The following is a 72,089-nucleotide window of genomic DNA, read 5'->3' as shown; positions in this document are numbered from 1 at the left end:
ATGGGGTCTCAAAGCGTTGGACACGACTGAATGACTGAACTGAACTTCACAGGCTGTAGCAACAGGCCGTCTCAAGAAATGGGGTGAGGGCTGACCCTGCTCAGACATTCAGCAAGTGAGACAGTGAGTCCAGAATGTACCCCCTGTTTGTTTTCGTATAAAAATAATATTCAGGGCTTCCCTAGTGGCTTAGTGGTAAAGAATCCATCTTTTATTGTAGACATGGGTTTGATCCCTATTCTGGGAAGAGGCCACATGCTGAGGAGTTACTCAGCCTGTGAGCCATACCTTTTGAGTTTCTGCTCTAGAGCCTGGGAGCTGCAGCTGCTGAAGCTGTCATGCCCAGAGCCTCTGCTCTGCAACGAGAAAAGCCACAGCAATGAGAAGCCCATGCATTGCAACTAGGGAGTAGCCCCTGCTCTTTGCAATTAGAGAAAAGCCTGCCCTGCAATGGAGACCCAGCACAGCCAAGATAAATAAATAGATAAAGTAACATGTACATGGACACAACTGGAGGACACGCATTTATCCTGTGGCTTTCTACCCTCCTGGCACATTGAGGTCAAGAATGCCTCAGTCTAGGCGTTTAGTTTGCCTACCTTGCATCCATTTCAAACGTAGTTGTATTCAAACAAACACGGACACATTTCAGACCCACTGTCTCATCTGCCACATCTCTGGGCAGGGCCAGCCCTCCCTCACAAGGTGGCCGGAGGTACAGCCAGCGGGGGCTCGGGCTACTGGCCCTGATCTCATTTACATTTTCCCGTACTCCAACCCTGGGATCAGGCAGGTGAAGAGAACCCAGAGCTGGCCGCCCAGAAGTTCAGCAGGTGAGACGGTGCCCCTCTTGGACAACCCCGTTTCCCTCTTTCCTTTGCCTGGGGTTAGTTCCTGACCGTCTTGCCTCACAGTCTGGTACGAGGGGCTCTGGTACCTCATCTGCAGTGTTTAGCAACAGCACTTCCCTTTCTGCTCGGACACACTTGTGTCCTGAAGCGCCAGGGGCCGTGGAAGGGCTCTGTGGGTCTGGGTCTCCAGTTCTGCGATCAGCCAGCTGCAACGCCAAGCAGCTCCCCTCGCCTGTATGAGCGAACCATTCCTCAATTAAAAAGATGGGCTTGGAGCAGGTGAACTTGGAAAATGGGGCAAGCAAGACCCCTCCTCAGAATTCTTTAAGGACGCCCATCTCCATCAGGAGGAAGCCCAATCATCTCACTAGGGCTCACAGAGCCTTTTGTGTGGTCTGGCTTGTCTTTACTTGGAAGACTTCTTAGCCTCCTTCTCAGATTCCAGCTTCTGGTGATAATGAATGCCTTGCAGTTCCCAGAACATGCCATGGTCTCTCTTATTCTCAGAATTTGGAGTCTTAGCTGTGCATTTCCTATGCCCTTCCCTGCCTCTCTGCCCCTTTAATTCTTACATACTTTGGGGGGCTCAGCGAACATCTCACTTCCTGAAGTAGTCTTTCTGACCCCACCGACTCAGATCCTGTTAGGAGCTATTTTCCTGCAAGCCACGGACACTCTGCCTTTATCTCTATCTTGGCACAATTCTAATAGCCTGGTTACTTGTCTGAACCCTGTCCACTCCACCATTTCTGCAGGCTTCTCCAAGGCAAGATCTGTGACTCGTTCCTTGTGGAATCCCCAGGGCCTAGATATGTCCTGGCCAATAGGGTTAGCCACAGGCCACTTGTGGCTATCAAGTGCTTGAAATGTGGATATTCTGAATTGAGATGTGCTAGTAGTATAAGGCAGACACTGAGTTTTGAAGATTTTAGTACAAAAAATGAAAAATAATTTTTATAGTTTTCATAACTTTTTTTTAATGATTACTTGTTGGGAAAGATTGAAGGCAAATGGAGAAGGGGACCACAGAGGATGAGATGCTTCGATAGTGCCACCGACTCAGTGGAAGTGAATTTGAGCAAACTCCAGGAGACAGTGGAGGACAGAGGAACCTGGCGGGCTACAGTCCATGGGGTTGCAAAGAACCAGACACAACTTAGCAACTGAACAAGAACAAGAACAAGAACAACAACACTTGTTGGAATGATAAGACGTAGGATATACTGAGTTAAATAAAACATACTCCTAATATTAATTTCACTTGTATTTTTTTACTTCATTGGCTACTAAAAATTTTACAACCGCATATGAGGCTTTGCATCTGTGAGTTGCACATAAAATCATATGTGATTTTATCATATCTCCTTCAAACTGTACTGGCCTAGAGTTTATAGCCTGGCACATGGGCTGAGTGAATGGATTGGTGGATAGGTCTATGGGAAAGAGAAAGGGTGGGTGACTGTCTTCCAACCTCAGCCTTAGCTTATGTTCTGTAAGAGCTGACTTTGTTTCAGGTGTGACCCCATGGCCCTCTCATGCTGAATGCTCTGAGTTGGGCAGTCTTCCAATAGGCCTGGATCTCCAAGGAATGAGGAAAACTGGGGTGAAATATGTTGCCTAGAGTCTATGGGCTCAGTCCTACAGGCACATAGTACACCTTGCCCACATCTTCAGTCATAAAATATTCACTTGACATCCTCAAGTGGGAAAAGGACAGATGCTCATTTTGAAAAATCGCAGCGCCCTTCAATAACCATCAGGGGCATTTGCTCTCATTAGCAGTGGGTGAGGACACTTCTCTTACTGGAAACTTCTCATTTTATATTATCTTGATGTCGTAATTAAGATGTGTTGATTGATTTGGAAATTTTCCAAGGCTCTGTACCCTTGTAGGACAAAGACCTCTTTTCTTAAAGACTATCTGTAGCTTTCTTTTGTGTATAGAACTTTGATTTTTTTCCCTCACTCTGTACTTTGTGGGGGTGATTGCGATTGTAAAGCCAGCTTGGGAAGGGGAGTTGAGTAGACCATGCTTGTCACTGTGATGAGTCTTTGAACTCTGATTTTTTGGGGGAAGATTTAGTGATTGCTTGGAACAACTGTGAGTATAGTGAGAACACAGTCTTCTGAGGTGCTAAGGCCCTAACTGAGGACAGAAATGCTTGAGTCTGGCTGACATTCTGAAAGCCATATTCTTAGAGCACAGAAGATTCAGGTTCTTATAATCACAGCCAGCATTTACATAGTGCATTTATAATTTCAAAGCACTTTCCCATGTAGTATCTCATTTGGTCCTTACCTTTTACTGGTGCCTGTTATACAAATCTCTGATTGAATTGCCTGTACTTAGTGGCTTTGATTTCTTTCTTCTCGCTGCTAAATGTCCTCAATCATGGTTTCAAGGCTCACCATTCTGTTAAAACTGCTCTGTCAAGGGTCACCCTGACCCACACATTGCTAAGTCCAATCATCAATTCCGTTTCCTCATTTTACTTGACTCATTTAGATTGTTTGACACAGTTGGTTGCTTTCCCTCTTGAAATTCTTTCTTCATTTGGCTTCACGAATGTCACACTTGCCTGGCTTTCTTCTGACCTCAAAAGCAGTTGGTTCTCCATCTCTTTGGCTGTTACCTCCACATCTCCCTGACTTTTAATCTTAGAGTCTTCTAGGTCTTATATCTAAGACATTAAAAAAAATCTATAATCACTTATTTGGTGATTTCACCAAGTCCCATGGTTTTAAATGTCATCAATACACCAACAATTCTCTGAGCCTGGACCTCTGCTCTAAATTTCAGACTTATATATATCCCACTGCCTATACAACATGGCAACTCGCACGTCTAAAAAGCACCTCCAGCTTTACATTCCCAAGCTGGGCCCGCGAACTTCCCCTCTGGACAGGCTGCATCTGTGGTCTTTTTCCTTCCAGTTAATGCCGATGTCATCCTTCCATTGCGAAGACCAGAGACGTCAGGCCCCTCTCTTGGTTTGCCAGCACATAGAGGACATCTTCATCTCTAACATAAAGTTTCATCTAGAACTTGACCACTGCTCACCATCCCCGCTGCTGTCAGTAGGCTCTGTTCACCGCCGTCTCTTGGCCCGATTATCGCAGAAGTCTGACAACAGGCTCAGGGCAGTCTGATCTCCAAAGAGTCACCAGAGTGATTCTGCTCAAACAGAAACCAGCTTGCGTCATCCCTCTCCTCAAATGGTCCCCGTTTACCCGGAGACAAGGCAACGTCTCTGTAATGGTCTCAAAAGCTCAGTGCGATAGGGCACTTCCTGTGGCGCCGCTGGCAGACCCCTTCTGCCCCATTCCATGCCAGCCAGCCTGACCTCCGTGTTGTGTCACTCAATTTCAGGTGGCACGTGTGCCCTGTGGGGTTGCCTTTGCTTTTCCCAGGATTTCCTTCCCCTCAGGGAGCCGCATGTCTTCCCACCCCCTCCATCTCCTTTACACTTGACTCAAATGTCTTCCCACGCGCATGCTCAGTCACTTTATGTCCAACTCTGCGAGCCCATGCACTGCAGCCCGCCAGGCTCCTCTGTCCACGGGAGTCTCCAGGCAAGAGTACTGGACTGAGTTGCCATGCCCTCCTCCAGGGGATCTTCCCCACCCGGGAACTGAACCCACGTCCCCTGCCTTACATGCACATTCTTTACTGATGAGCCACCAGGGAAGCCCCTTCTTCCTGCCCGGAACCCCAAATCGCCCTGCTTCCTTTCCCTATTCTTTCTCCATGGCCTCAAAACCATCTAACACACTATATATTTTACTTATTTGTGTTTTTTATTGCCTGCCTTGTATTAAAATGTTAGACCCATGAAGGTAGGCATTTTAGTTACTGTAACACCTGGCATCTAGAACATTGCCTGACACATAGGACATACTCATGAAAGGTTTATAAACAAATGAATGATTTTATTAACTAAGTATTATTATTATTCTTTTCTCCCTTCTATGAATGAAAGAATTGGGAACTTAATAAGGAGCCAGAGACTTCCCTGGGGGTCAGTGGTTGAGACTCTGCACTCCCAATGCAGGGGGCCTGGGTTCGATCCCTGGTCAGGGAAGTCGGTCCCACACACTGCAACCAGGAGTGTGTGTGTGGCGACTGAAGGCGCTGGATGCAGCAACGAAGATCTTGAGTGTCGCGAAGACCCAGTGCACTAAGCCCCAGGGCAGGCAAATAAATTAAAAGAGAAGAAGTTCAAACAACGGACCCAAAGTGACACCAGACATGTATTCACACCTACAGATACCTACACATACCTACACATACAGAACAGAACAAAACATAATTTAACTGAACACAGGTGTGTCATAACCAATGTGTTTGACTAAAGGAAGGGGATCAGAAGGAACACACGTTCAAGATTATGTAGAGATTACTTATTTTTGCTAATGGTTGGTCAGGTCGCCAGAGGGCTGTAACTAAGCAAGAACTGAAAAAAATTCAGGTTAATGTTTTATACATGTTACTTATTTTTCAAATAATCTTGGAAGCTTTTCATTAAATATTAATTTTCATGACATCAAAGTCACCATCATTCTAACTCTAAGCTTCACATCCTGTAAGAAAAGTTGAAAGTGTAAAATGTCATTATACAGCAGCCAGAGTTGGAAGTTCTTAAAAGTGAGATTAAATCAGAGGAGGTTCAGAGTCCCTCTCATCACAGTGTTGCTGGCATCTTTAAGTCCTGCTTGCCGGTTGCCAATGGCAGTTTGATTAGGCCAGGGAGAGCTCACAGAGTACCTCTTCCAACCTGATGCTGCAAAGCCCATTTTTAGATGATACAGATTAGAAAATAAGGTTTCAAGTCTCATTTGGGGCTTTTACCTCCTGTAGGAAGACTTTCTCGGGGCTTCCCTGGTGGCACTCGTGGTAAAGAACCCACCTGCTAAAGCAGGAGGCATAAAAGACCCAGGCTCGATCCTGGCTTGGGAAGACCTCCTGGAGGAGGGCATGGCAGCCCACTCCAGTATTCTTGCCTGGAGAATCCCATGGACAGAGGAGCCTGGTGGGCTGCAGTCCATGGGGTCACAGGGTCAGACACGACTGAAGCGACTTAGCCTGCGTGGAGGAAGACTTTCTTCAGTTCCGTTCAGTCACTCAGTTGTGTCCGACTATTTGTGACCCCATGAACTGCAGCACGCCAGGCCTCCTTGTCCATCACCAACTCCCGGAGTTTACCCAAACTCATGTCCATTGAGTCGGTGATGCCATCCAACCATCTCATCCTCTGTCGTGCCCTTCTCCTCCTGCCTTCAATCTTTCCCAGCATCAGGGTCTTTTCCAATGAGTCAACTCTTCGCATCAGGTGGCCAAGGTATTGGAGTTTCAGCTTCAGCATCATTCCTTCCAGTGAACACCCAGGACTGATCTCCTTTAAGATGGACTGGTTGGATCTCCTTGTAGTCCAAGGGACTCTCGAGAGTCTTCTCCAACACCACAGTTCAAAAGCGTCAATTTTTCAGTACTCAGCTTTCTTTATAGTCCAACTGTCATGTCCATACATGATTACTGGCAAAACCATAGCCTTGACTAGATGGACCTTTGTTGGTAAAGTAATGTCTCTGCTTTCTTAAACCCCCAGAATTTGCTAGATGCCCCTTGCTGTAGTCAGGTTTGGCTTCAAGGGTATGCCACCTGTAAGGTCACACAGGGCTTCCTACTTACAAGGGCTTCACACTTAGTTTAACTCTTTGCTATCAAGGTCTTAAAATTCTTAATCATTTTTAAACAAGGAAGTCCACATTTTCATTTTGCACTAGGCCCACATGGGCCAAGCCTCATTTTTAAGTCATAGCTGAGCTGGGTAGGGAGTGTTAAGTGGGGCTCAGGACGGACAAGGCAAGAGCCAACTTCAATTATGTTTAAATGATCATAGATGAGGTTGGGTTATTTGATAGTTTTGTGATCATATTTGCATAAATTTCCTGCACATGTTTGGCTATGGCTTCATTTTATGATTCATTAAATTTTGTTCTGTTTAAATTGCAGTTTCAAAATTTGTTTCATTGTGTTCTGATAGTTTCCCAAAACTCATAAATCTAAGTTTAGTGATATGGCATGTAATCCTTGGTGATTCATTCTAACATGATGCTATTCTTCTGATGAAATAGGGGAAATGCAATATCCAAATTGCCACATTCTTTTTCTTTCTTTTTTTTTTTTTTGAGGAAATTTACTTTGCCTTTGAAAAGCTGGTTTACCAAATCTAAAAGCGTTAGCACAATAGCTGCATATCTAAAAGGACTATACAGGCTAGATAAGTCATGCACATAAAGGAAATAGACTGGGTGTGAATGATGGGAATGCGGCCAACTGGGCAACAGGCATGCGGTCTAAAGGGGCAGCTGCTTTGCCACTCCGGCTCACTGATGTGGGGAATGTATGTCTGCTGTTACCAGAACTTTCCTTTGCTCCCAAAGGAACTCCCAGCATAGGAATTAATGTGAAATCTCTTGGTTTTTAAAAAGGTGGGCTCAAATTAAATACCATGTGACCGTTCTTGCAGAGGCAGTTCTTTTTTTTTTATTTACCTGTCTTTATTTTTGGCAGTGCTTGGTCTGCATTGCCGCTAGGGCTTTTCTCTAGCTGTGGCGAGTAGGGGTTACGCTCTGGTTGCAGTGCGTGGACTCCTCATTGCGGTGGCTTTCTTGTTGCAGAGCACGGGTCCTAGGGCACTCAGGCTTCTGTAGTTGCAGCGTGTGAGTTCAGTAGTAGCAGCCCCTGGATTCCAGAGCACAGGCTCCGTATTTGCGGCCCCCGGGCTTACTTGCTCTGCCGCACGCGGGATCTTCCCCGACGAGGGATCAAACCCGTGCCCCCTGCGTTGGCAGGTGGATTCTTTACCACTGAGCCACGGGAAGCCCTTAGAGGTAATTCTTAACATGGTCCCCTCCCTTGGTCCTAAATGGTTCTGAAATAGTTTTCTTTTCTCTTATGTGATAAAACCTTTAAAGAAAAAGAAAAAAAAAAAAAACAACACACCACTGTAGTTTCCTTTTGAAGGTCTTTAGAGAGAATGTCTGTAACATTTAACACTTATGAAGAAACGTTAAATTTGAAATCTAATGACAGCAACTCACCTGCTTGGCTAACCTCCTGTCAGTGGGAAGGGGCAGCTTCGGATATTGGTACAGCTTCCAATGTTTCTGTAACCTCCAGAAGCTTCTCCATCATAACAATAGAAGTATAATGTAAACCCCATAAGGTGTCAGTATTTCCCCTAGGAGTTCCATTAAAAATTTTTTTAAAAGACAGGTAAAATGAATTATAATAACATGTTTTATTAAATTCAATAAATCTAAAATTATATAGCTATACAATGTAACTATTACAACTGGTGATCAGTATAAAATTACTAATGAGATGTTTTACATTCTTTTCTTTTATACTAAGTCTTTGAAATCCCATGTGTATTTTATACTTACAACACACTTAGGTATGTACCAGCCACATTTCAACTGCTCAGTGGACACACCTGGCTAGTAGCTACTGTATTGAAAGCTCAGGTGTGACATATCCTGCTGTGATTACATGTCCCAAGTCCCTCAGCTAGGAAATTGGGAGATCCTGTAGTTTTGCTCAGTATTTTAGACTCTTTGTCTTTTCACTACATGAACTTGTCTCTAAGAGCAGATTTCTGACACCTTGCTTGGGCTTGGCATTTATAGGGTTTGAGAAATTTCAAGCAGGGAGGTAATGGAAACAGAAAAATAAAAGATGGGATGAAATCTGAAAATGCTGCAGGAGTGGCAAGGGTCACAATTAGAATTTCCAAGTGACAACTTCTCGTATGTGTAGAAAGCATGCCTCTTTCTTTACCATGAGAGGTGTATGAGGCTGAACATGGGCAAGGAATGCTGGGGAAAATGGGATGGCTGGCATTATAACCTCTGGTTTGGGTGAGAGGCAGGCAGAGCTTCTGCAGTGGGGCAGATAAGCAAGAGGAGGAAGCTTCACCTCGGGTTGGAGAAACCAACTTAACCAGCCTTTAAAAGGATGACTGGGGTGATTTATAATATCTAACTGGTGTGGGAAATACAGTTGCTGCTGTGGGGTGAAGTGAAGGCAGAGGTTAGGAGACAGCAAGAGGAAGTTATGGGTCAGTCCTCGGTCCCAAGTCTCTGGACAGAGTCTCTCTGGAGGGGTCCAAAGATTCAGTTTGGGATCCTGTGCTTCCCATGTCCACTAGACTCTGATGGTGGTCTTTCCTGACTGTACCCAGACATCCCTAAGGGAAACAGTTTTGAATACACTTGTGGCTCATTACGGAGAAGGCAGTGGCACCCCACTCCAGTGCTCTTGCCTGGAAAATCCCATGGATGGAGAAGCCTGGTGGGCTCCTCCATGGAGTCCATGGGGTCACCAAGAGTTGGACACAACTGAGCAACTTCACTTTCACTTTTCACTTTCCTGCATTGGAGAAGGAAATGGAAACCCATTCCAGCGTTCTTGCCTGGAGAATCCCAGGGACAGAGGAGCCTCTTGGGCTACAGTCCACGGTCAAAAAGATTCAGACACAACTGAAGTGACTGAACAAATGGCTTATTAGTCCAAGCTCTATGTTTTGAGGGTGTAGAATTTCTCTTTTTCCTAAAAAATTAGCATATGTTAACTTTTAACACTTTTTTGATTATTGTTTTTTTTTGCGTTTGAGCATTTGCACAGAACTTTGCACTGGTTTCCATCAGTTGCTCTTTGGACTAGCTTGGTTCTGCATTGAGTCAACATTGATGATTTTGCTGCAGATGAAGAAAGTAAGCATTTGGTTGGGAAATCCTGTGTTTTGAAGGTGGATTTTCTAAACCATGATCAGATGGCCAAATCGGTGTAGTTCCTGATACAGGATATCCGTGGTGGTGGTGGTTTAGTTGCTTAGGGAATTAGAATGTTTGGGTTCGGCTGAAGAAAACTTTGGGCTTCCCAGGTGGTAAAGAATCTATCTGCCAATGCAGGAGACATAAGAGACGTGGGTTCAACTTCTGGGTTGGGAAGATTCCCTGGAGGAAGCCATGGCAACTCACTCCAGGATTCTTGCCTGGTGAATCCCATGAACAGAGGGGCCTGGCAGGCTATGGCCCATAGGGTGGCAGGGAGCTGGACACGACTGTAGAGTCTTAGTGTGCATGCATGCATGAGAAACAACCTTAGGAACTGACCCAAGTGTTAGGGTGGCTACATGAGATCACAGGGGCATGACCAGCACCATGACCTTGGAGAGAATTCAGGTTGCCTGAGTTCATATACTCTTGTAATTTCTCTCACTGGGAACTCATTCCCTTTTCTCCAATAAATTAAAAACATTCACAACTCTTGACAGTTCTTGAATCAACTCATTCATTCATTTGTTCACTCATGTATTTGTTAAATATGTCCCTTTTCAGTTGCAAATGTCTATTGGACACCAGGCACCATGCACCTGGCTAGGTGCTGGAGGTTCGAAACCAACAAGGTCTCTGTCCTTTGTCTCCATCCTTAAGAAGCTCATCACCTGGCTTATACTCCCACATCAACCCACTCAGACTGGGGCCCCATCATCCGTCCTGTCACTCCTCAGTATTCATGTAATTAGTTTTGGGTCCAATCTGTTGTTTTCCTTCCTAGGATATTCTCTGAAGTAAACTGCCTCCCCTTGAGTGATGAGACATTTTCATTATCGATAATTATGCTTTCTTCTTTCTTTTTAAATCTTCCAGGGTCTGACACTTTGTACAGAGTGGGGCCTGATACACATTGTCAATGAAGGCCCAATACCCATTGTTAACCTTCTTTTGAGGGTACCTGAATGATGTCAGTTGATTATTACATTTTACATATCATTTCTGAGTATGGCTAAGAGAGATTTGAGGATTGCTGGGGATGCGGTCAACAGATAAGGAAAGTGTCACCCCAACACAACCTCTGTGGTCAGTCTGTTGACTAAACATGGCCTCTATTGCCCTTTTATAGATCAGATACCCTAAGACACTGTCTTCTGAAAGTACCATGGTATGTTTGACATTGCTTTTTAATGATGGGGAATTGAATTAAATCTTTATCTAGATGGGAATTTTTCCTGTGTATTGCCATTTTTTCAAGTAGTACAGCTTTGGGAAGTTCCCCTAATGAAATGCACACACAGTAACTTTGCTTCAAGCTGTCAGTGAAGAATGCACTGTTACTCAAGTGAATTTCAGTGACCTCTTACTCTGGAGAGAGCCCAGGGTAGGAACAAATTTTTATAAATAATGCACTGTTTGCTTTGCAGTGCTGATAACCAAAAGGCTGGTTGTTTCTTATTTGCAGAGGAACTGATCAAACTCTTATTATTAATAATCTCATTGCTGAGTCACCACCAATGCTTTTGTGCCTTTGCTGCTGCCAAGAAGCACAGAATCTGCAAACTAGAGAGGCACACGGGAACACAGCAGCTTGTGAGTGCAGTGGCGGAGTGGGGGGCTGCCTTTCCTATCTAGGGCACACTTGGGTTTGAGAGAACTGCTGTCTCATTCCTGCAGGAATGCAACCCCTCTGGAAGGGGGTCTGCAAAAGGATTGGTCATAGAGGGCCCTGAAGGTAGTCATGACTACCAGCTACCATCGTTAATGAGATTTTCTTTTTTTTTTTTTTGACAAGGGCACTGACATGCTCCTTGAGAAAAGGAACAAGGAAAGCTCATTATTGCCACAGACAGAGGCTACTAGCAAATGAGAGGAGATTTTGCCCTTTGCTTTGGTGGGAAGCAGGAAGAAGAGGGAAACTGCGATGGGAGACGGAGAAAAGCTCTCCTCCCTGTCTCCATATGCATAGTGTTCATCCCAGGGTCATGGATTTGTTGCCTTCTGGGACCCGAGAGTGGGCTCGTGTCTAACGTTTGGAAAGGCATTGTCTAAGCAAGAGACTTTATTGGGAAAAGGTGCCCAGGTGGAGAGCTGCAGGGCGAGGGGATCCAGGAGAACCGCTCTTCTATGGGGCTGGCTGGCTCAGGTTTTATGGTGGTGGAATTAGTGTCTGGGTGGTCTCTGGCCAGTCATTCTGACTCAGGTCCTTGCTGGTGGTGTGTGCATCCCTCAGTGAAGATGGATTCCAGCCAGTTTGGAGGTTAGCAAGACATAGGGACTGATGTCACCTCTCTTCTTGCGACCTTTTCTGGGTTCTTCCGGTTGTGGTAACTTGTTAGTTCTGCGTTCCTTGCCAGGACCTCTGGTTTGAAGTCAACTCAAGCAAGTAGCTACTCTCTTGTCTGGCCAGGGTAGGCGGTTTCAGTCGGTGGTTCCCTTAACAGGCTCAGCACACCAGTTTCCACTCTGACACATGCCCTCTGCTTTTCTTGTTTGGGGTCAGACATCTCAGTGGCTGGAACACTGAGGCCAAGGCTGAACTGCTTCCTATGGAGAACAGTGAACTTTGAGTCTCACACCCTTGCCCAGGAGACCCTGCCCAGGTGCAGCCAGCAGCCTTCAGGTTCTCAGACAAAGCACAGGACAGCCAATTTAAGTCAAATGTTGAATAAGCAATCTATAATCACTCTAGCATATGTTTATCCCAAATCTATGACATGGAACAGACTTATCCTAAAAAATGATTTGTTATTTGTCTGAAATTTTGGACTAGGTGTCGTGTATTTTTGTTTGCTACATCTGACAACCCATCCTCGGGCAGAATATGAGAGGTAAGGGCTTCAAAACACTCTTCCTAATTTTATAAATCAGGAGTTTGGATTAACATATACACACTACTATATAGAAAATATGTAAACAATAAGGACTTACTGTATTCAGCGCGGGGACTTTATAACATCTTGCAAAAACCTATAGTGGAAAAGAATATACATATACATACACACACACAGACGTGTACACACAAATATATAAAAATTTGAACCACTCTGCTGGACACCTCAGACTAATACATTATAAATCAACTATACTTCAATAAAGAAAGAAAAAACAAAAAGTCCACCTCCTATCCCTTAACAGCTGGCCGTGGATGTGTCTCAGTAGTTCAGTCATGTCCAACTCTTTGTGACCCCATGGATTATAGCTATCCAGACTCTGCTGCCCAGGGGTTCTCCAGGCAGGAACACTGGAGTGGGTAGCCATTTCCTTCTCCAGGGCATCTTCCTGACCCAGGCCATGGATCCCCTGTTCCTGACCTCAGTCTTCTTTGCAGACTGCCTTGGAGCAGATCATGTAGACAGACCCTGTTGCTCCCAGAAAGCTTCTGGGAAAATGCTTGTGATCTTCCTGGGTCTGCTCTAACTGCCTCTGATCTCTGTGTCCACCCGAATGTGGGTATTAGGTTGGCTGCCGAGGCGTCTGTGTGGCTGGACAGGTGTGTTTCAGTGGGGGAGGCAGTGATGATAGGCTGGATGGTGAGAGTGGGCTGGGCCCTAAAGCCTGGGGGGCTGCTGTGGGTTAGTGTCTAGTTAACACTTTGGGTCGGGGGTTGCGTGGGGCGTGCAAGCAGGGGTGCGTGCGGGGGACTGCCCGTGAAGGGTTAAGTCTTGGGAGCTGCTCGGCAGGTATGCAGAGCCTTAGGCATGTTCCTAAGCTCCCTGTCCCGCCACCCTCAAGAATTTTTATAGCCCTTAAGGCCCCAAGATGTCTTGTTTCTGCAACATGTAAGATAGATAATCTTATAGTGCTCTGTACACAATGGTAAGGGTCTGGTGATTGTATCCTGAGGTTAAAAAATAATCCTGTGCATGTCTTAAGTCACGTATTTTAGCCTATAAATATTGTAGCCTAATAAAGAAAGGCATCAGCCATTTGTGGTCTGATCCTCTCAACCCCATCTTTTGTCTCTATCTCTTATTTTTCTTAGCGGGGACACTCCGTTCTCTCCCTGTGCAGGTGCAACTCTTGCTTGTGCTGGCCGCGGCAGGTGCGGTACCTCAGGGTGCCTTGAGTGTACCCTTTCCCTCTGTCTCTTTTCCTTCCCTCACTCTCTATTCATTTGTTCATTCTTATTTTTCCTGGTCATCTCCTCCCCCGTATCTGAATAATATGCTGAGAGTTTAAGATCCTGTTTCTCACAAGAGCACGGTAAGCTGTTGATTCTGAGTTTGTGCAGCCCCTGAGGTCAAAGCACCCTTCATATCTGGTCTTCCAAAGCACTCCTGGGAGGCAGTGGGGATGGAGCGGGGCAGGGGCCTCCTTTCCGTTTTGGAACCCAACAGCTTTACATACTGGGCTGGGTTAGAAAATTAAAAATAAAACCAAAACAGTACACAAAAAAATGTGAGTGGCTCAGATGGTATAGAACGTGCCTGCAACTCAGGAGACCTGGGTTCGATCCCTGGGTCGGGAAGATCCCCTGGAGAAGGGAATGGCAACCACTCCAGCATTCCTGCCTGGAGAATCCCGTGGACTGAGGAGCCTCATAGGCTACAGTCCATGAGATTGCAGCTGGACTCCACTGAGAGACTTTACACTTTCAAAGCTTAGAAGCAACTTCTAATACAATGTTTCATTAAATTCTAATGACTTAGCAATTGTTCTAACTCTAGGAGGCTCAGGGATTTGCCTAAGGTCACTGACTAAGGAGAGCTAGTTTTTATTATTCAGGCCAACACACTTGCTTCCTCTGCAGAAGGAAGGCGGAGGTCACAGGGGTGTGTGAGATGGTGGAGAGGTGCACTTGGGGCCTGACTGCTGTTCAACCACCCAGTCATTTCCATGCTTTGCGATCCCATGGACGGCAGCATGCCAGGCCTCTCTGTCCCTCAGCAACTCCTGGAGTCTGCCCAAGTTCATGTCCATTGCATCGGTGATGCCATCCAGCCATCTCATCCTCTGGGGCCTCTGCACGTGGGGCCTGAAGACCACCCCTAATTCTCAGTTTCATTAATACACCTTTAGCTCTTGAATGCCCACCTGGATCACAACAGGGTCTGGGATAAGGAGGTCAAGAGAGAACCTTCTGGAGAAAGAAAGTAACCAACATGGGCCTCTGGACCGGGTGTGGGGCAGTCTCCTGCCTGGGTCCTTTCTCCTCTGTCAAGCTCACAGGGGCAAATGCTTGAGAGCACAGAGTCCTTGACTGGGTTTTCCAGGGTAGACTCACTGCAGGTGTCTCCTTCCTAGTGGGGCTGTTGAGATATTCTGTTTAGACGCATACCCTGCAGGGTTGAGGTCGGAGACAGCCTGGGCAGTAACCAGTGAAGACGGAATCCCTGGGGAGAGTCATGGTCTCTAGATGGAGTTCCCCTACTGCCCATGGAAGGCGGCATTCAGGACAATGTTGGGGGAGGCTCAGGGGACAAATAGAGGTGGCTTCTGGGAACAGTGCTGAGATTTGCTTTTCTTTCCTGGCGCTCCCAACCTCTGTTTCATTCATAAAGACTACTTTCATCTCATCTATCTCAAGGAAGTGTCAAGTCAGAAACCAGATATTGGGCTTCAACAAGCTCATTTGAGTTAATATTTGGCAGGCGATACTCAGATCTAAGGGCAGCTGGCAGAGTGGGGCCCGGGACCTGGTGGGCAGATGACTCAGGATCCTGGGTGCCCTCACCTTCCTGGGTGGTCATGTGTACTCTGGAAGCTTCCTCTTTGCCTGTAAACGGGCCTGGGGGGAAATCCCCACTGGGTCCTTTAAGAAGCCCGGGGACTCCCGCAAAACTCAGTGACTTCAGCCTAGGGCACAAGATGAAGCCAGGCTTCTCCTGCCTGTTGGTCATCCTGGGCCTCCTCCACTCAGCTATCATGAGTGTTTGGGGGATCACCACCACCTTCCCCTCCTTCCCCACCCCTGTCTCCTTCCCTACCTCCAACTTCAGCTCCAGCTACCCCTCTGACTCTGCCTGGTCCACCTCCAGCTCCAAGTCCCAGGTAAGGAGGCCCCAGAGTCTAAGAACTGCGTTCTGTCCCTTCCTTTGGCTTTTTGGAGACCTGAATATAATTTCACGGATGGGTAGTCCTGAACACTCTAAAAGATTTATGACTCCCTTTGTTAACTGCAGGTGCCTTGAAAATGAGTTAAAACCCCGGGTAAAATAATTAAATTGTTAGCAAGAGAGACAGCATTTTGGTTCTCCAGCTGGGGGCTTTAGAGAAAGAAATCTAAGCTTTCAAGAGGTTCTCCAACCTGACTGTACTTTAGAATTGGGGCGGAGTGGAGAGAGACTTAAAAAAATGAAGTTGCCTGGGTTCTAACCCAGATACAAATGGTAACGGGATGAGCCCTGCCAGGAGAAGCTCCAGAAAAGTTCGTCTAGTTGATTTGCTGCCCTCGGAGACCCTCGATGTTTCTGTTGGAGCCTTGAAAGTGACTCTGAGCCTTGTTTGCAAGGGAGATGGGTGACAGAGTAGGAGGAGGGGACCCTGGTCTTTGGGAAAGTGCTGTTACACGTGGTATGTCCCTGGAGGAGTGTTAACGCTTTTCAATCTTTCTTGTAAGGAATCTTAAGAGTCATTTCCAGCTCAAAATGACAATAGCAAGAGCAAAAAACAAGACCAACAAACAAATGAAAAGGAAGCAAGGGCTAGAAAGGGTCTGGTCCAATGGCTCAGCAGGTAAAGAATCCACCCTCAATTCAGAAGACGCAGGAGACCTGGGTTCGATCCCTGGATTGGGAAGATCCCTGGAGGAGGAAATGGCAACCCACTCCAGTATTCTTGCTGAGAGAATTCCATGGACAGAGGAGCCTGGTGGGCTACAGTCCATGGGATCATGAAGAGTTGGACACAACTGAATAAGCACAGCAGCTGGTCCATGTCACTGGGACGTACAGTGACCTTAGTTTAGGGGATGGATCTCTTTTGAGGAAGTGGGAAGAGGCCTGGAGGGGTGAGAGGTTGGGCGCAGGAAGCATCCTCCACCTCAGCCCACATCAGCTCTGGATATTTCTGTAGGAGTCTTACTCTGTAACAACTAGGCTTTCTGTGCTAAGGTGTGATTTCTGTCCTCTGTATTTCCATGATCTTTACTCACATTTCAGGTGGCTGCTTATGTGATCATTGGACTGGAAGGGCCAATAGGACAAGAGGAGGAAAAGGCTTTTGTTTGTTTCCATTTCACCATCAGAACCTCAAGGCAATGAAAACCATTTGATAACCTCAAGGCAGTTATCAAATTGTTTGCATAGGGCTCAGATAGAAAAGGCAGCAATAATGTTCTCTGAATGACTTTTATAAATGCCATAACTACATTAAGTATATAATATATATTATTTAATCCACAGAGGTAAGTAAAATTTATGGTCCCATTATAGAGATGTGAAAACTGAGGCTTAGTGAGATAATGTTATTGGCTTAAAGTCGCTAAAGCAGCCACTGATACAGCTCAAACTTAGCTGTTCATATGCTCAGTCACTTCAGTTGTGTCTGACTGTCTGTGACCTGTGGACTGTAGCTCTGTCCATGGTATTCTCCAGGGAAGAATACTGGATTGCCATGCCCTCTTCCAGAGGATCTTCCCAACCCAGGAATCGAACCCATATCTCCGTGTCTCATGGGTTGCAGGCAGATTCTTTACCCACTGAGCCACCTGGGAAACCCCTAGCTGCTCATGCTTTCCACCGTCTGTCTCCACGCAGCTTTCATTTTCAGAGAGTATAGATGAGAAGTGCTCATTTTAAAGAGAATGGTTTGAGAACCATGAATATGCACCCTGCTTCTTTGTAGCCAGAAGACACATCATTTTATTCCATGATACTAAATGATTTCTGGGGACAACGAGACCCAGTTAGCATTTTCTTTAAAAATGAGGTCAGAGTTTGATCACCAATTAGAAACCAGCTTTTGGGTAAGATGATCACCTAAAATACTAGAAAAGAAAATATAAGTCAACAAACAGAGAAATCCAAAGTGTCTGTTGTTTGGTAAGGAAATAAAATATTTAAAAGTAGATAACGAATGGTAGTTAAATTATACTTAGAGGCTTTAATGTCCTTCCTGGTTTACTTATCTGCCTCTGGTGAGTTAGTATTGCGACTCCAACTTCTTTTTTTAGAGCAGGCTAGGTGTCACTTCCACTATAAATCCAGTTTTCTAGAGCTGGCTGTCAGTTTGATGAGCTCTTTGGAAAGTGGTAGAAAACCCCTTTATAACTGTCATTGAGCAAGTTCCAAACGTATCATTTTCTGTACTTTGAAAATGTTGAGTACCATTATTTTATGCCTTGAATCTTTACAGGCACTTAGACTTGGCTGCTAATTAGAGCCAATTGCAGCCTGCAATCACAAATGTGCACCTCACTTTCTGCTGGCATGCTCAGGGCACTTCAGATGCCTCAGATGGCACCCTCCAAAGTGGGGGTGGGGGCGCTATCATGGCCCTCGTTTGCCCGACAAGGTAAGGCTCCATGCTTCACCCCACGCAGCAGCAGGCAGAGTCAGAACCACGAGCCAGGTGCTTTTGTCATCAGACTGAGGGACTTGTTGAGAAGAAAGACACTAAGGCTTTCATAATGACAGTGGGCCTGATTCACTGGGCAGGAATTGGGTCTTATTTGTCTCCTTTAGTCAGAGCCTGGAAAATTGTAGATGCCAGTAAATGTGAATTGAACACAGCTTGAGTGAGAATTGATCAGTGTAAGGTGTCTGTGGGGTCCACAGGGTGGATCTCGTACCCTTCCAAAGGCCAACGGGACACATGCACTTATTTTTGCTGTCCATCCCCCGCATTATACTCACATAGAGATTAAGCATCTGCCAGGGAGGGAGACCCATCACCATTAGTTTCATCATCTCTGAATGCAAGGAACAGAAATATCTCTAATGGGAAACACTGATCAAACTTATGGGCCATTGTGATGTCAGCTGAGCACCCTGGGCTGATGATAAACAGGATGGGAGCTGGGGAGTCCACAGCGCCAGGACAGAGATGTTCAATACAAGACAGCGCAATGGCTGTCAGCAGTGCTCATAATTATCTGCCTGCCTTTCAGGTGAACTTCAGGACGAAAAGTTGTGAGCTGGTAGTTTCAGTGGATTGTCTAGAAACTGCTTGATGACCTCTGCTGTTTGGGGAGTTGACAGAGCTTTTCCAAGAACTCTCAGAATGGCCTAACCCTGTCTTGTGCAGCTAATTAACCTCCCCTTGTCAAAATGCAATGCAAGACCTTTCTTTTGGTAGACAGTTGTTATAATAAGCTAATTCTTCAAAGGTCTATGATATATGGTTCCTCCTGTAAAAACTTTGGCACCCTTAACTGGAGGCTTTCTACCTTCCATGCGAGTGATACAGCTGGTTCCCAAGAAGGCTGGCCTCTCTAACAGGCTCCTGGTGTGACCTGTCTAGTCCTTATTCATCCCTGGTAAAGACCCTTCCTTCCCTTCCTCCCAGCCCCGGTGTCCAGCACTTGTCCTTCCTCTTACTCCCCAAGGTTTGCAGGTGTGGGGTGTGACTGGCAAAACAAGTTGAGGCCAGTGTTAAGAATTAATATGCCATACAGTGTTTGGGGTACAAATAAATATATATATTTGTCTTCCCTGGTAGCTCAGCTGGTAAAGAGGTCCGCCTGCAATGTAGGAGACCCTGGTTTGATTCCTGGGTAGGGAAGATCTGCTGGAGAAGGAATAAGCTACCCACTCCCTTATTCTTGGGCTTCCCTAGTGGCTCAGCTGGTGAAGAATCTGCATGCAATGTGGGAGATCTGGGTTCGATCCCTGGGTCAGGAAGATACCCTGGAGAAGGGAATGGCTACCCGTTCCAGTATTCTTGCCTAGAGAACTTCACGGACAGAGGAGCCTAGTGGGCCACAGTCCATGGGGTTGCAGAGAGGGACATGACTAAATGACTTTCACTCATTCATGTATATATATATATATATATATATATATATATATATATATATAATTTGCTCATCTTAAAAGAAATTAGGTTAAAATAACAAGCAATGTGGGCTTCCCACGTGGCGCTAGTGTTAAAGAACATGCCTGCCACTGCAGGAAACATAAGACATGTGGGTTTGATCCCTGGGTCGGGAAGATCCCCTGGAGGAGGGCGTGTATTTTTGCCTGGAGATCCCCACGGACAGAGGAACCTGGTGGGTTATGGTCCATAGGGTCACAAAGAGTCGGACATGATTGAAGTAATTTAGTGCACACACACGAAACAAGCAGTTTAGCTTCAAAAGCCTGAATTAATTGGTCCAGGGGTCACTGGTGGACTAGATTTTGATTATACAAGCATCCAGGTTCAGCTTGTTTAGGAATTAGGGAAGTTGGTAGACATTAAATCACAGAGCACACAACCTCATCAATAGCCAGCTGACCTCTGAAACTTTGAGAAGTGTAGCCTGCATCTCTTCAAATTCTGAAAACCATCCCTTTGCCCTTGGTAGTGTCGGAAAGAGACCCTTCGGGCTGATGTTGTACAGGTGAGCTTTGGGCTTGCCGTCAGAGAAGATCATTGAAAGGCACAGTCAGTGGGCTGCCAAGAGTTACTCTGCAAAGCAATTGGAGTAATAAAAAAAATGTTAATTGTGCTGGGATCCCCTTGGGGAAGTTCAAAGGGGACAAAAGAAAAACAGGATCTTTCAAACCTGTCATTTTAAAATATGCATTGGCACCAAAGTGTGAGCCTGAATATATTAAAGAAACATCAAATATTTTAAAATGATTTTTCTGCAAGTGGTAAGCTGGAAAACTTTTAAAAAATTTGTAAAAAGCCTTCAGACTCATACAGTGTTCAGTTTGTGACAAATGGTTGGTTTGTTGCCATTTTGAAGGATATTAATTATATATTTTCCCAGGTGAAGAGAGAATGTGAATTTGCACTGTACAACTTCACTGTAACCCATATCTTTGATGTTTTCCTCATTCTTCTGGAAGGCAATGAATTGGGACTGGCATAGAGGTGTAGGAAAGAAAAGGAGTAAGCAGAAGGAAAAGGAAGTGACATTTATTGATCACCTACCATGTACCAGGGACTTGGTTTACATTACTTGGTTCCTCTTGGGGACAACCCTGTGAAGTAGATTTTCTCTGTTTGACGGATGAGGAAACCAAGACTTGAAGAGAATTCAGATCCAGTAAATGGTAGAATTAAAATTCAATCTTAGGACTCTCATTTTCCTTACATGGGGACAGTAATAATTTCCTTTAAGACTCTTCTGGAAAGGTGAACCATAAGGTTTACTTAACAGGTGGAGAGGTGGCTGACCGCTGAATGAGCTGTGCCTGTGAGACATGGCGGCAGCTTTGGGTGTTTTTGTGATTCCGTTCATTTATGTATTGGGTTCCATTTGCTTGCCTCTAAGAGAAGGGGACGACAGAGGATGAGATGGTTGGATGGCATCACCGACTCAATGGACAGGAGTTTGGGTAAACTCTGGGAGTTGTTGATGGACAGGGAGGCCTGGCGTGCTGCAGTCGGTGGGGTTGCAAAGAGTTGGACATGACTGAGCGACTGAACTGAAACACTCTTTGGACAAGTCAATTTCTGCCACTCCCCTTGCCAGAAAGCTCATTGCCCAGCTTATCACTGATGTTGAACTTACTTTTATTCGCAGTCATTTTCCAACTTCACTGGCAACAGAGATGACCGTGGGGTCTGCCAGTGCTCTGTTATCCTGCCGGACAACACCTTTCCTGCGGTGAGAGTGGAACGCCTGGAAATCACAGCTCAGACCATCTCCAAGAAGTTCGAGAAAGAGCTTTCTAAAGTAAGCATTTTACTCTTTTTGCCTCTCCCAACAAGATCTTGTTCCGCACAGACCACATGGCTTTTCTTCAGGACTATGTAAGCAGCCATTCTTCACTCTATCAAGGAGCACATTTGCATCTAATGGACGCTTTAGCGTTCGCTTCGCAGTAAACTATGGAGCTCCCCATAGCAGGAGGGGTGAGCGCACAGGACAAAGACCGGGTGGAGATGATTCGCCACACAGGATAAACTCTCTTCAATATCCTTCCAGGAAGCTGGAAGAAAGCCTGTAAATTTCAAGCCTGAAACCTTTATTTGGTTCTGTGGTTTCTTCTTCCTTTTGGTCTTCCTCTTTGGTGTCCTTCCAGCTTTGCCTTTTCTCTCCTCTCCTCTGTCCTTAGGTTCTGTCTTCCTGTCCTTGCGTTTTTCTCATCCTCTTCCTATTCCATTATTTCCCCTCTTGCCTCAGGCCTTTCTTTCCTCTTCGTTCTCATTTTGTTATCGTTTTTCACTCGTTTGGGTCTTCTCTTGCGTGGTCTCTCCCCCTCTTTCTCCTCCTTCCCTCCCCCGAATCTCCCTCTCACCTTCCTCGCTCTCCCTTCTTTTCCTCCCTTCCTCCTATTTCGTCAGTTCACTCTCTTCCATCTCTGCCTCTCTCTCTTTCTTGGAGTTAGCCTCTGTTGTCTCAGCAGGGACATTATATCAGATGCATCTCGCATTAACCCCAAATTGAAGACTTCCCTGGGAATTTGAATCTAGCAGGTCACTCAGCCTTGGTAGAAACCTCCCGAACCCCTGATTACTGCTTCCTCCAGCCCGAGGACATCATATCCCTGAATTAGCCCTCTTCCAAGCTGGTTGGAACAATGAACTTGGCATTCCAGCTTTGACCCCTTTAACCTTTTTAGCCAAGTCAAAATCAGATAGAAAGCCTCCTGCTTTCTGCACAGGTGAAGTCCACTCTAGGCTATCATCACATGATACATTATTTATTAATAATACCACTCCATTAACTTACAAGGGGCTCTGGCTTTCCTGCAAGATTCGAAATAAGTTTTCCCAAGAAATTTCAGCTCCGCTACCTCAACATCCAGCCTAGTTATCTTTTAAGACAAAAATTCCAATGAGGCTGAGCCCCTGCTTTCAACCTGAATTGGTAGATAAATATTCTGAGTTTAAATGAGTGTCCAGGAAAATGTGTTTGACGACTCCAGGAGACCAGCTTCTTAGGAAATAAAATGTCCTTGAATTAATCAGCAGAAAAGGCACAGCACTAAATTATAAATTCCAATCATTAATATTCATAGTCTTATTCCAGCATAATCAAGTACAGATAAGAAGTTATGCATAAAAACATAACAAGTGGAGGAAAATCCTAGGTAAGGATCTTTTCAGTTAGAGTCATTTGCTTTGAAATAGTGGGAGCTACTGATTTGCATGTCTTCTTGGCTGGCAGGGATGTGAAGGGCAGTTTGAAACCCCAGGCTGCTCCAGGGAAAGGTTTGTGAACCTGGGACGCATAATCCTAATCCTGTGAGGGGGGCAGGAGGCATCAGCCTTGCTAATAATTGATGGGGAAGAAGTATAGAGTAGATGAAGGAACTTTCAATTCTGGAAGTGTCAGGAGCTGGTCCTAAAAAAAAATTCTCGACTGAGGCCTAAGAAAGGAATTGACCTGCCCCTGAGATTTACATAATGGATTCAGGGTGTGCCAGCTAAGGATGACAGCAGTGACATGAACAACTTCCCTCTGTGCTTTTTCTGAATGTTTCTGGCTCTACACTCAATAAACCCTTTAAGGCAGGTAGGTCAGTGTTCTTTCCGCCATGGTAGGGATGGGTCAACTGAGGTTCATACTGGTAAAGAGGCATAAATGTAAAGGTCTCTTGGCCAGCTAAGCCAAATCAGGACTCTGGGTCTTGGAATCGGTCCGTTTGTTTTCCCTCTCGGCCACACTGTTACCATCCTCTAAGAAGAGACGCGTGCTTTCCTGGAGGCTCAGTGGTAAAGCAGCCCCCGCCAATGCAGGAGATGCAAGAGACACAGATTCAAAGATCCCTGGGTCAGGAAGATCCCCTGGAGGAGGAAAGGGCAACCCGCTCCAGTATTCTGTCCTGGAGAATCCCATGGACAGAGGAGCCTGGCGGGCTACAGTTCATGAGGTCAGGAGTTGGACATGACTGAGCAACTAAGCACAGCACACACAAGAAGAGGTGCAGCAGGTCAATAATGCTTTCCATCCAAAGTTATCTCTTCAGCTGAGGGCTTTTGAGTTCCAGGTGAATTATTATAGCTGTTCTTAGTTGCCTTGGAAATCCCTGTTGGTCTGGAGGCCTGGGGGAATGCCCATTCGAGCAGGCCGGTAGAAAAGGATTTAGACTGCCAGACATTGATTCATTATCTATCAGGACATGAGGAAGACAGGGATGGCCCCCACATAAGATGCTGAAAGCATTTGGTACTTTGCTGTGGTTTCTGAGATATCCCCTTGTGACTGTACTTCGGAAGGAGACAGCACACAAGGCGGCTCAGGATATTTTTTCTCGAGAGGGTACGGTCTTCGGGGCAAGTTATTTAATATGACACTTTTGCTAATAGTCCCTCATGCATGAGAGGGTTGAGGCAGCCGGGGAGACATTTAGGCAACCCATAAACAAACAACATCGATTGAGCGATGTTTTGTGCAGTGAAATATAATAAATTAAAAGGTCAGATTGAAAAAAAAAGCCTTAAATCACTGTCTGTCTAATAATTGCTGTAATTTATAGGGCACCCACTATACCAGGCACTTAATATACATTATCTCTAGTGTTTGCAATCATTGTATAAATGTGATACCATTATCCCCAGTTTATAGGAGGAAATGGAGGCTTGGAGAAATTAAGTGATTTGCCCATGAAGTACAGCAGCCTGATTTGTGCTTAGGTGGGTCTCGCTCCACAGTGCTTCATATGTCTTGATGATCAATTCACGATCAATTAATCTTGTTGTCAAAAACATATTAAAATGACAGTATGTGGCAAAGTGCATTTACTTGTTTTGAATAATCTGGCTATGGTGATGATCACAGGTTTTGAGGAATTGGCAGAAACGTGAGCCAGATTAATTCTTTAGTCTAAAAGCCAGTTGAGCTGCATTCTTACCTATTGCAAGACCACGATGTAGAGAACAATAGCCAGCCGCCAATGGTTGTTGTTCTGTAGAGTCTGATCCTGAGAATCCAGCAATGATATGTGTGTAACAAATAAGAGAATGAAAAGCTCTGTATGAAGGGCTGAGGGTTTGAAGGCAAGCATAGATGAGTCATCAAATTTGTAGTGATGGGGAGCTCTGCAATAACAATGTTGACACAGGGAGGTGTCCCCTTAGGGGTAGATGACCCTGGGCAAGCTGGGCTGCCTTTGCTGAGGCTGCACCTTCCAGAGAGAGCTGGGATGTTTCCAGAATTGTCCGTTCCCTCTCAACACTAGAGATCCGTACATGCGAAGGGTTCAGACTTACAATCTCTTTAAATGATTACAGTGCACACCATGAAGTCCTTCTGGCCCATTCTCAAATTCTCCTCTACCTTCTGTAACTCTGTGGATGATTCCAATTTTCCTGAACATCCTGGAGCTATTCTTGGAATGTTAGTTGAGAGAACCTCAAGATTTTCCCCAAACAGACCTTTCGAGACCCTCCACTCTGTGGCAGAAGCAAGGCAGGCCCACCGCATGCACTCTGAGGCAACAATTGTCAGGATCGGCCTTGGTGTGCAGGACGAATTTGGGAGAGCCACATTTCATTTAGCAGAAATGACAGTTGAATCACTCATTTTTATAGAACAACAGCTGTGATATGCCACCAAAATGTTCCAGGAAAGCTGAGGGTGTTTCATTTGTTCCAAGAGCTGGCAAGGCCAAATGCCAACAAGAATATTCATTTTGCGAACTCCCATTTCTGCCATGGGTTGGCACTTCATTATTATTATTGTTTTTCTCACAGCCAAAAATCTTATGCCTAATTTTTCGAGAAGTTGAAACCTGGCTACCTTATGTCTGAGTTTGTGCTTTTGAGTGAAACTTATTAGGTGTATATATATATATATATATATTTTTTTTTTAACCTCCTTATCCACCGAAATGTCACCAGCCTTATCAGCCTCTTCTGATGGCAATGAGCATCCATTGCCCGAGGAGATATACTAGCAGTGCCAAGGGCTGTGTTTTCAACTTTAATTAAAATCCTCTTTGCCTGCAGCCCTAGGCCTTTAGGTCTGTGGCCTATGAGTCTACTCTAATTTGTACAGTGGGGTTAAGTGGAAGGGCTAAAATGACAGAAGTTAGGGCTGCCTTTGGTATTAGAAGGATTAGAAGCTGACATCTGGCTCTGACTTCATCCAGGCCCTGTGGATCAGCTACTTGACATTAGCACAGTTTGGAGGGAAAAGCATCACTTCTCTTCAAATTTTTAAAAGACTGTAAAAACTGGCAACTTTTAATGAGCAGGTCCTTAAAAAAAGCCATGGCATTTCTTTTAGAGATCAGATACTGAAAGAACCACCAACTGTGTTTATTGAAATATCCATTTGGAGATTCCAATTATACACTAAGCCACCAAGGGAATTTTTGGAAGTATTTTAGCTTAATGATCAGACATTCAAATATATGCAACAAATGTGTAATTTAAAGGTCTGATTGCAATAATCAGTTCTTGGAAAAAACTTGGAATAAATATGTGGATGCAGTTAATGAAATGGGTACTTTATAATAGCACATATCTCACATATTGAGGAGTAAGTTAGGTCTCTTTTTTAAAATTGAAGTGTAGTTGATTTACAGTGTTGTGTTAGTTTCAAGTGCACAGCAAAGTGATTCAGTTACACATACATATGTATCTGTTGTTTTCAGATTCCTTCCCCTTTCAGGTTATTTCAAACTGAGTATAGTTTTCTGTGTTATATGGTAGGTCCTTGTTGGTTACTAAATAGACATTTCTCCAAAGACATACAGATGACAAAAAAAGCGCACGAAAAGATGACAACTTCACTAATTATTAGAGAAACGCATATCAAAGCTACAAGGAGGCATCACCTCACATCTGCCAGAATGGCCATCATCAAAAAGTCTACAAATAATAAATGCTGCACAGGGTGTGGAGAAGAAGGAAACCTCCTACACTGCTGGTGGAAATGCAAACTGGTACCACCACTATGGAAAACAGTATGGAGATTCCTTAAAAAAGTAAAAGAAAGAGCTCCCATGTGATCCAGCAAATCCCACTCCTAGACACTCCAGAGAAAACCATACTTTGTAGGCTGAGTCTTTATGGTACTCTGTAGAAGGCAGAGGGATTCAAAACTCATTGCATATGGTAATCAAAGCGGGAATTCTTCTGAGAGCATGTCTCTCTCTTCTAGAAAATAAATTCCATTTAAAGCAGTGGTTCTAAATGGAAGGAGGGGGGTGGTTGCAGGTGGGGTGGTTTTGCACCTGGGGAACATTTAGCAATGTCTGCGACATTTTTGGTTGTCACAGCTGGGGGTGGGTGGGTGGGCGCTGTTTGCACTTAGAGGCTAGGGATGCTGTTAAATGTCCTACAATACACAAGAGAGAATGATCTAGCCCCAAATGTCAATAGTGCTGAGGTTGAGAAACCCTGATTTAGAGCATGTGTGTTGAGTGGAAGAGGACGGGCCAAAGCCTGATTCAAACCACTGTAGTTTGGAGAGAGAATATCTTCTCAAATATTAAAGTGGAGATTAAACCGTAGTTGCGAATGATGATCTGAATCACAATTATTTTTAGTTTAGGCAAGTGTAAAAGTCACCTCCTTCCCCATCATAACAATGAATTCTTTTTAGTTTGTACTTGGATTGATTTTTTAAAATATCTAGTTAAATTTATTTTTGATACTTGGCTGTACTTCAGAAAGATTGACTGCGAGCAAATAGTCCCTGAGGAGTTGGTAGTGGAGGAAGGCTGCGTGACATCCCCCTGAGAACTGACGTGAGCTGTTTGCCCTTCAGGTAAAGGAGTATGTCCAATTAATCAGCAAGTATGAAGAGAAACTCTTAAACCTAACTGTCCGAGTATCGATCATGGAGGAAGATCCCATTTCTTACACTGAGCTGGACTTTGAGCTGATCAAGATGGAAGTGAAGGAGATGGAGAAGCTGGTCAAGCAGCTGAAGGTCGGCTTTGCCGGAAGCACGGTGATCATTGACCAGCTGGAAGTGGAGGTAGGAAATCACTGCTTGCGTATTAGTGACAAAGGCTCTTTCTCCGGTGACCCAGACAGTAAAGAATCTGCCTGCAAAGCAGGGGACCCAGGTTCGATCCTTGGGTTGGGCAGATCCCCTGGAGAAGGGAATGGCTTCCCACTCCAGTATTCTTGCCTGGAGAATCTCACGGACAGAGGAGCCTGGCGGGCTACAGGCCATGGGGTTGCAAAGAATTGGACACGGCTGAGTGACTAACACTTCCACTCTTTGCTGAGCAAGTGCTAGGATCTGGAGAGGAATCTTTCTCTTCTGATGTCTCATTCTATACTTGTTCATGACCATCTGGCACGTCCTGTGTTCCACTTGAGATGGATGCCTGGCTTTGAATAGCAAATTACACACATGGGGAACATACTAACTGAGGAGTAGCTATGGTCAGAGTCCCACTCCAGAGCCAAATGACTTTCAATATCTCTAGAAAAAAGATGATGTATAAGTGTGAACAACTCCAAGGCCAAGCTAGATCAGGGGGTCTTCTTCATTCTGGGTTTATCCTCATGGGACTTGAAAGTCATGATTTACCTGATTTTGGATGGGCTAGGTCTCTTTCCCCTTTCCAATGAGCATATAATCTTTAATCCCTCTTGGAACATTTCTCCACATACTGGCAAGTCTCTTTAAAGGAGTTTCTTGTAAGTACGTTCTTCTGAAGGCTTTTAAGCTCTGTGAATAAAGGCCATTCCATTAATGTTAGGCTTGGATAATTTATATCAATGAGGAGTTTCCTAGCATAGTCATGACATGGACTATCATTGAGAATTCCAGTTCTGTGTTTTAGGATTCAGGCTTTCTCTGGCCCTTACCATTCATTAGGAACGTAATTATAATATGGCATGAGTAAACACGAGTTTACAGAGGAAGGTTGTCAGCGATGAACTTTAATGGACATTTGGGGATGCTTCGATGGAACCTGTCCTCCGTCATTACAGCTTTTAAAATCTTTGCCATTTTCTTCTTGTCACACACAGTGGCTTGCGATCCGACAGGCATTCACGCTAAACCATGAAATGTATTCTTCCAAATGAAACCGTTCAGAAGCATCTCAGGTGTATTCTCCTGCAACCTTTCCCTAACTGACAAATTCAGCCCTGGAATGTTTATGAAAGAAGTTGCGCGATAACAGAAAATCACTCTGAATTTTGATTTCCTTAGATCAGGAATATGACCATCCTGGTAGGGCAGCTTGAGACGCTGGACAAAAACAATGTCCTTGCCATTCGCCGACAAATCCTGGCTCTGAAGAACAGGCTCAAGGAATGCGAGGAGGCCTCTAAGGAAGAAAATCCGCCCCCGCCCCCTGCGCCAGGTAAGGGTGCGCCGTCTTTCCTAGGCTCTGGAGGAGCTGAAGCTGGGGTGGCGAAAGGCTCTGGAATGGTGGAGGTGAAGGGAGGATGGGATTTTTGCAGCTCTGAGTTTATTCTCCTGTGCTTTTAAATCTCACCTACCCGTTCTACGCACAATCACATTCTGGGGGGCACAGAGAAGTGCAGATGATGAGTCGATTTAAAACAAAATCCACAAGTTGCACATAACCTTTTTGCATTTGCTAACAGGGAGAACGTCTCTGTGGTGATGGACTGGTTAGTGGGGGCCAGGTGAAAGCGTCTGCAGTCTGCATGGCATCATTGTCTTGGGGATTCCAAGGGCTGGTTGGCCCATTTATCTGACGAGCTGGGTCGTGCCTAGAATCCTCCTTGCCTCTTTTCCATCTCCCCCAACTTCCCTCTCTTCTTCCACCTCTTTATTTCTCCTTCCTGCTCCCATTAAATGCACATGCTATGTAGCATGTCCTAGGGTTCAGTGAAGATGTAATGGATGGCCCAATGGCTTAATGGGTCAAGAATCAGCCTGCAACGCAGGAGATGTAGGTTTGATCCCTGGGTCAGAAAGATGCCCTAGAGGAGGAAGTGGCAACTCACTCCAGTTTTCTTGCCTGAAATATTTTATGAATAGAGGAGCCTGGCAGGCTACGGCCCAAAGAGTTGTAAACAGTCAGACACGACTAAGCATAAACTGGACCTACATGTGCAGTGCCGTCTTCCTTAGACTGTGAGTTCTTGGAGGGTAGGAATGGTGTGTCCTTCTCTCAGGAACCATCCTTGAAGGGGGTTAGGTGTAGCCTAGAGACGCTTGCCTGTAACTGAACTGCCTTCTTGAATGGGGTGGTGGAGTGTAGGGATCAGGAGCTCAGCATTGGGATGCCAAAGGCCTGAGCTTCCCAGCTACATAGCCACGGCAAAAATACCCTTCATCTCCTCGTTGGTAAAATGGAAGAACAGTACTAGGTACCTTGCAGGGTTGCAGTGACGATTCACAAAACAATTTTTGAGAAGCTCACAGCTCTGTGACTGACATTTATGCACTGGCGATTGTTATTGCATTAATGCGGATAATTAAAGTGAACACCTTGCTGCAGACAAAAGCAGAGCTTGATCCCTGTGCCTTTCAGCACATCCCTCCCTTGAACTAAAGCCGTAGCGGCCAGCCCTGGAGCCGGGGTCACAGAGAAGCTCTCTCTGCAAGTCCTGAGCATCTCAGCCTTAATGGGGATGGTATCCGTTCATCAAATCATACAGCTCTTGCGATTCTCATTCACTCCGATTGTCACAAGCTGCTTCCTCTCAGGCCATGCATTTCTGGGTCCATGTCACCGTCACGGATTTCTTTAAGGCTTTAATCAAATACTGCTATTGGTATAATCCTCTTGGTGCCGTTCAGAGGCCTATCTTTCCTTCCTCTGCGGTTGAGGCTCTGTCACAGTATGACCCGCAGAGGAGGTCTTGTCCTCTGTAATAAACTAGGCTAGGAAACGAGAGCTTGGTCTGCGGGGCCACGAAGGGCTCCCCGAGGGCAGGAGTCAAACAGTGACCCCCTCTCGATACCACCTGAGCGTGTCTTTCCTCCCTTCATCCGCCCCTTCCTTTCCCCCTTCTTCCTCTCTTTTTATATTTTGATTTTCATTCGCTTGTTTATGTATTATTTTTGGCTGCACCGGCTCTTCGCTGCTGGGCGAGCCTTTCCGTGGCCACGGTGGTCGGGGCCCACTCTAGCTGCCATGCGCCGGCTTCTGATCGCCCTGGCTTCTCCGGGGGCAGAGAACGGGCTCCAGGTGCACAGGCTTTAGTGACTGCAGCCCGCAGGCTTCGTTGCCTGGTGCCATGTGGGATCAAGCCCCCGTTCCCTGTCTTGGCAGCTGGATTTTTAACCACTGGACCACCAGGGAAGTCCCCTGTCTCTTTTTAAACCTCAGCAAACTGTCCTCATGGAATAACTTTCCTGGCAGTTTTCTATGCATCCCTTGGAATGAAGACAGCTTCGGGCAGGAAAGAAGGTTCGGGGCTGCCATGTCTCAGAGGATGGGGCGTGGTGGGGAGGGTGCAGCTTTTCCTGGGATCACGCAGGCCGCAGGAGATGGAGCTGACGCTGAGGTGCCAGACCCCTTCCTGCCTATCACCTGGGGACCTCAGGCGTCAGCACCTGAAGGCCAGTGATGGGGGAGAAAGCACACTGCTTAGGATCTAAGAAAGAAAACGGTCAGTCTGTTTTCCTATTTTCGTTAGCTTTTTTTTCCCTAGAACTTTCTCCCAGTCCTCGACACTTAGGCCTTTGTGAGCCAGCCCAGCCCAGCCGTGTTGTTTAAACAAATTGGACGCAGACTCCCTCTCACTTTCCCACAACCTTGGTTGCAGCTGGATCCCTGCCAGGCCGCTTGGCCCTCCTCCAGCTCTGTTCATATTATATTTATGATGTTTATATTAAACTGACTTTTTGTCATGTTTTGAAATCAATTTCTTTCACTCGCTCTCTTTCTATTTGGACTGGTTGATAATGCAGGATTGGAAAATCCCCAGGCACCACGGCGTTGTGAGCCTGTGGAGACTTTAATTAAAGTTACTCACTATTATGGGACTTTAAAATCTGGCCTGTTTGCTTTTCTTCACTGCAGAGTTGCAGAGAATAAAAAAGAAAGAAAGAAAGACTCGCTGCAAGTTTCAGCTATAAAGTAATTCTGCGCTGTCTTGGCCCCTGCAGGCAGCTGCCGTTTGCTACCCCCGTGGTCAGCTTGATCTGGGAACCAGTACATAGCATTAGGGTTCGATAAAATGTGCTTTATAGATGCTTTATGCCACAAATGGCATCCTTTTCTGCTTCATTTCATAGAACTTCCTAACCTAAGATAACTGGCCTGATGCTGGTTAACTGTTTTCCCTAAAAACAACCAACTTGGGTTTCTCTCTGTTCTTCTCCCTGGATCTAAAGGACTGTAGATAGGAAAATGGGATGTGAATGCCTAGGATCGTTACTGTTATAGGTGGAGGCGCAAGGCTCTGTGCTGGCACATAGTAGGTGCACAGTAAATGACCCACGAAAGATGTAGGCTGACTGGCCAAAATCCCAAGCTGAGGGAAGAGCTGAGCGTTGGGGAGCATACATCCAACAATTCAGAGTCAATTTCATCTTAATTATTTTATGATTATCACCATTTTGATTGCCTGAGTCTCACAAGTTAATTGTATTCTCATCTTTGCTCCAAGTTCAGTTGCCCAGGTGAGAGGGAGCATTGGTGGATCCAAGATTAAATTCCCTCCTGTTGAGTGTGCTCAGTCGTGTCCGACTCTTTGTGACCCCATGGACTGTAGCCCACCAGGCTCCTCCATCCATGGGATTTTTCCAGGCACGGATACTGGAGGGGTTTGCTGTTTCCTCTTCCAGGGGATCTTCTTGACCCAGGGATTGAACCCGCAGCTCCTGCAGCTCCTGCATTGCAGGCAGATTCTTTACCCACTGAGGCATTGGGGAAGCCCCATGTTTCCTCTGCTGGTATATAATCTTTAGTTTTTTTTTTTTTAAAAGTGCTGCTAACCATGAGACTTAAAAAGAAAAAAAGTCAAGTTAGAGTATTTTAAAGTTTTACCTTGTGGCCTCCCAGGATATTTTCAGAATACCATGGCAGTGTCTAATAACTTCCATGATGAAGAAGAGCTTGCCAAAGAAGGCTATCTGGTATGGCGAGTTCCTTGCATTATAATCTGTGCAGTAATTACCAGGCTCTTGGAAGCATTCAGATATGTTCTCGGGTAAAGAGCTAGTGTTTTTATAATTAAAGCTAAGGACACAACTTAGCGATTAAAATGATAACCATGACAACAAAGGTGAGTTTGGGATGTCTAAACAGCTTTTCATTCCATAATTTAGAGCCACTGTGTGGTTGGTACTGTTCTGGGTACTTGGCTACCAGGATGGGTCCATAAACCTCCAGAAACCACTATTTAATGTAAACCTTCAGTTGTAACATGATATGATTATAATGCTGATCATTTATTGAGTTAAATGTACCTGTCTTCTGTACTCTTAACCATTCTACAGAGTAGGTATTATAATACCTACAGAGTAGGGTTACAGAGTATTATTTTACAGAGTAGGTATTATTATTTTTTCTTCTAACACAAGGAAGCAGACACTCAGAAGGTTAGGCAAGCCATTTAACGATGCTCAGCTCACTAGTGCTGGAGCAGGATTGGAACTGGAACCTGTCTGGCAATGTTTTCACTGTACCAGGCTGCCTTCCACAGATGCTCAAATGGAGAGAAAGGTTGCACCTGTGATTCCTGGGGTGATAAGAAAGTTCCAACAGCTCACTAACCTGATTAACACCAAATTATCTTGGCTTTCGTGCTTGTGGAGTAGCTGAAAGGGTACTTTTGTTCTCAGTTCCGTGGCGTGTCCTCTTCCATCAGAAAATGCAAAAGGATTCGTTGATCTTTCACAACCCTTGGGTCTTGGTTGGGCAGTGGGTTGTTGTTCCAGTGGCAGGAAAAATTTGGGATAAAGAAGGAAAGGCATGGGGTATCTCAAGTCCTTGAGATGCAGGAAGGGGCTGGGAAGGGGTATGCGATAAGGCAGGGTAGGGAGAGGCTGAGTGTAGACAGGGTAGGGGATGGGGTCTCTCGCTGGGCTAGATGAGATGGGGATGCAAGGCTCTGCGCTGGCAGTGGGCACCAGGCTGCCTGTCACTTTCATCCTTGTTTCTAGGACAGTTTGCAGCCGTGAGTTGAGGAAGCCTGCTGTAGCCTTGCCACTGGGCTGTCACTGTTGTGGCCACATCGGTAGCATTGACAACAGTACTTTGTTCTTGCCTTACTTCCTCTTTCTTTGTTGGGAGCCAGGGCCATAAAAACGGTCCAAAAGAGTTAGAGGATAAAGGGAGGATAACAGAAAGGACATGAGAGTGCTTAGGAACGATGGTGGGGTGAGGAAAAGAGATTCAAATTTCATATCAGGTGCAATCTTATTTTTTAATTGGAGTATAATTGCTTTACAGTGTTGCATGAGTTTCCTCTGTGCAAAGAAGGGAATCAGCTCTGTGTCCACAGACAGCCCCTCCCTTTTGGCCCTCTCTGCCACCCCCACCCCACCCTGCCTCTCCAGGTGTCGCAGAGCACAAAGCTGAGCTCCCGGTGCTGTGCAGCAGGTCCGCCCTGGCTATCTAGCTTACACACGGTCATGGATATATGTCAAGCGCAATCTCCCAATTCGTCTCACCCTCCCTCTGTCCCCGTGTCCACACACCCGTTTTCTGTATCTGCATCTCTATTCCTGCCCTGCAGATAGGTTCCTCTGTACCATTCTTTTTTTTTTAGGTTCCGCACATATGTGTTGATATGCAATATTTGTTTTTCTCTTTCTGACTTACTTCACTCTGTATGACAGACTCTAGGTCCATTCACATCTCTATAAATGACCCAATCTTTCCTTTTTATGGCTGAGTAAAATTCCATCGTATATACATACCAAATCTTCATCCATTTATCTGTTGACGGACATTTAGTTGGCTTCCATGTTCAGATATTGTAATTAATGCTGCAGTGAACACTGGGGTACATGTGTCTTTTTGAATTTTTATAAGAGGTACAATTTTAATCTCTTGGTCAACTTGTAAAATACTAAATGTTACTATTAGTAGTAGTAGTAGTAATTTTTAAGGGAAGTTTATTTTGGACCCTTCATATCTAAGGATTTCTCCCTCTAGGACAGAACAGTTTATTATCTTTAATCCCATGATAAAATGTTTGACTATGTTATAGCACATAAGTTTTCCTTAAATATTTTGTTGCTGTTGGTTTGGGATATTTCTTTTCCAGGAGGGCAAGATTCAATTAAGCAAACAATGCCTAAGTCTTCTAACCTGCAAGAAAAAAGACTTTCTTTCATTTCCTCAGGGTGAAATGTCGTTGAATAAATAAGTTCTCAGGAAGATATTTTAACTAGAATATCTGGTTAGTAGCATATGGAAACTCAAACAGTTTTTGTTATCATTAAACTGAACACACCACTAACTTTATTTTAATAATTCATGCATTGTTTCATAAACAAAAGCAAACAAGCATTCATCTGAGAGATCACTTTTAGAAGAGGAAATAATACTTTATAATTTTATTTATTATTTCTTTAGTGAAGAGCAGTCTCTTGGCTGAACATGTGTTGCTTTTTTATTTATGAAATGGTGCATGCATTATTAAAATAAACCCACGACTGTGTTCTGCTTAATGATATGCAAAATTATTTGAGGTTGGGTACAGAGCAGTTTCATTTCTCTACCTGTTGTATGGTTGGCTGGCTTTCCCACCAACTGCGGATTTATGAGAGCATTTAAGGAGCACATATTTAATTCCGGGACCAAAAAGCCCCAGCAGATTGGAAAAATAAAAGCAGGATTTCTAGTAATGGTTTCACCTCTGAACAGTCCTTGAATGAGGAGGGGTGAGAGGAGAGGCATTTAATAAGGAAAGAAATGGGTCTTTCTGTAGCCATCAGAGGCAGAGACTCAGAGGCGAATGCTTTGCACCCCCTTGCTCCCCGCAGTGTTAATATCGGGCAGTTCTCTGGAGCTCTGATTCTGGCCTGAGCTCACCTCATATGCCCTCGTGGCTCCCTGAGTCCCTCGACACATTTACAGCCAAGTTCTGTCCCCTCCTTCCTCACCTGCTCTGCTCTAGGCAGCAGGATGAGGGAAAATGACCTCTAATGTACTTAGAGTTGACTTTCCTCTGTAATTCCAATAAAATTTCTGGCCAGCTTTTTAAGGGTATTTATTAAGATTCCAGAAACTGTCTGTTCAAATCTTTAGATAGCTATTATAAAAATACTGGAGGATTTTTATTCTATTTTTTTTATAGCTCATAAATGTCTGGGTTGGCAGGCATTTCAGAGGGAGGACTCTGCAAAGGGCCAAAAGGCCCAGCCGGAGTCATTCACCCGGGTGTTTCAGGGAATGTAGATTCAGTGGACCGGTGAGTCTGGTCCCACTTGATTGTACACATTGTGACAATGACGGCGTCAGACTGGGAATGATGACGTGCCGGCCTGTCATTCTGCGGCACAGCAGGCTATGGCTTGTGAGCCACAAGGCCCACCTTGTAACTGCAGCGAGATGGTCCCCACGTCATCTACGCTTTGGGCACAGAACAGGCAATGCTACCCTAAAATACCTTCCATGACTTTTCAAAGCTGAAATCGCACCATTAGAGGGCCTCTTAGAGGTCCATCGAGGGCCATCTTTCTTTTCTTTCTTTTTAAACATTTTTAATTTTGTACTGAGCCAATTCACAACGTTGTGATAGTTTCAGGCGAACAGTGAAGGGACTCAGCCATACAGACACATGTATCCATTTTTCCCCCAAAGTCCCCTCCCATCCAGGCTGCCACATAACACTGAACAGACTTCCATGTGCTATTCAGTAGGTCCTTGCTGGTTATCCACTTTAAATATAGCAGTGTACCTTGTCATACTGAGTCAAGTAAGTCAGACAGAGAAGGAGAAATATTATATGGCATGCCTTATATATGGAATGTAAGAAAGAAATGATACAGATAACTTGTTATAAAACAGAGACTCACAGACTTAGATAACAAACTAATCATTGTTGGGGAGAAGGGATAGTTAGGGAGTTTGGGATGGACAAGGACCATCTTTCTGTATCTTTAAAATGCCACAGTAGAAACTTCCTCTCCTGAGGGTAACATGGGCAGCATTGGTACCTGGTGTGGACATGCCCTTGGAGCCCCAGGGAAGGGCAGAGGGAAGGGAAGGGAAGAAAGACTTGCCCAGGATCGACATCTTCATCCCAGTTCTCCCAGCCCTGGTGAAGAGCACCACTGTGAGTACGGCTGTATCGCAATAGGAAGGCGTTCTCCTGTGGTCTTGCTTTCTTGATTTCTCTATAAGGAAAATGAAATAAAATAATATTGCTGAAATGCATTTCATAGAAGAAAATACATTAAATTCACCAAGTCTTCCTTTTTTAAACTATTTAAAATGGTTGTTCACAGTTCCACTATACCCATTTTCCAGATTGAAGGCCCATCCATGTCAATAGGAGACAGTTCTCTCTAGAACTGGTAACATGTTTGCATTGAGACCAAGGCCAAGGGTAGCTTTTGCCTTTTCTCCATCAGAACCATGGTGTTGACAAGAAAAATGTTTATGGATTCCTTTTGTTCTTAGAATGTTAAACTGTTTGTATCTTGTCATGCATTTTCTCTAAGAATGTCCTTTTATTTGTTTTGTTCCTCTAGGGAGCTGTGCACACGGCGGTGTGGTGAATGTCAGCAAACCAGCTGTAGTTCAGCTCAACTGGCTAGGGTTTAGCTATAAGTATGGTGCCTGGGGTCTGGATTACTCTCCCCAGCATCCAGGCAATGGAGTGTACTGGGTGGCACCTTTGAATACAAATGGGAGAACTTTGCAATATTATAGACTCTACAATACAAAGGATGATTTGCTGTTGTATACAAATGCCCGACAGAATCAAATTACCTATGGCCAAGGCAGTGGTACAGTAGTTTATAAGAACAACATGTATGTCAATTGGTACAACACCCGGAATATGGCCAAAATTAACCTGACCACCAACAGAGTTGTTTTGTCCCAAGCTCTCCCTAATGCTGCCTATAATAACCGCTTTTCATATGCTAATGTTGGTTGGCAAGATATGGACTTTGCTGTGGATGAGAATGGATTGTGGGTGATTTATGCAACTGAAGCCAGCACTGGTAACATCGTGATTAGTAAACTCAATGACACCACACTTGCGGTGCTAAACACTTGGCATACCAAGCAGTATAAACCATCTGTTACTAACACGTTCATGGTGTGTGGGGTTCTATATGCCACTCGCACTCTGAACACCAGAATAGAAGAAATTTTCTACTACTATGACACAAACACAGGGCAAGAGGGCAGACTTAACATCATAATGCAGAAGATGCAGGAGAATGTGCAAAGTATTAACTATCACCCTTTTGAGCAGAAACTTTTCGTCTATAATGATGGTTACCTTCTGAATTATGATCTTGTCTTCCAGCAGATACCCCAGTAAACATTCACGTGTTAGGGTGGAGGGAAATCAAATTTTTACTGAAAAAATATGTCTTCTCCCCTTATTTAGGGGCTGGGAGTGGGGTGGAGAGATGGGGCAGGGCTCAAGATCCAAAAGTATATGTGCTTAGTTGTACTATTTGGGAGTTGGGTTCTTCCATGCTAGAGATTCAGGGCATTGCCTTATTGGATGAGCTCTCTTGGAAGCCATCTGCTTCCTGGGATGCATTTCTCAGACTGAAATAATCTGGAATTGTCTGAGGTCTTGGGCATTATGGTTCTAAGGAAGCCTTTGATGAGGTCACATCTGAAAATTAAGGGGCATAAGGAGAACTTTGTATGGCTTTTGGAGATTCTTTGTACAAAAGAGGGTTCAAGGGCCAGTTCTCATATAACCTGGATGATTCTTCCATACTTGCAAGAAATCTGGGGCTTAACAGGGAGATTAATTTCTGAAGCTCCTTGAGGGTCCAAACCTTCAACTTTGTTTTTCTTAGTAGTGCCTGGCATGATGTTTGGTATGTAGCAGATAAGTACATTTAGCGTGCTTGTGTTATATCTATGAAATGCTATGAGTTTTCCAGAGAAAATCCTTTTTCGACATTAAATTGTCTAACCAGTCCCAGATGAATCTACAGAGGAGGCGCTTGTGCTTTTTTTTCTCCTGTTGGACACCTTCATAAGGGTCAGTAGAAGACTCCTGCCTCATAACTTCATTCCAAAGGCAGCTCAGAAGATTAGAACTGGACTCAAACACCAATTCCTCTCACCCTCTCCCAACCCCCTACTTAAAAAAAAAAACAAAACTATTTTTTTATGGAATGAATATAAGATGATAAGCAAAACTAATTTTCTTTTATCTCATCATAAACTTTTACTTTCACAACGCTAAGACCACAAGGAAAGCAAATGGCAGTGATAAAATGATAGCCTATTATAAAGCCCTGAAAGCATATGTTAGACTTGTATTAAGTCATATCAATGGCTTAATGCAATTTTTGTCTTGAAGCCTGAAACTTGTAAGAAAATGACATTTTTTGTTTTGAGAAAGAAATGTGAAAATAAAAACCATCAAAGGTTTGTAGAACATCAGTGCAATCTGAAAACCTTGCAGGTATGTGTGCTTCTGTGCTTTTGAATGCCTTTATCATCTGGTCTTGGACTATTTCCATTTGATGTTCAGAAGTTCTCGTTGATAGGACTGGCTTCTTAAATGCTGTACTCTGCCCTTTTTAATAAATGATTTAAATGTGATTTGAAAAAGTGTTGTCTTTTGTGTTTTTTCACTCGTTTATTTTATTACCAAAAAACCTCTTACCAGTCCACACTTTGCTGTGAGGTTCAGAGAATGGCTTCCTCCCAAAAGCCAGGACACCTAAGAGCAGAGAACATCAATAGCTTTTAAGACTCCAAAGTCAGGGCCGGCTCTTTAGGTTTCATTTCCCTTTAAAATCCATTCTCTCTGGCAGCTTTTGCTGTATGAGCCTGCACTCTTTTCCTCTGAGATATAACCTTATGTACTTATTAATTTGCATGACTGATCTGATTATTTCCAATGTTAGACTATATTTGTGTGGCTTATGCTCCTTTTCCGATTGAGCTATTAACCTGGGTCAGAAGCTCAGATATTCCCCAAATAGGAGGTCTTGGATAGAGAGCAGAGGGCCTAACTGGCCACACTGGGGAAAGAAATATTTTTACCAAAAAGAATGTGTTGGGGCACGAGTGACCTAGAAATGAAAGGACACATAGGCTGGGAGAGAGGAGTGAGTGTAACTGAAAGGCTTATTTTTAATCCACGCCAAGCTTTGTGAATATTTTTAGCAAGATTTTTTTTTGTATCAAGGCTGACCGTAGAGACAGGTATGGCCTTCAAAATGCAACAAGATCTGAAGATAAAGACAGGTATGTCATGTGAGATAGAAGTTAAAAACAGTGATGTTATATTTAATCTGGCTCTAGGCAATTTTCCAGATGAATGTTTTTACCAAGTACACAGGATGACCTCTGAAGATTCAGGAAAGGAGGCAGGGAGCCAAGGTAATGCCAGCAAACAGCTCCTTATTTAAACTGCAACAGAAGTGTTTGCATGAAAATACCACTCTAACCCTTCTTGCCACTCGACCTGGTGTGATCAGCCTGCAGGAAATCTCCCTGCTGGGTAGGTTGAACAACCTAGGGATTCTGGATCAAGGGTTTACTGCAATGCAGCTACACAATGGAAATTTTGGCTCAAGTTCACCAGCCAGCACCCTTCTGCGGAAAACAACAACAACACTGTATTGTATATTTAAATCTGCTTTATTGAGAAGCAATTTACATGCAGTAAAATCTGCCATTGATAAGTGCATGATTAAATGAGTTTGGACAAATGTGTACAGTTGTGCGAAGGCTATATCATTACCACACAAAACATTTCCATCATCTCTCGGAAGTTCTCTTGCACCCTTGGGTAGTCGGCTCTTCCCCTCAGCTCCTAGGCCCTGGCAACCACTGAGCTGCTTTCGATCTCTGTGAAACCGAACCATAGAAGCATTTTGAGCCTGGTTTCTTCAGTTTCCTCTTGAAAAAGAGAACTAATGGGATCAAACTACCCCAGGGGATAGCTGGACGTTATCAGTGGTGCTGGGGTGCCCTGTGTTTTCTTATTTGGGAGGAGGGTGCACAGGGGATTGTGAACAGCTATGGTGAGCTCCTGCCTTGATAAGTGCTCCCTGGCGGCCGGCTTGAAATTGGCACGCGGAGGGGTCCAGCTCCGAGCGTCAATGAAGCCCGCCTGGCCTCAGTCCCCAAGCTTGGAAGTTCCCTTTCCAGCAGCCCTTTTTGATATTTGTTCTCTAATGTGTGCCCCCTGTATCGCCAGCGTGCAGATCCAGATGACCCCTGAGAGTGATGAAGAGTGGTGCATTGTGTTTAACAGGACAAGATTTGTAGTCAAGCCAAACTGGATTTGGCTCTTTGCTCTGTTGCTCATGGGTGGTATGGCTTTGGGCAAGTTCCTTAATTTTTCTGACACTCACTGTCATTTTCTGTACAATGGGATAAAACCACGTACCTCAGAGTCCTGTTGGGTGAATTAAATGATACTAAGTATATAAAATGTTCAGTTCAGTTTTGGGCACATGCAGCCTTCCCTGGTGGTTCAGATAGAAAAGGATCTGCCTGCCTGCAATGCAGGAGACCCAGATTCGATCCCTGGCTTGGGAAGACCTCCTGGAGAAGGGAATGGCAACCCACTCCAGTATTCTTGCGTGGAGAATTCCTTGGTGGGTTACAGTTACAGAAGCCTGGTGGGTTATAGTTCATGGGTTTGCAAGGAGTTGGATATGACTGAGCGACTTAACACACTGCCTTCAACTAAAGGTTATTATCCCTGCTTATCCTCTTGGACTTTAAATTCAAAGTGGTCATTGGTTGACAAGATACAAAGCTTACTGGGGTTAGAGTTTACATCCTCTCCCCTAAAACTTGTGGCAAAGTAACTCTTTGAGCAGATGCCCTTTTGGCTTAGAAGAGCTCCATCTGTTGGGACTCTGCTTGTCCTCATGTTCAAGATCAACCCTCAGAGCGGATGTTTTCTATCCTTGAACTCCACGAGACACACTGACAGGAGCAGCAGGAACTGAGACAGCCTCCCTTTGCTTTTGAGCCACTGAAAACCTAAATGAAGGCTGGTTGTCATCAAGCCCCACGGATGGGGCCAAAGTAAATGGACGTGTTCTCCTACTTGGAGCTTCCCTGGTGGCTCAGATGGTGAAGAATCTGCCTGCAATAGAGGAAACGTGGTTTTGATCCCTGGGTCAGGAAGATCCCCTGGAGAAGGGAATGGAAACCCAGTTTTTACTGGAATCAATAAGCACATTTGTCTTCTCAGAACATGAGTGAGTATTTATTTTGTGCTTCACTCTTAATAGAATGAATTTTTCTTTTGGGATTTGTTGTCACTGCCAGACTTAAGAGTGGGTTTTCCTCTCTTCTTGATTCGTGAATCGGTGAAAGGGCAACGGCGGTGAACAGGTGGAGAGTGACTATGTGGCCGCCTTCAGGATGATGCTGGGATGTTCTGGGCTTGAGCCCTCAGTCATCACAAGCAGATGTCTCACCACGATGGATGATTAGCCTCCTGTGCTCCAGAATGTTCCGGAACAACAAAAGGGTAAATTGTGACACATCAGAAAATGAGAGGCAGGCGCACTTCTGAGGCCTGCTCCCAGCCAGGGGAACGGACCAGCTGGCCTGGCTCATCCATGAGCGACGCTCTTTGAGTTGTCACTTGCACTGCCAGGCCTCACATCTGTAGCCTGGATGTGCCCACTTGTCTCTGAGATCGGCATCTGCTCCTGGATCACTTGCAAAGGGAACAGCCCCTGTTATTGAGGTCCACTGTGGAGAAAGACGGACTCCACTCCGTCCAGAGAGGGGGCTTCTGCTTGGGTGCCCTCCCTGGACACCTGGAAACCAGGTGTTCCCCTGTGAGGATGGTTCTCTAGACCTCATCCCTGCAGGAATACTAAAGGGTTAAGACACCTAAGCTTATGTGGAGGCTTTTATGGACTTTTTCTGCAGTTAGGTGTATATGGCGGGTGACGGAGGATGAGGATGGAGCGATGAGCAGGGGTGGGGTTTATATGACATGAAAGGAATTTCATTCCTGAACCTTCCACCTGAGAATTTTATGCTGATCTCCACCTCTCTTTTTTTTTAGTTGAATTCTGCCAGCTTATGTGTTGCTTCTGGTTTGTTTGTTTTCACTTTTTGCTTCGTTTGTCTTTGGTTTTGTGGCGTATATTGTTTTCATGTCAGTATTACCAGTGCCTTACTCTGACTTTCACCCCAGTGGCTGTTATCAGTCAGAGTTTAGTGCAGAAACATAACAACCTCTTTCAACTGGGGTGATGCTAACGCCATATTGGATAAACCTCACAGCTCCAGGAATGTAGCACAAGGGCAGCTTTCCCCTCCCTCACTTTGGTGGCACTGCTTTCGCCATTTTATTCTTGGCTATTCCATCTCTAACATCTTCCTCATCCGCAACATCACTTTCTCCACCCCCAACATGCCAGTGGTGGTTGTGCCTGGTGCCACCCTGACGGCGTAGAGCTTCTTTTCCAAGATGCCTCTCTTCCAAACCCTGATTCAGGGATGCAGACTCCGCCCATCCCCACCTGCGGCTCCAGCATCCCCACCCATGGCTTCCAAGGTCAGGGCGCTTGTCTGAGGCAGACAAGCAAAGGGAGGGCAACATGGAGGGTCCTAGGCGGAGGCTGTTGGGCTCAGGTCTGATGTCCAGTTGTGAGGCACCGTGATGGCTCACCACCCGTTGAGCCACACCCAAAGCACAGGCCACACCCAGCTGCAAGGGAAGCTGGGAAACGGAGCATGCGTCTGGGTACACAGCAGAAAAGAAAATGGTATTGCAAGGAGAAAAGGATTTAGTTACTTTACAAAATCCCTGGAAAGGCTGGAGGCATGACAACCAGTGAAAAGTCGCTCAGTCTTGTCTGACTCTTTGTGACGCCATGGACTATATAGTCCTTGGAATTCTCCAGGCCAGGATACTGGAGTGGGCAGCCTTTCCTGCCTTCAGGGGACCTTCCCAACCCAGGGATCAAACCCAGGTCTCCCGCATTGCAGGCAGATTCTTTACCAGCTGAGCCACAAGGGAAGCCCAAGAATACTGGAGTGGGTAGCCTATTCTTTCCCCAGGGGATCTTCCTGATCCAGGAATTGAACCGGGGTCTCCTGCATTGCAGGCGGATTCTTTACCAACTGAGCCGGAGGCTGCCGTTTTAGTGTTTAGCTTTGAAGTCATGCCCCTACAAATCACACAGAGACTGAGAACACATATCTACTACCATATCAACCACAGAAATCAGGAAGCCACTGGTGTTATCTCCACACCCTTCAAATTGGTACCCTGTGTGTTAGTCATTCAGTCCTGACTCTTTGTGATCTCATGGACTGTAGCCCTCCAGGCTCCTCTGTCCATGGGATTCTCCAGGCAAGAATACTGGAGTGGGTTGCCATGCCCTCCTCCGGGGGATCTTCCTGACCCAGGGGTCAAATCCCCTTCTCCTGCATTGCAGGCAGATTCTTTACCATCTGAGCCACCAGGGAAGCCCTTCAAACTGGTACCAGGCATTGCGAAATGGAGTCCATTTACTGCCAGCTCAGCCTGGTGGGCTACAGTCCATGGGGGTCGCTATGAGTTGGATACGACTGAGCGACTTCACTTTCATGCATAGGAGAAGGAAATGGCAACCCACTCCAGTGTTCTTGCCTGGAGAATCCCAGGGACAGGGGAGCCTGGTGGGCTGCCATCCATGGGGTTGCACAGTGTCAGACACGACTGAAGCGACTTAGCAGCAGCAGCAGCAGCACACCTCTGCTGACTTATCCACTTGTGCACCAAGAAACCCTTCTGTCTTCCCAGACCCTAAATGAACCCAGAAATATGTCTCCAGAAGATGCTGAGAAATGTAGTTTATTCTTCTTTCCGCTGTGATACAGGGAAGATGATAGAAAAGTTTGGGACATGGCAATCTCATTTGATGATCACTGCTTTCACCATCTTTCTTTTTCACTGTACCACGTGGCTTGTTGGATTTTAGTTCCCTGACCAGGGACTGAACCTGAGCCCTTGGCAGTGAAGGTGGGGAGTCCTAACCACTGGATCTCCAGGGACTTCTGGCTTACACTACTCCTGATGCTCCCATTTGGTCTCTGGTAACCACTTCTGGTCATAGCAAACACCCTCTTCCAACAACACAAGAGAAGACTCTACACACGGACATCACCAGATGGTCAACACCATCAGTATAATCAGATTGATTATATTCTTTGCAGCCAAAGATGGAGAAGCTCTATACAGTCAACAAAAACGAGACCAGGAGCTGACTGTGCCTCAGATCATGAACTCCTTATTACCAAATTCAGACTCAAATTGAAGAAAGTAGGGAAAACCGCTAGACCGTTCAGGTATGACCTAAATCAAATCCCTCATGATTATACAGTGGAAGTGAGAAAGATTAAGGGCCTAGATCTGATAGATAGAGTGCCTGATGAACTATAGATGGAGGTTCGTGACATTGTACAGAAGACAGGGACCAAGTCCATTCCCATGGAAAAGAAATGCAAAAAAGCAAAATGGCTGTCTGGGGAGGACTTACAAATAGCTGTGAAAAGAAGAGAAGCGAAAAGCAAAGGAGAAAAGGAAAGATATAAGCATCTGAATGCAGAGTTCCAGAGAATAGCAAGAAGAGATAAGAAAGCCTTCCTCAGCAATCAATGCAAAGAAATAGAGGAAAACAACAGAATGGGAAAGACTAGAGATCTCTTCAAGAAAATTAGAGATACCAAGGGAACATTTCATGCAAAGATGGGCTCGATAAAGGACAGAAATGGTCTGGACCTAACAGAAGCAGAAGATATTAAGAAGAGGTGGCAAGAATACACAGAAGAACTGTACAAAAAAGATCTTCACAACCCAGATAATCATGATGGTGTGATCACTCATCTAGAGCCAGACATTCTGGAATGTGAAGTCAAGTGGGCCTTGGAAAGCATCGCTACAAACAAAGCTAGTGGAGGTGATGGAATTCCAGTTGAGCTATTTCAAATCCTGAAAGATGATGCTGTGAAAGTGCTGCACTCAATATGCCAGCAAACTTGGGAAACTCAGCAGTGGCCACAGGACTGGAAAAGGTCAGTTTTCATTCCAATTCCAAAGAAAGGCAATGCCAAAGAATGCTCAAACTACCGCACAGTTGCACTCATCTCACATGCTAGTAAAGTACTGCTCAAAATTCTCCAAGCCAGGCTTCAGCAGTACGTGAACCATGAACTTCCTGATGTTCAAGCTGGTTTTAGAAAAGGCAGAGGAATCAGAGATCAAATTGCCAACATCCGCTGGATCATCGAAAAAGCAAGAGAGTTCCAGAAAAACATCTATTTCTGCTTTATTGACTATGCCAAAGCCTTTGACTGTGTGGATCACAACAAACTGTGGAAAATTCTGAAAGACATGGGAATACCAGACCACCTGACCTGCCTCTTGAGAAATCTGTATGCAGGTCAGGAAGCAACAGTTAGAACTGGACAAGGAACAACAGACTGGTTCCAAATAGGAAAAGGAGTCCGTCAAGGCTGTATACTGTCACCCTGCTTATTTAACTTCTATGCAGAGTACATCATGAGAAACACTGGACTGCAAGAAACACAAGCTGGAATCAAGATTGCCGGGAGAAACATCAATCACCTTAGATATGCAGATGACACCACCCTTATGGCAGAAAGTGAAGAGGAACTAAAAAGCCTCTTGATGAAAGTGAAAGTGGAGAGTGAAAAAGTTGGCCTAAAGCTCAACATTCAGAAAATGAAGATATGGCATCCGGTCCCATCACTTCATGGGAAATAGATGGGGAAAGAGTGGAAACAGTGTCAGACTTTATTTTGGGGGGCTCCAAAATCACTGCAGATGGTGATTGCAGTCATGAAATTAAAAGATGCTTACTCCTTGGAAGAAAAGTTATGACCAACCTAGATAATATATTCAAAAGCAGAGACATTACTTTGCCGACTAAGGTCCGTCTAGTCAAGGCTATGGTTTTTCCTGTGGTCATGTATGGATGTGAGAGTTGGACTGTGAAGAAGGCTGAGCACCAAAGAATCGATGCTTTTGAACTGTGGTGTTGGAGAAGACTCATGAGAGTCCCTTGGACTGCAAGGAGATCCAACCAGCCCATTCTGAAGGAGATTAACCCTGGGATTTCTTTGGAAGGAATGATACTAAAGCTGAAGCTCCAGTACTTTGGCCACCTCATGCAAAGAGTTGACTCATTGGAAAAGACTCTGATGCTGGGAGGGATTGAGGGCAGGAGGAGAAGGGGATGACAGAGGATGGGATGGCTGGATGACATCACCGACTCGATGGACATGAGTTTGAGCGAACTCCGGGAGTTGGTGATGGACAGTGGGGCCTGGCGTGCTGCAATTCATGGGGTCGCAGAGAGTCAGACACAACTGAGCAACTGAACTGAACTGACCACTTCTTTTAGCACACCCTCCTTCTCAGATCTTTCATCACTATTTAATTTTCTTTTTTGTGCTCAAACCAAGTGATGGCCTTGCCTGATGCTGCCATAATGAGAGTTTCTCCTCCAACAGCTCACTCTGAAGGAGCTTAGGAAGGAGACCTGACTTTTTATAACTATAGTTCCTCTACCAGACTGTATCAGAGGTGTTGGCATGGTAACCCATGGCGAATCCATCTGTGGACCCACCCGTCCTTTAAAAAAGGCTTATGCTCTTCAACTCCCTTTTGAGGCTAAGAATAAGGATCTCTTCTATTGTGTATGTGCGCAGGCTCAGTTGCTCAGTCCTGCCTGACTCTTTGCGACCTAATGGACTGTAGCCCTCCAAGCTCCTCTGTCCATGGGATTCTCCAGGCAAGAATACTGGAGTGGGTTGCCGTTTCCTCCTCCAGGGGATCTTCCCCACCCAGGGATCAAACCCAAGTCTCCTGAGTCTCTTGCATTGGCAGGCAGATTCTTTACCAGTAGGGCCACCTGGGAAGCCCTCTCTTCTATTAATGGAACCGTTTAGAAACTTCCAGAACCTGGGATAAGCCATGTTTCTTATTTTCCTCCAGCAGTCATCCCTGAAGTATTGGATGATATTCCCTCCACCCCACCCCCGGCACCCCCAGGGGTCCTCGGGCTGAAGGGCTGCTTTGGGGAGGTAATGTTTGACTCAGAATTTCTGAGGTGACAGGGCAGATAGGGACACCCAGGGCCTTCAGTAGGCTCTGATCTGCTGCTGAAGAGAATCCTGGTAGGTGTGAGTACGGTAACAGGATCTTCCTTCTAAGGATACTGCACAGGCTGTGGATTTTCTCAGAACCTTCCTGGGAAGGGCTGAGTTCGGCAGCTCCCCCTGCCCCCCTGAGACCATCTGCCGCCGGCTGGAACCAGGGTGGCAGACTTCCCAGCAGGGTCTCAGGAGTCAGGGAGTGAAGGCAGAGCCACCCTGGAGAGCAGGGGTTCTGGCAGCATACAGCTCAGGGAATTTGTTTGGAAAAGAAAGTTTATAATAACAGTGTTCTCGTTTCTGCTGAATAAAACATTTGGAGAGCTTTTCTTCTCCCGGCAGAAACATAAAATGCTCTGGTGGCCATAGAACGGTTGTTCTTTTTAAATGTTGTTTTTAATAAAAAGCAGAGAGCCGCAGTCATCTGACCTCTGCTCTGCCCTCCTTCCCGACCCTGTCCTGGGCATCGTGCAGGAGCGCAGGGCACCCCAGGGCCCCGGGGCTGTATTGTACATTTGCATTTAAGCAGATGGGGAGGCAGCCATTTGAACGAATGGGGCATGAGCCCCTGAGAAGGTACAACCAGCTGCAAACAGACCAGTAAATCTGGTTGTTTCGCATCTGGCGGGTAGTTCTATAGCGAAGCAACTTAATGGTGTTGTATGTAAATGGCTATCAGTAGACTCTGGATTCTGAGCACCCAATTAAGAAGTATCCTGGAAACTCTCTCTTGGTGCTGCTCTGCTGTCATTTGGCTGCAGATCGGGCCAGCGGCAGAGCTCCCGTTTCCCCGGCTGTCATCACTGCCTGCAGCGAGAGAAGCTTCCTTTTCGTCAACAGGAGAGAGGAGACTGTGGAGTGGGCCTCGCAGCGCTAGGAGGTCTCAGAGATGGTGCTTCTCAGAGCTGATGTTTCCCGTGGCTCCTCCTTGTGTGGGGAAGCATGGCAAGCCCGCACATCATCCTGTTCCCAGGGCCGGGCTCCTGCTAACCCTGAATCGACAAAACCCAGAGCCAGTTAATCCTAGAGAGTCAGTCCTCGATAGTGACAGTCTAAGCCCTTGGACAGAGTGAAGAAGAGGAGGTGCTTTTTCATTCTGAACCAGCCTCCCCTGCCCAGAGACCTGGGTGGGTGCCTGCGCCTTGTAGGATTCAGAGGCCTCGGGCTGCTCAAGGTCACTCAGTGCCTTAGGGGTTTGTTCTCAGTTAAAATGCAAAGAATTTCACCAAGAGAATTTGCTTTCTTTTTGACACCTTGCCTGAAAGATCTGAGGAATGGGGAGCTTGAGGACTTTAAATGTGGGGCTACTCTTAGCTAAAGGAATCTCTTGACAGCTTACAGGTTGGGGGAAGGAGAGAAAACGGCAGGAAGCATACACTTCGCCTATTAATACGTTTACTGACACCCCCCACCTCGCCCCCACTAGGGGAAACTCCTGCTTTTTTCTCCTTGTTTTTATAGATAGTATTAAAAACAACATCTTCTCAGGTGGCTCAGGGGTTAAGAATCTGCCTGCCAATGCAGGAGACGCAGGTTGAATCCCTAGGATCAGGAAGATCCCCTGGAGAAGAAAATGGCAACTCACTCCAGTATTCTTGGGCTTCCTTGGTAGCTCAATCGATAACGAGACCGCCTGCACTGAAGGAGACCCAGGTCCGAATCTGGGGCGGGAAGATCCCTGGAGAAGGGAATGTCTGCCCGCTCCAGTTTTCTTGCCTGTAGAATGCCATGGACAGAGGAGCCTGGCAGGATACAGTCCATGTATCGCAAAAGAGTCCAACACGGCTTTAGCAGTTCAGATCTAGCGACTAAACAACAACAATTAAAAACGACAACCACCACTGACCATATTCCAATATGCTCCAAGCTGCACAGAAAAGAGTAGAGACATGGACCGTGGTCACTGAGACTCACATTCTCTCTGCACAGCTTGTTTCTCCAGGGCTGGTCGGTTTATACTTGCTGCCCTCCTGTAATTGTGAATAACGATGCCCTTTATTCTCAGAAGGTTCTAGTCTGACAATCATACAGTCACCCTATCCGTAGGCATCTCATAGGAAAACATCATTTGTTTTGTCTCTTTTATTTAATCTCTTCATTTATCTATGTATTTATTTCTACCTGTTGGGAGGAAGCAGCAAAGAGACACATATTTCTACTTTCATATAGCAATTAAGTGACAAGCAGAAATGTTGAGTCGATTGGGAAAACCAATCAAGCTTCGTAGTGATGCTGATCTAGATGGAACACAGGGTCCCTCATTCCTCTCTAGCCCCCGAGGCGCACTCAACACCAATGCTCATCTTGGTGGCCACAGGGAGGAGCATCAGACCTGCCCTCCTGGGCTGGTCTGCTGATGGCCTGGTTGAATGTGGCTTTTCTTGTACCATATGCTGGGGGAAAGATTGGGAAAGATTGAAGATGAAAGGAGAAAAGTGCAGCAGAGGATGAATTGGTTGAATGGCATCACCGATTCAGCAGACACGAGTTTGGGCAAACTCCGGGAGATGGTGAGGAACAGGGAGGCCTGGTATGCTGCGGTCCACATGGTCGCAAAGAGTCAGACACGACTGAGCAACTGAACAACAACGACGATGCTGGAGATGCGGCTGTGTGATAGAGGTGTCCTGAGACAGAGGCACTCAGAGTGGGAGAAGGTCATTGCCACACGGGCTCCTAGCCCCAGCTGTGAGGGTTCCACTTCTTCCACTGGGGAGAAGGATTCTGTTATGTATTTATTATTTTTGGCCAGTATGGTACATGGGATCTCAGTTTCCCAGCCAGGGATCAAACTGGTGCCCCCCTGCAGTGGAAGTGCTGAGTCTTAACCTACTGAACCGCCAGGGAAGTCCAAGAAGGATTGTTAAAATTAGGGAATGACAGGCCGGGCTGGACTTGGCAGTTTGCTCTGCCAAACTGATCTGTGTTCAAATCCCAGGTTGTTTGGAGATCTGTATACACGCACACACACACACACTCTCACAGACACAAACTCTCACACACTTACTTCTATGCTTGGTATCTACCATACAACCCTCACTTACCATAGGGAAGCTAGGTGAGAGTGTAGAATTAAAGGAAATAGATTGGGTCTGGGGGCAATCAAATCTGGGTTCAAATCATCCTAGCTCCGCAATTTACTAGCTGTATTACTTTGTTCAGGTCTTTTAAATTTTTTAAACTCTCTGGTGTCTCAGTTTCATTTTTGAGAATGAACTGATAAAATATTTTTCAGTTCTTAGCTCCAGGTCTGACCCATAGGGTCAGAAAATAAGTGGTGGTCACTATCTCTTCTTCCTCCTTAGCCCAGCTCCATTGTTTAAAACCTTTGGGCTGAATAAATAACCAGGTCCCATTGTACAGTGCAGGAAACTCTATTCAATAGTTTGTGATAACCTAAAATGGAAAAGAATCTGAAAAAGAATATATATATATGCATGCATGCTCAGTCACTTTAGTCGTGTCCAACTCTTTAGGCCCCTTTGACCATGGGGTTCTCCAGGGAAGAATATTGGAGTGGGTTGTCACTCTCTTCTCTAGGGGATCTTCCAGATCCAGGGATTAAACCCACATCACCTGCATTGCAGGCAGATTCTTTACCACTGGGACACACACACACACACACACACACACACACACACACACACACTTTTGTTGTTGTTCAGTCACTCAGTCGTGTCTGATGCTTTGTGACCCCATGGATTCAGCACACCAGGCTTCCCTGTCCTCCCCATTTCCTGGAGCTTGCTCAAACTCGTGCCCCTTGAGTCAGTGATGCCATCCAACCATCTCATCCTCTGTCACCCCTTCTCCTGCCTTCAATCTTTCCCAGCATCAGGGTCGTTTCTAATGAGTCAGCTCTTCGCATTAGGTGGCCAAAGTATTGGAGTTGCAGCTTCAGTGCCAGTCCTTCCAATGATTTTTCAGGATTGCCTTCCTTTAGGATGGACTGGTTGGATCTCCTTACTGTCCAAGGGACTTTCAAGGGTCTTTTCCAACACCACAGTTCAAAATAGGCTTCAAGTATATATACATATATAAATGATAATAATATATATTACATATAATTAATATATATATTTGAAATATATAAATACACATTCAAATGTAGATTCAAATATAAATAGTCAATAAAACAGAAATAGATGCCTTTCTGGAACTCTCTTGCTTTTTCCATGATCCAGTGGATGTTGGCAATTTGATCTCTTGTTCCTCTGCCTTTTCTAAAACCAGCTTCAACATCTGGAAGTTCAAGGTTCACGTATTGCTGAAGCCTGGCTTGGAGAATTTTGAGCAGTACTTTACTAGCATGTGAGATGAGTGCAATTGTGCAGTAGTTTGAGCATTCTCTGGCATTGCCTTTCTTTGGGACTGGAATGAAAACTGACTTTTTCCAGTCCTGTGGCCACTGCTGAGTTTTCCAAATTTGCTGGCATATTGAATGCAGCACTTTCACAGCATCATCTTTCAGGATTTGAAATAGCTCAGCTGGAATTCTATCACCTCCGTTATCTTTGTTCGTAGTGATGCTTTCTAAGGCCCACTTGACTTCACATTCCAGGATGTCTGGCTCTAGGTGAGTGATCACACCATCATGATTATCTGGGTTGTGAAGATCTTTTTTGTACAGTTCTTCTGTGTATTCTTGCCACCTCTTCTTAATATCTTCTGCTTCTGTTAAGACCATATCATTTCTGTCCTTTATTGAGCCAATCTTTGCATGAAATGTTCCCTTGGTATCTCTAACTTTCTTGAAGAGATCTCTAGTCTTTCCCATTCAATTGTTTTTCTCTATTTCTTTACATAGATCTTGGAGGAAGACTTTCTTATCTCTCCTTGCTATTTTTTGGAACTCTGCATTTAAATGGGTATATCTTTCCTTTTCTCCTTTGCTTTTCATTTCTTTTCATTTCACAGCTATTTGTAAGGCCTCCTCAGACAGCGATTTAGCTTTTTTGCACTTCTTTTTCTTGGGGATGGTCTTGATCTCTGTCTCCTGTACAATGTCACAAACCGCCATCCACCGTTCATCAGACACTTTATCAGATCTAGTCCCTTAAATCTATTTCTAACTTCTACTGTATAATTATAAGGGATTTGATTTAGGTCATACCTGAATGGTCTAGTGGTTTTCCCCACTTTCTTCAATTTAAGTCTGAATTTGGCAATAAGGAGTTCATGATCTTAGTCACAGTCAGCTCCTGGTCTTGTTTTTGCTGACTGTATAGAGCTTCTCCATCTTTGGCTGCAAAGAATATAATCAGTCTGATTTCGATGTGGGCCATCCGGCGATGTCCATGTGTAGAGTCTTCTCTTGTGTTGTTGGAAGAGGGTGTTTTCTATGACCAGTGTGTTCTCTTGGCAAAACTCTATTAGCCTTTGCCCTGCTTCATTCTGTACTCCAAGGCTAAATTTGCCTGTTACTCCAGGTGTTTCTTGACTACTTTTGCATTCCAGTCCCCTATAATGAAAAGGATATCTTTTTTTGGGTGTTAGTTCTAAAAGGTCTTGTAGGTCTTCATAGAACCATTCAACTTCAGCTTCTTCAGTGTTACTGTGGATCACAATAAACTGTGGAAAATTCTGAAAGAGATGGAAATACCAGACCACCTGACCTGCCTCTTGAGAAATCTATATGCAGGTCAGGAAGCAAGAGTTAGAACTGGACATGGAACAACAGACTGGTTCCAAATAGGAAAAGGAGTACATCAAGGCTGTATACTGTCACCCTGCTTATTTAACTTATATGCAGAGTGCATCATGAGAAATGCTGGGCTGGAAGAAGCACAAGCTGGAATCAAGATTGCCGGGAGAAATATCAATAACCTCAGATATGCAGATGACGCCACCCTTATGGCAGAAAGTGAAGAGGAACTAAAAAGCCTCTTGCTGAAAGTGAAAGGAGAGTGAAAAAGTTGGCTTAAAGCTCAACATTCAAAAAACTAATATCATGGCATCTGGTCCCATCACTTCATGGGAAATAGATGGGGAAACAGAGACAACTTTATCTTTTGGGCTCCCAAATCACTGCATGCAGCCATGAAATTAAAAGACACTTACTCCTTGAAGGAAAGTTATGACCAACCTAAACAGCATGTTAAAAAGCAGAGACATTATTTTGTCAACAAAGGCCCGTCTAGTCAAGGCTATGGTTTTTCCAGTAGTCATGCATGGATGTGAGAGTTGGACTATAAAGAAAGCTGATTGGTGAAGAATTGATGCTTTTGAACTGTGGTGTTGGAGAAGACTTGAGAGTCCCTTGGACTGCAAGGAGATCCACCCAGTCCATCCTAAAGGAGATCAGTCCTGGGTGTTCACTGGAAGGACTGATGTTGAAGCTGAAATCCAATACTTTGGCGACCTGAGGCAAAGAGCTGACTCATTTGAAAAGCCCCTGATGCTGGGAAAGACTGAGGGCAGGAGGAGAAGGGGATGCCAGAGGATGAGATGGTTGGATGGCATCACCAACTCAATGGACATGAGTTTAGGTAAACTCTAGGAGTTGGTGGTAGACAGGGAGGCCTGGTGTGCTGCAGTTCATGGGGTTGCAAAGAGTTGGACACAACTGAGCGACTGAACTGAACTCAAATATAAATATAGATTCAAATATGTATATATATTTGAAGCACTTTGCTGTACACCTGAAACCAACACAACACTGTGTATCAACTATACTTCAATTTTTTTTAAAAAGGAGCCTTTAAGTTGAGTGGGAGGGACTTGCAGAAGAGGAAACTGTGCCCTTCTGGTTCAGGAAATCTACCTGTAGTCCTTGATTTAGTTCCAACTCACCCCACTTCGTGTACTGCGCAGCACCTCGTGTGTGCCTGCCCTGGCTGGCTCAGCTCGCAGTTATTGCTGCTGATTGAGGGAATGACTTCACATGGGGAGTGGAGACAGTGTTTGGTGGAGCAGGGGCCAGGCAGCTCAGAGGCTCTCTAGGCGGTTTGAGGTCCCTGCAGGTGGACCCTGTAGAAGTTTAACAAGGGTGTTTGCATCTTAAAGACATTGCGGAGACCCTGCTGCTCTTTCTGTGCTCTCCTGTCCCCAAACATGAAGGATAACGGGATCTGTCACCCAGCAAATGGCCTGCGCTTGGCCTGTTTCTATGGAGCATCATCTGCGTTTGGCCTTGACTCTCCTGTGTTTTGTGCTGTGAGTAGAATATCAATCGGTGTGGAGGAAAAGCAAGCCGGGTGCCGTAGGAATGTGATCTGACCGTCTTTACGTGTGTGTGCTAAGTCGCTTCAGTCCTGTCTGACTCTCTGTGACCCAATGGACTGTACCCTGCCAAGCTCCTCTGTCCACGGGATTTTCCAGGTAGGAATACTGGAGTGGGCTGCCATGCCCTCCTCCAGGGGATCTTCCCAACCCGGGGATCGAACCTGTATCTCTTGCATCTACTGCATTGGCAGGCGAGGAGGAGCCTGGCAGACTACAGTCCGTGGGGTCGCAGAGTCAGACACGACTAAGCACAGCACGCATTTCCTACCACTAGTGTCACCTGGGAAGCCCAAGCATCTTTACAGCACCCAAGAATCCTTCACCCACACTGATCCCACTTTTTCTCCTTCATATCACCCCACTTTGACTATGTTAGCCCACCAAGCTTTGGTTAAAGCTTGTGATCTCAGCTGGGGCTGCAGGCTGGGGAGAAGGGAAGAGAGTCTTGCTTTCTAGAGGAAGAAGGTTCACGGAAAGGGGTGGATTCCTGTGCCTGGTAGTATCCCTGCCTTTTCAGATTCAGTCCTTAGTCGGCAAAGTAATGTCTCTGCTTTTGAATGTACTATCTAGGTTGGTCATAACTTTTCTTCCAAGGAGTAAGCATCTTTTAATTTCATGGCTGCAGTCACCATCTGCAGTGATTTTGGAGCCCCTAAAAATAAAGTCTGACATGGTTTCCACTGTTTCCCCATCTATTTCCTATGAAGTGATGGGACCAGATGCCATGATCTTTGTTTTCTGAATGTTGAGCTTTAAACCAACTTTTTCACTCTCCTCTTTCACTTTCATCAAGAGGCTTTTTAGCTCCTCTTCACTTTCTGCCATAAGGGTGGTGTCATCTGCATATCTGAGGTTATTGATATTTCTCCTGGCAGTCTTGATTCCAGCTTGTGCTTCTTCCAGTCCAGCGTTTCTCATGATGTACTCTGCATAGAAGTTAAATAAGCAGGGTGACAATATACAGCCTTGACGTACTCCTTTTCCTATTTGGAACCAGTCTGTTGTACCATGTCCAGTTCTAACTGTTGCTTCTTGACCTGTGTACAGATTTCTCAAGAGGCAGGTTAGGTGGTCTGGTATTCCCATGTCTTTCAGAATTTTCCACAGTTTGTTGTGATCCACACAGTCAAAGGCTTTGGCATAGGCAATAAAGCAGAAATAGATAGTATATTCAAAAGCAGAGATTACTTTGCCGACTAAGGTCCGTCTCGTCAAGGCTATGGTTTTTCCTGTGGTCATGTATGGATGTGAGAGTTGGACTGTGAAGAAGGCTGAGCGCTGAAGAATTGATGCTTTTGAACTGTGGTGTTGGGGAAGACTCTTGAGAGTCCCTTGGACTGCAAGGAGATCCAACCAGTCCATTCTGAAGGAGATCAGCCCTGGGATTTCTTTGGAAGGAATGATGCTAAAGCTGAAGCTCCCATACTTTGGCCACCTCATGCGAAGAGTTGACTCATTGAAAAAGACTCTGATGCTGGGAGGGATTGGGGGCAGGAGAAGAAGGGGATGACCGAGGATGAGATGGCTGGATGGCATCACTGCCTCGATGGACGTAAGTCTGAGTGAACTCCGGGAGTTGGTGATGGACAGGGAGGCCTGGGCGTGCTGCGATTCATGGGGTCGCAAAGAGGCGGACACGACTGAGCGACTGAACTGAACTGAACTGAAGTCCCCTACATACATATGAGTTCTATTTCCAGAGCATGTTCTGAAGTCCAATTTGTTCATAAGTCCAACAAAGTTAGTCTAGATCCTGCTGGGAAAGATTGAGGGTGAGAGGAGCAGGGAACGACGGAGGATGAGATCATTAGACGGCGTCACCAACTCAGTGGACATGAGTTTGAGCAAACTTTGGGAAATAGTGAAGGAAAGGGAAGCCTGGCATGCGGCAGTCTATGGGACTGCAGAGTCGGACACAATTTAGAGATTGAATAACAATGAGCACCCAGCTAATACAATCAGCTATATGGTACTGTACTGTGCCTGGTTGCGTGCATGCTAAGTCGTGTCTGATGCTCTGTCATTCCATGGACTGTAACCTTCCAGACTCCTCTGTCCATAGGATCCTCCGGGCAAGAATCCTGGAGTGGGTTGCCATGCCATCCTCCAGGGAATCTTCCTGATCAAGGGATCAAACCTGGGTCTCTTAAGTCTCCTGCATTGGCAGGAGAGTCAGTAATACTGTACTCTAAAAGTTTATAATACTTTTCATACAAATAATATGTACATAAAAACAATTAAACTCAGAAAATAAAGAAAAAAACTTTCATCTAACAGTACAGTACCTCGAAAAGTCCAGTAGTACAGTACAAAGCTGGCATACAGGGTCTGGCACACACGTTTGCATCTTTGAAAGCTCTCCATTGAAGGTTCATATGTAGGGGTTTACGGTACAGGCTTATTCTGTAAACTGATTTTGTCATAGGAACATTGACAATCAGAGCAAGACACGCACTAAAACATCGTCTAGATCAACTCCTTAGTTTTATAGATGAGGAAAGTGAAATCCCGAGAAGGTGAGTGACACGCTCAAGTCCTCATGCAGCTGGTCAGTGTCTGGTCTGGAACCCGGGCCCGGGAGAGCATCCGAGAGCATTGCTTCAACTCTCAAAGAAACACATTTAGATTTCCCAGGGGGGAGATGGGCAGTTCTTTCCCATTTCACTTTATTCCAAAGGGAAAATCACGTTCCTATTTGCCTCATCTACATACAAACGCTAATGACTGGTCCTTGCGCTAAGTACTGAACATAATTTACTGAATTAGCTCATTGTTAACAATGGAAAGTCATCTTCTTTGACCTTTTATAATCCTTGTTCCTCCCACAGAAAAGAAGTTCCGATCACCAGTGTTTTGGTGACATTGGCATAGAAGGTGAATTACTTGGCAGGAAACCAAAGTCCAGTTCCTTGGGGCCATGATCTCTACTCAACACCCTAGACTCCCTTATACCACGTAGAGGGAAATGTAGACGGAAAAGAAGGACAATTTTAATTAGAAGCATTACACACACTATGTACTTGCTGATCACGGAGGAGAGGTAATATGGTAGACCAGGGTAGGCAGATGGGGGTGCGGCCCAGGGGTCTGACTTTAAGTCCTGCCTTCACCCTTTGTTGGCTGGATAACTTTGAGCAGAGAAACTGTCTCCAAGCCTCTGTTTCCTCAGCTGTAAAATGGGTTTGCTAATTGAGCCTGTTTTGTAGAGTTATGAGGATTAAGTGGGTTGATGTCTATGCAAAGTTCTGGCACATAGCAAGTTTTCCATAATTATTATTGTTAGTACATACTTGCAGAAAAATTTGCAAGTTCATAAAAATATGAAGAAGGAAGCTGCCTTCATCTGATTCATCAGAATTGACTCCTTTCCCCCCATGTAATCTTCGTGGCAGTGTAACATATGCGTGGTTTAGTAGGCTGTGTGTTTTTCATTTGACACTCTTTTGTGAACATCTTCCCTTACTCCTCAAACACATGGTTTTTAATGTCTGCACAACATTTTATAAATAGACAGACCATAATTTAACTATTTCCGTATTGCTGTTTAGTCTTTTTTCCCTATTATTTCCTTTTTCCCTTTATAAACATCCTGGCCTGTGAGTCTTTGTCTGTACTGTTGATCAGGATAGATTCTGAGAACTAAAATTATTGGGTCAAAACATAAACATATGTCAAAATCTTGATTTGAACTGCCAAATTGCTTTGCAAAAAGAAGCCATGCTTTACTTCATAAAGCTCATTCTCCAAAGCTGCCCAGTTGATGTTTCCCACCAGGCTGATTTTGTGAGATGGGGTTTCAAATGGCTAACATCCTTGGGTAATCAAGAGTTGGTTTCATTCTCCTTCAGTTCCTGGGCTGCATATGGGACTGTTGGAAATGTCTCCAGTTTGGGGGTCCTTTGGTATCTCTTTCTAGGGTAGCTCGTGTACCCAAACAAGCTGACATCGCAGCCTCAGCTGATCTAATCCAGTCGTCAGACCAGTGAAATGAAAGGCATCCTTCATCATACTCACCTTTAAAAGCTTTCAGAACAGTCCAGCCCATGGTCATTTGCCTGTTCTATTGCTCTATGGATAATGCTTCCCTAGTGGCTCAGATGGTAAAGAATCTGCCTGCAATGCAGGAGACCAGGGTTTGATCCCTGGGTCAGGAAGATCCCCTGGAGACGGGAATGACAACCCACTCCAGTATTCTTGCCTGGAGACTCCCATGGCAGGCTATGGGCTATGGGGTCGCAAAGAGTCAGACACAACTGAATGACTAACACTTTGGGATGGATAATGCCCCCATTTACTAGAGAGTTACTGCTGAAGTTTACGCCCACATCCTTGGCCAGTTTGGCCCTATGAAGCAGACCTCTGTGGGCACACATCTCTCCACCGTGTGTGGGTGGCCAAGGCCCTGGTGTGCTTTGCTGCTACCTCTCTTTGTTCAGCACAAGGAACGCTTGCCACACGGCTTAGGCATTGCTCAGCTTCCCTTCCTGGAATCCGGGAGAGCTGCCTTTCCTGGGATCACCCTTTCTGTTCTTACTTCCACTCCCCCCACCCCACCCCCAGTCAAGGACCCCTTCTTTGTGCTTCGGTGCTGCCTCCTCGCCCAATCAGTCTCTCTGTGACCAACCTCTCCCCCTCCAACCCCTCCTACACCCAGTGGCCAGATTAATCTTCCTTTAACATAGTTCCAAGGCAGCCACTCTTTACCGACGACCAGATTAAGCACCCTCTCAAGGCCTCTGTTTCCTGGTTACTCCATAACAGTTTCCAGCCAAACCACAAGACTCACTGTTCCTGGATGGACACCATCCTGGTCTGAGCCATTATTTCCCCTTGGCTTTAATTGCCTTCCTTTTCCCACGTCTCTTTTGAAATTCTGACCCTGATGCTGGGAAAGATTGAAGGCAGCAGGAGAAGGAGACGACCGAGGATGAGATGGTTGGATGGCATCACTGACTCAATGGCCATGAGTTGGAGCAAGCTCTGGGAGATGGTGAAAAACAGGGAAGCCTGGTGTGCTGCAGTCCATGGGGTTGCAAAGAATTGGACACGACTGAGCTACTGAACAGCAACAGTGCCCATCCCAGATACCTGCATCTGTCTTAAACGCACTTTCACCAGCATGAAAGCTCACCCACCAAGAACACCACTCTCCCCAGTTTCTCTTATAATATGATGATTTCTAATCTTCCCTTTGTCCCAATTTTGGTAGATAATAGAGATGACCGGTCTTTATTATCTATCTCTTATCTCACCCCCGCTTTGTCCCCATGTCCATAGATAATAAACTCCTGGAAGGCAGGACAGGGCTGTGCCCTCTGCTCCGTATATCACTGCGCAGAGGCCTTTAGACACGGGGACACTCATCCTGAAACAGACGTTCTCTGACACAGCCCTGCTCTCACGCTGCCACCGAGGGGGAGCTGCACAGCTGTCACGATTTATTGCTTTTCCCTGGAGAGGCAATTATACCACTTTATCTTCCCCCTTTGGCTTGCAGCCAGTGGCTCTGCACCTAGTCTCTAATTTTCTTTTTGTTTAAAGGGACGTTCTGTCTACTCAGACAAATGCTGATGGTAATGAGGGTTGCTGCTCTGTGTTACACACCTACTATGTGCTAGACTGTGCTTTACATATAAGATCTCACTAATCTTCATAAAAATCTTATACATTAGCTAGTATTAGTCTACTTTCTGGATGAGAGAATGGAAGCTCAGAGAGGTTGAAAAAACCTGTACCGTAGCCCTAAAGATGTAGGCCAGAGTTGGAGTCAAGAGTTAAACCCAGATCTACTGGCCTCAGTCCTTACCAGAGATTTCCACCCGAAAAGGATGACTTAAGGGTAAGGCTGGATGATGTGATGTGTGTGAGGCTCGGATTCAATATTCTTGAGATCTAATACCCTGAAGCTTTTCAGCGGGGAAGTGCTTACTTCTCTGTAGCTTAGGTATACTAAGCCCCAGTCCTGCTTGATCCCATTGCCAGGTTAGGAGAGGCAGGAAAGTGGAGCGAAACCCCTCCTTAGTGAGCAGCAGGTAATTTATCAGATTCCAAAGATCTCTGGCTCTATCCATACTCTATGCTTCCTCCTGAAATCTCCAGAGCTTCCAGACCTCTGTACTCTTGACACTAAATTATGGGCAGCCTGACCCTTGCTATACTCTCCAGGTCATCTTCTTGTTTGGGGGGTGGGGGGTGGGTGGGGGGGAAGACAGTTGAATGGGTATAGTGTATGTCAAGATTAAGACAGTATCAAATAGTTTAGGCCTCAAAACTGGGTATGTTGAGGTAAATCAATACTAATTTTTAAAGGGGCTTCCCTGATGGCTCAGATGGTAAAGAATCTGCCTGCAATGTGGGAGACCCCAGTTTTATCCCTGGTTTGGGAAGATCCCCTGGAGAAGGGAATATCTACCGACTCCAGTGTTAGAAAACAGCATCCCAACATAGTGCTTGAAATTGTTTTTTAATAGACATTAATTGGAGAAGTGAATGAATGAATTCAGGAATCTGGGAATGAATGAATGAGTGAGTGAATATTTACAGTTTTGTTTTTTTCATGGCAAGCAATGGGGAATAATGGGGAAATAGTATATTCCGGTGTTTAGTAGAGTAACTTATTCTCTCTGAGGCTCAGTTTAGTCATGTGTGAATGATGATGCTAATACCAGCTGTCAAGAACTGTGAAGAGTCTAAAATTTTACCCTGCTTCCAGCTAACATGCTAGCCAGCCACAGTTTCAAAGATGCTGGCAGAAGACATGGAGTTCTGGGTCAGATATACTGACTTTATTACTCGTGGCACAGCAAAACGTCATCACCGTATTTGTGTAAGTTTCCACTGCAAATGGCTCAGATGGACGCCCGCACACACAGAGAACTGTGTTATAGGAAATAAACCGCAGGCTTTCCCTCATAGCTCAGTTGGTAAAGAATCCACCTGCGGTGAGGGAGACCTGGGTCCGATCCCTGGGTTGTGAAGATCCCCTGGAAAAGGGAAAGGCTACCCACTCCAGTATTCTGGCCTGGAGAGTTCCAGGGACTGTATAGTCCACGGGGCCGCAAAGAGTTGGACACGACTGAGTGACTTTCACTTTCGCAATCCTGAATTTATGATGGGCAGGAAGCGTGCTCGTCCTTTCCTCTGGAGCTGCTTGCTACACAAATATCCTTGAGAAGATATTCTGGAAGGAAGGAGCCTATTGCTTTGCTTGTAAGACATGTGGAAATGCACAGGACTCGGAAAGAATAATCTCCAAACATGGCCTCTAGGGCTTTTAAAATCAAGATTAAATGAACTATCATATCGCAAAGTCAGGATAATCCAGGTTATGCGGAGGTAACAAGTGGCTTCCCAAGTTTCAGTGCCTTAAGCCTCCAAAGATATATTTCTTAAAAAAAAAATTGAAGTATAGTTGATTTACAATGTTGTGTTAGCTTCTAGTGTATAGCAAAGCGATTCAATTATATATATATGTGTATGTATTATGTGTATACATGTGTGTGTATACATACATAAATATAGAGGCTTCCCAGGTGACTCAGTGGTAAAGAATCCACCTGCCAATACAGGATACCCAGGTTTTATCCCTGGAATGGGAAGATCCCCTGGAGAAGGAAATGGCAACCCACTCCAGTATTCTTGCCTAGAAAATCCTGTGGACAGAGGAACCTGGTGGGCTACAGTCCATAGGGTTGCAAAGAGTTGGATATAACTTAGCAACCAAGCATGCACTCACATATACATACACATATATATATTAATGTATAATCTTTTTCATATTCTTTTCCATTGTGGTTTATTACAGGACATTGAATATAGTTTTCTGTGCTATACAGTAGGCACTTGTTGGTTATCTATTTTGTATTCGTTAATCCCAAACTCCTTCCCCTACTATCTTTCCCCTTTGGTAACCATTTGTTGGTTTCCTATATCTGTAATTTGTTTTCCATATCTGTAATTTGTTTCCTAAATAAATTTATTTTTGGTGCATCTTAGATTCCGCATATAAGTGCTATCATACGGTATTTGTCTTTCTCTATCTGACTTCACTTAGCATCAGAGTCTCTAGGCCCACTTATGTTGCTGTAAATGGCAGTATTTCCTTCAAAGAGGGAATCAGCTGGGAACAGAGTTCTAGGCCATCCTTACTCTGGTTCCCAGCTGAGAAGGCCTCGTGATGGGCACATTGCCCTGGCAGAGGGAAGGTGGGTGTGCAAAGCAGCAGGCAGCCTCTCAGAACTTCATCCCAGAAGTGGCCTGTATTGCTACTGCTAAAACATCATTGTCCAAGGCAAGTCACTTGGCTAAACCCAGCTTAGAGAGGGCAGGGAAGTGTGCCCAAAAGAAGAACCTGAAATATCTCTTTGGCAGGCTGCAAGAATTACTGTGACACTAATGCTACGTCCTTGCGCAAGGCCTGGCACATTAAAGCTGTAGTGTCCATCTTTCTTTCCTGTCTTGCAGCCATGAGATCGGGAAGGGTCAGAAACATGGATCTTGGGTTTAGAGGAAGCTCATAGCGGTCATGCATTCAGCTTGTCCTCTGGCAATCTGTGGCTGTGGTCAAGAAAATTTACAGGATTCCAAGAGAAAAGTTATCTGCCCGAGCTTGTAAATCAAGTCAATTAGTACTGATCATTAACATGCATTCAAGTCCTCAAGTTTGTTGGTCAACATTAAAAAAGAAGGAACATGGGATTTCTCCCAATCCCCAATTATTGCACAGAGTTAATGACTAGACTGAGAAAGAGGAGAAAAATATTGATTTATTCTTTATTCATGATACAATACAATCACAGATTCAACAGCTGAAATACATCCTGACTTGAATGGGTCTCCCCATCTGACTAGAAATCATGAAATGTCATAGAAATAAACATTACAGATCATCACAGCTTCCGTGCTTTAGCGCTCAAATATGCCAGACGGGTCCTAATTCATTTCTTTAGTCATTGAGACCCTCCTATCTGTTGGGTTCTGTGTTAAGCATACAGAGTGAGGAACAAAACAGATACTGTTCCTGACCCCATGGAGCTTTGAGTCTAGAGGGAAAGGACCTTAGTAAAAGCTAGCCCTTAATGATGGCTTGCTAACTGAGGGCTGAGCACAGGGCTGCACAATATGTTAGCATTTTCATAAAAGACCCAACAGTTCTGTAGTGATTTGTTACTTGTGATAACTCTTAGTGGGACCGCAGTTTTGATCTGGTGTAGTCAAGTCTCAGAGAAGTAATTCTGGGGGTTCCAGAGTTTCTGGGACAGAATTCAGGTCTCAAGAGCCCAGATAATAGATGCATCAACACCTAGTCATTTTCACTAACCTGCATCGCAAGAACCAGCCCTGTACACGGGCTGTGGATCCCCCATCTCCAGGCTGGGCCTTGTCATAGGTAGTGTTCTCCATCAGTGATGAGCAAACTTTCAGAGAACTTATGTAAGTCTAAGCGTCAGTCGCTCAGTCGTGTCCGACTCTTTGTGACCCCACAGGCTGTAGCCTGCCAGGCTCCTCTGTCCACAGGGATTCTCCAGGCAAGAATACTGGTGTGTATTAGTTGCTGAGCCATGCCCGGCTCTTGAGACCCCATGGACTGTAGCCCATCAGGCTCCTCTGTCCATGAAACTCTCCAGGCAAGAATACTGGAGTGGGTTGCCAGTTCCTGCTCCAGAAGAATACTGGAGAGGGTAGCTATTCCCTTTTCCAGGGTCAGAAGACTTATTGCATACTTATTAGGTGCCAGGCACTGTGCAACTACAATTATCTGCAAAGGTAAGAATGACTATTATCACTTTACAGATGAAGAAACTGAGGATGAGAAGAGAAGAGACTAGCCTGTTAGTCCAAGGCTCCAGATTGGTAGAGGGAACCTGGATTCAAGCCGTCATGCCTGAGCCTGAACTTTTCCTAGAGGCGTGAAGCTGCCCTTTCTAACCACTGGCCTCCCTGATCAGCGGATGCTCCCAGACCCATAACCATGGCTTCTGCCAGACGTCCCTCAGCCCCCTACAATAACGCCAGGTTATGAAACCTAGGCCGCTCCGGCAACACCCGTCTTTCCTCATGGCAGCAGTATAACCTTGCAGCTTCTACTCTAATCGAATGAATTCAGCAAATGACCACATAGCTTCAAAGTGGCCAGACTGGGAGGCTGATGGGTGAACTGAGCACAGGCTTGCTCTTCAAGGGCTCAAAATCAACAGTGCAAGAGCAACTTTGAACCACAGCCACTAAAATTCAAGAGTTATTTTAAATTACAACCCCGCCTCTGCCCCAACAGCGGAGAAGGAATTGCCAACCCACTCCAGTATTCTTGCCTGGAGAATCCCACGGACAGAGGAGTCTGATGGGTTATGGTCCATGCGATCACAAAGAGTCAGACATGACTGGCAGACTAACATGTTCACTTTCAAATAAAGGAAGACAAGGAGGGAGCTACACACACAATTCTGCTGGGGAAATCTAGGAAGGCTTTGCGGGGAGGTGTGATTTGTCAGGGTCTTGAAGGATGAGTAAGACTCTAGCGCGAGAGACGGGGCAGGGCAGGGCGTGGAGGGAGAGAGTGAGTTTGAAGGAACCAAGTCAGGCAGGCAAAAGAAGGTGCCGTTGCTTCTAGAAACTGATAAGCTGGGGGAGAAGTTGTTTTTCCGGGCCTCACAATGTCTGACCCATTTTCCTAGAGCCCCTGGGGAAGAGCAGCTGTGGGAGGCAGGTGTAGTTGGGAGGGGGCTACAGGAAAAGAAAGGAAGCTGTGGTTCTCGGAAATTCTTTCCGGAAAGAGAGCCATCTGGTGCTCAGCACCAAGCAAACTTCTTTTGGCTTTCCACCGGCTGCAGGGCTGCGGTGCCTGGTGTGCTGTTCCCCAGGGCTCTGTGAGGGTGGAGGAACCCGCGATGGCCCCTGGACTGGCGGAGAGCTGCACCTCCTGCCTGAAGCCCGACTGGTCCCAGCCCCCCAGCTCTGCAGACAGCCCTCCCCAGGGTGCGCTGATGGGCTGACAGCTGTCTCTTTCGGAGCTCCCTGGGTCTCCACTGCCTCCGAGTGCCTGGCCCCTTGTGGAAAGAAGCGTGGTAGGTTTTTAATCCTGACCAGTTACATCTGGGACAAACAATCCAAATGTTAATCCCTCTGGAGAGAATGAATCCATATCTTCTGCGGCCGGTACCTTTTTTTTTTTTCGTCACTGGGTCTTTAAATCTCATTATGAAGCCAGAAGGAACCCCCTTCAAGTCTGTCTCTTATCCTTCAGGGAGCCCTTTAAACATTTCTTTGTGCTCCATCTCCTCCTGCTTCTCACTAACAGACCTTCTTTCATCTGATGTAGCGTGGCTCTCGAAACAGCTAAACAAAGCCTCACTACACCCCCGTGAGGAAAGAGGCGATCATAACGCACTTTCCTCCTGCCTGGGAGGAGACAGGCACAGCAACCACAGAGACTGCATCAGGACACTCCGCAGCCCCCGTACAACAACAGGGGCATGGCCACAATGCCCTGATCTTGTGGGCTTCGGCAGGAGTGGATTCACAGGTTCAGAAGGAAACTTGGTCTGTTTTTTCCTGAATGGCTTCCTCCTCCTCTGTGCCCTGATGGGGAAAATGACATCAGCCAAGCCCCCAAGCCTGGAAACGTCAACTCTCCTAGGCTTTAGGTTCTTAGCGTATCGCCCAGCGCTCACGCCTCTTCTACCTTTCTTCTGGCTCTCTCCGACACTGCCAGGGCACCCTGCTTGCCTGGATGTTAGGTTGCTGTCTGCAGTCCCTGCTCCAACTGTGTTTTCCTCCCAACCTACCCTCCAGGCTGCTATCGCAGTAATCTTTCTAAAATTCACACTTAGTTGGGTCATGCCTCTGCTCAAAACCCCTCTCCTACAGCAAAAGATTTAAACTCCTTAGCCTGTCATGGAAGGTCCATGCTTGAGCCTTCAGTCCAACCTCATTCTGCACCTGTGCCTCTCTGTTTGCTCCCTAACCCACCATTTAGAACTACTTCCTCTTCCCAGATGATGCTGTTAAAGTGCTGCACTCAGTATGCCAGCAAATTTGAAAAATTCAGCAGTGGTCACTGGACTGGAAAAGGTCAGTTTTCATTCCAATCCCAAAGAAAAGCAATGTCAAAGAATGTTCAAACTATTGCACAATTGCACTCATCTCACATGCTAGCAAAGTAATGCTCAAAATTCTCCAAGTGAGGCTTCAACAATACATGAACTGAGAACTTCCAGATGTTCAAGTTTGGATTTAGAAAAGGCAGAGGGACCGAAGATCAAATTGTCAACATCCTCTGAATCATCGAAAAAGCAAGAGAATTTCAGAAAAACATCTACTTCTGCTGAATTGATTACGCTAAAGCCTTTGTGTGGATCACAACAAACTATGGAAAATTCTTAAAGAGATGGGAATACCAGACAACCTTACCTGCCTCCTGAGAAATCTGTATGCAGGTCAGGAAGCAACAGTTAGAACTGGACATGGAACAACAGGCTGGTTCCCAATCGGGAAAGGAATACATCAAGGCTGTATACTGTCACCCTGCTTGTTTAACTTATATGCAGAATACATCATGAGAAATGCTGGGCTGGATGAAGCACAAGATGGAATCAAGATTGACAGGAGAAATATCAATAACCTCAGATATGCAGATAACACCACCCTTATGGCAGAAAGAGAAGAAGAACTAAAGATCCTCTTGATGAAAGTGAAAGAGGAAAGTGAAAGAGCTGGCTTAAAACTCAATATTAAAAAAATGAACATCATGGCATCCAGTCCCATCACTTCATGGCAAATAGATGGGGAGACAATGAAAGTAGTGACAGACTTTCTTTTCTTGGGCTTCAAAATCACTGCAGATGGTGATTGCAGCCATGAAATTAAAAGACGCTTGCTCCTTGGAAGAAAAGCTATGACAAACCTAGATAGCACATTAAGAAGCAGAGATATTACTTTGCCAACAAAAGTCCGTCTAGTCAAAGCTATGGTTTTTTCCAGTAGTCAGGTATAGTTGTATGAGTTGGACTATAAAGAAAGCTGAGCGCTGAAGAATTGATGTTTTTGAACTGTGGTGTTGGAGAAGACTCTTGAGAGTCCCTTGGACAGTCAGTTCATCCTAAATTAAATCAATCCTGAATATTTATTGGAAGCACTGATGTTGAAGCTGAAGCTCCAATACTTTGGCCACCTGATGTGAAGAACTGACTCATTTGAAAAGACCCTAATGCTGGGAAAGATTGAAGGCAGGAGGAGAAGGGGATGACAGAGAATGAGATGGCTGGATGGCATCACCGACTTGATGGGCATGAGTTTGAGTAAGCTCCGGGAGCTGTTGATGGACAGGGAAGCCTGGCGTGCTGCCGTCCATGGGGTCACAAAGAGTCAGACACAACTGAGCGACTGAACAACAACCTGTCCCCTATCAAGCATTTGCTCATGCTCCATGCTCTACTCTGACCCTCCCATCAGGGAAATTCTGTACCGTTAAAGCCTGATCAAGAGTGGTCTTCACTCTGAACACCAAGTGGAGACTTGCTGCTTTGCATCACGTTGTATCTCCACTGGTTTTCTCTTAAAGCCCACAGTAAGATATCGTCTTTATTAATATTTATGTACTTCCTCCTCTGCCCCCAAATAGTCTGTGCCTTCCTTCCGGTTTAGCTCTGTGTCTGGCCCATCTCGGCCTTGCCGGTAATTGGTGTGCTGTGCCAAGTTGCTTTAGTTATGTCTGTCCATGGGATTCTCCAGGCAAGAATACTTGAGTGGGCTGCCATGCCCTCCTCCAGGGGATTTTCCCAATCCAGGCATCGAACTCACATCTCTCACATCTCCTGGTGGATTCTTTACCCCTAGCACCATCTAGGAAGCCCTAGTAACTGATACAGGAACTGGCAAATAGTCATTCAGTACAAGTTTGCTGAATGAATAGGATCATCACATCAGTTCACTGGAAATGAAAAGCAGACAGGGAACCTGAGGCCAAGGACAGTTAAGAGGTTTCCTCAGACTCATGTTGTTCATTTAAGTAGCAATACAACAACTAACACCCAAGTCTTCTAGTTTCTAGGTCAGTACAGCTTTCCAGCTCTTAAAACCAGCAAATATAACAAGCTGTTTTTAGGGGAGATTTTTTATTCCTCTAAATGTTACAGATACCATTCATTCAGATATTCAACTCGTATTTTTTTTTTTTTTGAGTGTTTAGCATAAGGCAGGCGCTGTGCTAGATATTGAGATTACAGAAGAGAACAAGACAGAAATATGTCCTTTTCCACCAGAAACTTTCTACTGGAAGCAGACAAAAATGGGTAAAGAAGTAAATAAGATATGAGATGGGCAGGCAGGGGCCAGAGCAGGTGGAGGCTTGGAGGTCATCATAGGGAGGCTGGATTTTATTCAAAGGGCAGTCATGAGCTTCTTCAAGCTGGCAAGTTGATGGCTATGGGACAAAAGTTTGGAGTGGAGTGCATGAAGGAAGCTGAGCTGAGTTACTACACTGTTCCTGAAGAAATAAGATAGGGCTTGGACCAGGGTGGTAAGAGCAAAAACAAGAGAGGAGGGACTGACTTGAGATTGTTAGAGCAAGCCTGCCACTGCTTGCTGGTTAGGTTGATTGCGGTTAGATTCTCTGATCTGTGAGAATGGTCATCAGCCACTGCCGCCATGTGCCTGCATCAAGTTGATGACTGCAGAAATAGTAAGTTAGGATTCTTGAGTCATCGAGAGATTTCAGCATTTGGTCATTGCCAGCTGTTTCCATAAACCACTCCTGTATACTTTATTATGTGAACAGTATTATCAAAGTCCTCTTTCAGGGGTCAGACTTTTTCTTGTACCCCCTAAGACCAAGGATGATGGCAGTAGAACCCTAGTCAGGGACCCATCGGGCTTCCCAGGTGGCGCTAGTGGTAAAGAACCCGCCTGCAATGAGTTTGAGCAAGCTCTGGGAGGTGGTGAAGGACAGGGAAGCCTGGCGTGCTGCAGTCCATGGTTGGTGCAAAGAGTCAGACATGACTGGAGCGACTGAACAACAACCAGCAGTATTCTTGCCTGGGGAATCCCACGGACAGAGGCGCCTGGCCAGCTACAGTCCATAGGGTCACAGAGAGTCAGACGCAACAAACTGACTTAGCATACATGGACCTGTCTGTCTTCGCACATGGCCTCTGACCGTGCCTTTTGGAGTCTGACATAATGGCCAGCGTTGTGTAGGAAAAGCATGGGTTTTGAGGATGCACAGTGCCTGTTTCAAACTGTGTAACTTTGGAAAAGATTCTTAATCTTGCTAAGCCTCACCTATTTGATCTGTAAAATGGGCATTAAGAGAGTCAGTGTGAAAATTTAACGACATAAGTAAAGTGCTTAGCAGGCCCTCAGTGACTTTTGTTTCTTCTCCCCAGAACCAGTATATGGGGAAGGAGAAAGTTCAGGTAAAAGAAGGAAAAGTCTTCACATTCTTTGGCACTTGCTGGGGCCGTGATAAAACCATACCCTCAACCAACATTTTCAAATCCTTAGATAGGTGCTCACCTAGTTTTGCACTTCCCTGATAGGACAGTTGGTAAAGAATCCTCCTGCATTGCAGGAGACCTGATTTCAATTCTTGGGTCGGGAAGATCGCCTGGAGAAGGGATAGGTTACCTACTCCAGTATTCTTGGGCTTTCCTTGTGGCTCAGCTGGTAGAGAGTCCGCCTGCAATGTGGGAGACCTGGGTTCGATCGATCCCTGGGTTGGGAAGATCCCCTGGAGACAGGAAAGGCTACCCACTCCAGTATTCTGGCCTGGAGAATTCCATGGACTATATAGTCCATGGCGTTGCAGAGTCAGACACGACTGAGGGACTTTCACTTCACCTAGTTTCAAGGAAGAAACGATGTTCCTCTTGGCTTACAGAACTTGAGGAGGTATAGTCTGGGGCACAAAGTAATTCTTTTAACCAGCTAGTGGCTTGAACTCCAGCAAGGCTACTCATAGGGGAATAATGGCAGCATGATAAAGAGGTCCTTCTTTAGCCAATACTGTGGTATCTGGTGGTTTTAATTTTGGACTTGGGGTTAGGTGGAAAGTATGAGACTCCTGTGAAGAGCATTCTCTTACTGACTTTCAGAAAAACGTGTTCTGAGTTGGTGAGTTAGAAGGACATCTCTGTGGCTTAGGTCACCTCTGACCTAAGTTCTCCCAGAAGATCATTTATCTAAACACAAGGGGATCTTCAGAGAAAATGAGAACTTGGAAGATGGGCTTTAGGCAGGCAAGAAAAGGAATGTTCCAGCTTTCTCCCAAATCTGGCCTTTTAGAGAAGGACTTTGAAGAGTGTAAAGCAGGGATTACAGGTTGGTTTGACTGTTCAGTTGTTAATACCTAGAGTAGTGAGTCTACTCAGCTCTCAGTGAGGAAGAGGACTTCGGTTGATCGGTGATGTCTATCAAGAGTAGTGTAGAGAGTAAACGAAGCACGTAGGCCATAAATTAATCATCTCTGGTATAGAAATTCACGAGATCTCCTAGGAGAGCAGGGGCTAAATGGGACCTCCCCCACATGCAAGCAACCAGAGAGCCAGGCAGGAGGGTGTCCCCATAGGGCTCACTTACTAAAGATGGATAAACTACATGGTGTGTATCAGATAATCTGGCCGCTCGTTATGCTGTTGTTGTAGTTGATTTATCTTTTTTGATCCTTAAGCCATTAGTGTAATTTTTCAAAAATGTCTAAACTTTATCACAGGGGGATGGGGGAGGGTCCAAGTTTGGACTGAAGTACAAAGACGGGGTACGGGCCCCTGAGAACAGCGGGGCAGGCAGTGGACAGGGTCCTCAAACCCCAAGGAGAGGGTCGGCCTCAGAGCCCTCCCTCTCTGGTGTGGATTTTCCCTCCTTTTTGGCAGCTGTAGGCAAGGTGAATTCTTAATTCTCTGCCGCCAGCACACCACTCCTCTTTTAGCTTCACCTCTTTCAGGATTTTGCCAAAGACTTTTTCCAAGCTAGTTTATCA

At 45.4% G+C, this 72,089-nt stretch overlaps 1 protein-coding gene across 1 annotated transcript; it reads left to right on the top strand.

Moving 5' to 3' along the window:
• The first annotated feature begins 15,503 nt into the window (after nt 1–15,503).
• OLFM4 (olfactomedin 4) lies at nt 15,504–38,087 on the top strand. Its single transcript, XM_052650350.1, has 5 exons — nt 15,504–15,686; nt 21,313–21,465; nt 27,454–27,666; nt 28,861–29,014; nt 37,285–38,087. The coding sequence occupies exons 1-5, from the start codon at nt 15,504–15,506 to the stop codon at nt 38,085–38,087; spliced, it is 1,506 nt and encodes a 501-aa protein (XP_052506310.1).
• The last annotated feature ends 34,002 nt before the right edge of the window (nt 38,088–72,089 follow it).

Source organism: Budorcas taxicolor, chromosome 12, assembly GCF_023091745.1.
Source record: "Budorcas taxicolor isolate Tak-1 chromosome 12, Takin1.1, whole genome shotgun sequence".
In the NCBI taxonomy this organism is placed as follows: domain Eukaryota; kingdom Metazoa; phylum Chordata; class Mammalia; order Artiodactyla; family Bovidae; genus Budorcas; species Budorcas taxicolor.
The sequence above is the reverse complement of the archived record's forward strand: the minus strand, read 5'-3'. Positions and strand labels throughout refer to the sequence as shown.

Bases quoted from the DNA above. Each gene is read 5' to 3' on its own strand.
- OLFM4 (XM_052650350.1), top strand. From the start codon at position 15,504: ATGAAGCCAGGCTTCTCCTGCCTGTTGGTCATCCTGGGCCTCCTCCAC. The intron at 15,687-21,312 runs GTAAGGAGGCCC...TTTTATTCGCAG, and splicing joins CCTCCAGCTCCAAGTCCCAG to TCATTTTCCAACTTCACTGG. The intron at 27,667-28,860 runs GTAGGAAATCAC...TGATTTCCTTAG, and splicing joins TTGACCAGCTGGAAGTGGAG to ATCAGGAATATGACCATCCT.